Source organism: Myiozetetes cayanensis, unplaced genomic scaffold (genome assembly GCF_022539395.1).
Source record: "Myiozetetes cayanensis isolate MyiCay16 unplaced genomic scaffold, myiCay2020 scf7, whole genome shotgun sequence".
Classification (NCBI taxonomy): Eukaryota; Metazoa; Chordata; class Aves; order Passeriformes; family Tyrannidae; genus Myiozetetes; species Myiozetetes cayanensis.
Window position 1 is genome coordinate 33,551,141 of NW_026087964.1, and position 72,089 is coordinate 33,623,229.

General features: G+C 36.9%; 2 protein-coding genes across 11 annotated transcripts; one reads left to right on the forward strand and one right to left on the reverse strand.

Annotated features, from left to right (window-relative positions):
- Positions 1-5,129: 5,129 nt before the first annotated feature.
- CEP44 (centrosomal protein 44) lies at positions 5,130-19,561 on the reverse strand. Of its 9 annotated transcripts, none has more exons than XM_050337746.1 (11): positions 19,419-19,561; positions 16,328-17,198; positions 15,593-15,740; positions 14,448-14,594; positions 13,466-13,573; positions 12,248-12,379; positions 11,650-11,859; positions 8,833-8,902; positions 6,732-6,859; positions 6,436-6,473; positions 5,130-5,646 (listed from the first exon to the last, which is right to left on the reverse strand). In XM_050337746.1, the coding sequence occupies exons 2-11, from the start codon at positions 16,414-16,416 to the stop codon at positions 5,538-5,540; spliced, it is 1,179 nt and encodes a 392-aa protein (XP_050193703.1). In that variant the 5' UTR covers positions 16,417-17,198; positions 19,419-19,561; the 3' UTR covers positions 5,130-5,537. The 9 variants fall into 9 exon arrangements, 8 of the variants coding, with proteins under 8 accessions (XP_050193703.1, XP_050193704.1, XP_050193705.1 ...); XM_050337747.1 differs by having other exon boundaries at positions 16,328-16,473; positions 19,419-19,533; XM_050337748.1 differs by lacking the exon at positions 19,419-19,561 and adding an exon at positions 19,003-19,180 and having other exon boundaries at positions 16,328-16,473.
- Positions 19,562-19,593: 32 nt separating this feature from the next.
- Positions 19,594-38,097, forward strand: FBXO8 (F-box protein 8). 2 transcript variants are annotated; one of them, XM_050337754.1, is made up of 6 exons: positions 19,594-19,764; positions 21,387-21,726; positions 23,883-24,009; positions 31,195-31,313; positions 32,905-33,101; positions 33,900-38,097. In XM_050337754.1, the coding sequence occupies exons 2-6, from the start codon at positions 21,398-21,400 to the stop codon at positions 34,085-34,087; spliced, it is 960 nt and encodes a 319-aa protein (XP_050193711.1). In that variant the 5' UTR covers positions 19,594-19,764; positions 21,387-21,397; the 3' UTR covers positions 34,088-38,097. The 2 variants fall into 2 exon arrangements, with proteins under 2 accessions (XP_050193711.1, XP_050193710.1); XM_050337753.1 differs by having other exon boundaries at positions 19,626-19,764; positions 21,390-21,726.
- The last annotated feature ends 33,992 nt before the right edge of the window (positions 38,098-72,089 follow it).

Below are 72,089 nucleotides of genomic sequence, written 5' to 3' on the forward strand. Positions count from 1 at the left end.
GTTTTGTGTGCTTTATAGAGCTAGGAACAATATCAATTGTTACAGTTACTATACAATGTTTTATTATTACACAGCTATGTAGCCATGGCTGTCTTTTTAAGACAGGAAAAGTATAGACAGATACAACTGGCCAGCAACACCCTGAAAAAAACCCAAAGTAACCCAAACAAACCTCAAAGAAAATCTCCCCAAACAAACCAACCAACCTCCCACCACTGCCTTGGTTTTCATTGTATTCAAGGTGACTCATATCTGCGATACTAGGCTCAACCTCATGTATATCCTAAAATATTACAGTACTCAAAAATCACCACAGCAGACCTGAAGAAGGCTATAAAGAGCCTTTCTGAGGAGGTGCTATAACAGCAGACAAAGTACCAAAGTATCCACTAACACCATAAATCAAAAAAGAGGTAAATTGACTGTGCAGGCAGTCTAGTAGCAATAAAATCCTTAGTAGTGAAGGGATTTTTAGTCCCCAGAAAACTGAAGGTAATGTGATATAAATACTGTAATGCAGCAATATCACAGGCAGTTACTGCCAACGAGAATATTCACCCCAAGCTCACTTCTGGGTAGCCCTGACTGCATACTCCTGTGCTTGCCTTCTGGTGTTGCCTTGACTTTGCATCAAGCCAATTCAGTTTGATTGAAATCTGCTCCTCTCTTGCATCTGGTCTCTCCCCAGCTGAAGTGACCAATTTCACACTGTTAAGTGTGCACTGTTTCCTCATAGATAAAGCCGTTATCACAGAATCACAGCCTCTCTACTCCACTTTTATGAAACCCCACTGGAGTACTGTATTCTTTTGATGCACTTCTTTTGATGCAGCCCAGAGTACACTTGGCCTTCTGGGCTGCAAGTGCACGTTGCTGGCTCACGTCAAGCTTCTTATCCACCAACACCCCCAATTCCTTCTCATTGCTGCTCTCAATCCATTTTCTGCCTAGCCTGTATTTGTGCCTAGGATTGTCAATAAACATACCAATACAGAATGCACATCACATTTGGAGATTAAGCTCTAAATCAATCATATTATCTGGGTCATGAAAAGAACAATTCAACTGTCTTATACCTTTGATCACCATACTTATAGCAATGAATTGCTGGTATATCTTCAGGAAAAAGGCTATATGTAATATAGAAAATACAGAAATGTTTCAACAGTGATATATGAAAAAAACCTAGAGAAAAATTTGAGTCACTGGTCTGAAATTCTTATATCTCAGTTTAAAATGGAACTTGATAGTCAGGCTAGTTATCTCCTATCATATCAGCAACTATTTTTCCATAGTTCACACAAAACCACAACTACTTTATTTGAAAATATCACAGCTGTCAACTACTTTTACAACTATAAGAAGCTGGAGCTTAGGTTAACACCAATACACAAGCTCAAGTTCACGAATTTACTCTTAGTTCCTTCAAAAGGTTCCAATGGAATGGTTTCAATTAAAAGAACTCTTAAAACCAGACTACATTTTTTTCCATTAGGTTTTTCCCTAAGTAATTCTTAAAGTGGGCATAAACAATGAACCAAACCACATTAATAGTCTCAGGAAAAAAACAAGGGGAATCACTTAATTTTACAGTTGGAGAAAGCAGACAACAAAATTACTACAAATAATTTATGCAATGACATAAAGACTACGCAATCCCAGATCACGTCAGTAGGACAGGAAAGGCATAGTGTGTTGTACTTGATCGCCTATGAAGCAAACCAACACACATTGCTAAAAATAACTGAAGAGTCTTCATGTATATTAAAACTTGTTTAAATTGTTAGCAGTGAAATGCTTCAAACTTCATTAACTATATTATCTAGTTTATTACTCACGGCTAAGCTAAGGTTGAAAGGAAAATTTGTTTCATATTTTTATAATACAGTGTGATAGCCTATGTGAAATTATTTTAAATGCATTACACATTCATACATGTTTATTACACAATACAAAAGGTTTCAAAAAATATTTTCCAAGAATTGCATTTGCCTGTATATTTTATGGTCCTTTTACACAGCAACAGAAGTTTGGTTTTTTGTGGTTTTTTTTGAACATATGAAAAATATGACTAAATCCACAAAAACTGGCCAGAAAAAAGAAATCACAAAGCACATGTTATAAAAAGAGTTATTTTAACACCTGAAAACTGATCCAATTCCAAATTGTAGACTTAGATTTCCTTTAATCCTATTTTCCATGTTTTTCTGAGACACACGTTTGCCCTTTCATTTAGTCAATTCAAAAATAAACAAGTTTTCATGAATATGTACATTGGGAGTTTGCACAGGAATTTCTTCACTTCTAGCTCACTGCAGGCTCAGAGAAAAAAACCGATCAGCAGTAAAACACCAACTTGACCCATTCTTTCTTCTGCTGCCCAGTTACTTGCTGACAGCACAGCATGCTGCTCCAACTGAAAGCTCAGACACAAATGTTTATATGCAACATCATAAGATGGATCATGGAACAGATTTGAATCAGAAAAACAAAACAAAACAAAACAACCAAAATAAAGACCACCCCAACCACCCCAAAAAACCAACCAATACCCCTTCCTACGTATTTTCAGAAGAGTATACTCAAGTCACATCAGTTACAAAACACAGTTCATAACATAGACAGATGGGAATGAGCAGCACCAGGAGGAAATCCCCTAAGCTGCCAAAAACTTCAGCTTTGTGAAACTATTCTCAGCATTCAGCGAAAGTATTCAAGGCTCTCTAACTGCAGTTCTCTTAATCCCAGTTCATATTTCAACATGCACTGCAGTGAAGCAACACTATGTAAGAAGAGAACAGACAGGCAAACGTGAAAGTTTATGAAGACCTTGCAGTCTGTTTTAGAAATAAAATTGCACCTTTGTTAAAATACCCTGAGCCTATCATTAAGTGATTTTGCTTTACAGCAGTTTTCTTTACAATAACTGCAAAAGGAAAGGTGAGGGGAAATCCAATACGCAACGCTGTATTAGAGCATCAGTGCTCCACACTACTGCTAATTGTTCTTAACCTGTAACTAGAGTAGTTTGCTCTCAGACAGTAAAAAGCCTCACTACCTCCAAATCAAGCATCTGCTCTTAATTATCTATAGAGAGTAAGTTTTGCAATGACCAATACAGTACCTTTCTGTCAAATAAGGTCCCATTACCTAAACAGAGCTACTAAGTTTACTACATCTCATTAAATAATCTGTAGGATGCTCAGGTGAAGGATATCATAGTTCTGGTATGACTCCTTTTCCCCATTTGGAACACTCAAGTTAAAAGTGTTTTAATTAGTACCCTTGTATTGATTGCTCATCTGACATTGCTAGCAGAGTGCATCATCCTAAGTACCCTACGAAGACTACAACACAGACTTCTATTGCACAGAAATCTGCCTAGATAACACAGAAGCAACATACCATTATTAAACAACTTTTGCAGATACAAGACCTCTCCTGAAGAAACATAATTTGCATAAGTGAACCACGATTATTTTTACCACAGAGTTAAAGATCCTAGGAAAAAAACTGAACAGGAACTACAGGTGGTATAAAGTGTTTGGGAAGATAACTGTAAATAATTCACAAATAATTTTAAGGTAGAATATATTACAATGTCCCCTGTTCAAAATCATGCTAACTTCCGGTGTTAAAACAAGCAGCTGATAGAAAGAGCTGTTTCAAACCCTGTTCATTAATGATTAGTAATAAATGTAAAGCATCTCTAATAAAAAGTTACTATATAAATTCCACAAACACCAGTAGCTTCTCATATATTTTGATCATCTTTTCTTCCAGAAAAATTAACCTTTACAAGGCAATAATACACTTCTCAAACTTCAGTTGGTCCATATTCTTGATTTTAGCTTTTCATTACTGTTTAAGCATTTAAGCTGCTGGAAGAAGCTCTGGATTTTCAATTCTGTAACACTAAACAGAGATGATATTGAATTGCACACATACAGAAAGATCTAACACTTGCTGCATTGCCCAGAGGCATTCAGTGATAAATCACCGTAACCTGAATCAATTATACTGACTACCACTTCTCATTTTTGCCATGACATCAACAAACAACAGATTCATTCCTCTGGTCCCTGCCAGAAATATAATCAAATTTCATAGAGAATAAATATCTTACTTAACATAAAAGCCCCTTTGACTTCAAGGCAAAGAGGAAAAATAAGAGAGAGATAATAATTCAAAATATTTGATCACTACTGTAGCAACATTTTTACTCCTTTGATAATTACCTTGTATAAAGAGTTCCACAAGATGGTGCTGTAGTCCTATTTTAGAAACATAAACTGCTCTTTTTAGAAACACTTAGAAAACTTCATTTCATTTTAGAATAATGAAGAGTGATTTGCAAGATCTATTTTCAAATAAGGAGCAGAACACACTCATATCATCTAACTTTCCCATCTTTTCTATTTCTTCTTTTTTAAACAACTGGAAAAGATGCAGAAGTCAAAAGAACCCTCAACTACATTTTATATAACGTAATGGATCACTGTAAGTTATTCTTATTGTATGTAAAATGAAGTCAATTTATATTCCTAATGGTTACAGAAAAAATAATTATTGTTAAAATATATAAATCACTTTTTATAGCACATCAAACAGCTGCTTCTGCCTTTATCTGCAAACTCTGAAAAAATAATAATAAAAAAAAAAAAGTGGTTTTGTAACATATAACTCCAAAAATCTTTTCAAGGGAAGTATTAAAGCACAAAGAAACCTTGATATGATAGGCTACCAATTTACAAAGAGTAACAAACAAATAAATATATCTTATCAAACCTCACACATCTTTGGTCTGATTATGTTTATGGAAGTCTTACATCTACTTATGTCTCTAAACAGAAATCTTAGTATGGCTTCAAATAATGAAAATGTTGTGTTTCTTTGTACACTGGCTGGTCTCCATCTGTGCTGCTGGTCTTAAAATATGTTGGGTAAGAGCACTAAAACACTCAGCACATCTACTGCAGTCAAAGTCTGTGGACGTACTTGCACATTTTAGTGTTTAGGATCAAACTGACCCCCACTTTGTCAGTGTTAATGGAAGCCATAAAGTGTTGGTGCTCTCCAGCTCAGCATGAAAACTTACATTTAAAAAAAAATACCCACAAAAAAGGTACCTATTTGAAACTGTGTATACAAGTTTTTATTAAGATTTATTCAACAGTACAGATGGTAAGATGGTATGTAAGAATGCCTCTTGGGTGTAATGTGCAAGTTCCAGCTGGAATGTTTCCAACAGGATGTAAACCACGGTCCTCAAGCTTGCACTTTAAAAAACATATTACTTAGCACACTGCTAACAAATGTCAACACAAGAATACACTGCTGTAATGACTTCAATTTACAGAATTGCAGGGAGGAGGGGAGAAGCTATTTGAACAGTTTTTAAAACAAAAAATTGGGGTCAGGGGAGGGAAATCAATACACAGATACATCAGAAAAATATTTATTCAAAGCAATAAAAGCATTGGTGATCATTACAAATTCAATATTTAAAAAAATTTAATGCTGTATAAACATATATATTACTCCTGGTATCCATAAGTCTGCAGAGACCAGGTCTCACGACCTGCGCTTTCAGGTGTTCTCAGAGGTGGGCTTGATGTTTTCAATAAGTTGAAGGTTTCTTCAATTCTGAAAATAAATTTTGTTTACACATGCTTATTATAATCATGTAAGAAATAACTGTCTTGCCTTTAACTTTTTATTTATCCAAAGTACTAACAAGCAGCATGAAACCAAAAGTTTTCTCTAATTTTCCCTTTTCCTCTGCAAGCGGTTTGTATTTTAAATGCCTACCACATATCGATAAACATTACATACACACAAAGAAAGAGGCAACCCACACACTACAATTAAAATCACAGAAAAGGTTAGCCTTTTTACAGACCAGCCACTTATAGGAATCTCTTGCTAAAGAAACATTATACAACAATGCATTTCTCTTCAAGTGTAATAAAAAGATTTCTTACCGAAAAGTTTTATTACAGATCTCAAGTACATCTTAATAAAGTTATCATAATTCTTAAGTTGAAATTGGTTTTATTTTTCCTTAAATAATAAAAAGCAGAGTTAAGATAATGTACTTATTTTTCAGGAAGAAAAGTTGCAAGTACCAGGGTATTCTTGTCAGAAGATAAATACTATTCCTATTTTTTGTCAACCAAATTCTAAACACTCTTTAATCTTTAGTTAATACTATTAAGAATGCTTTCTATTGCTTTTTAGAAACCAAAACAGCAACTCATCCCACAAATGCAGAACTGTAAGTGGATTTATTATCCAGTGGAGTCATAAGGAAATGCCACACCTGATGTAGAGACCTTTGAGGTTTGGAACACACATGTACATTCTCTATATGTCTTAGTCCAGTACAACTCCCTCCTGGGAAATAAATTCCTGCTGCCCTTTCCTATTACTTACATTTTACTTATCTTTTCCATTCTTTGTCTTATTGTCTCCTACAATTTAAAAGCAACAAAGTTAGTGAACTCTTCAAAGCTGACATGCTTCAGATGGACTTTCAACTTAAAAATTCAGAGAAAATATGACTTTAAGCACTGTTTACATATCAAAAGTATTTTTATGAGACAGACCTAGATGTAGTTTTGCTTAGTTTCCTTGTTTTTCACTAGTAGTATATACAACTAAAACCAATGCTTACTTGTTCTCTTGACCTCAGAAAGGAAATCAACCGAGCATTCCCCAGTTTTACTTACCTTTGAAATGTCTGTCAGATCATGAGAATTAATGGCCATGGCTTTGGGAGATGGGTTTGTGGATAATAGTGAACTGCATCCAGAGGACTGAAGATGACTCTCTGGCATCTCCTCATTCCTCTCTGTATCTATAGAGAAATACTCGGTTTTGTGTCACCTTTGCCTTTTTGCTCCCTTTTGCAAGGTCAGCTATCAAAAAACTTGATTTACAGTATGTAATAACATAAGAGAATGCATTGTTTAGAGAGGGAATAGGAAAAGCCACTATAAGAGTCCAAAATAGGTTTCTAATTTTTTAAAAAACAAGATAAATGCAGTATTACTATAATATATACAAAGCAAATTCCAAAAAGATTACTAGGAACATTATTTTATCCTGATTACAGAAAAATCAAAATTTATGAACATCTGATTACAGTGTCAACTTTTAATAGTAATTCCATATAGTTTACATTATTTTTATAATAAACTGCCTGTTCAAACACATCTTTAATTTGTGCTAAGTAACCTGTCTTATAAGTAGCAAAAACATTATAAAAAATTATCACCTTCTTGTTTAAATTAAGATTTGTATCAAGCTCTTGCCATTTTCTGGCTTTCCTCCCCTTGGGATAGCTGTTGCAACCATTCAGCAGAAACAGAATTTTTTTTTCTGTTATGTTGGGAAGGCTGTGATATTCTTTACAATTTTAGATTACTAAAATTTGTGAGGGAAGAGAAGTTAGTATCTAGGAAAAAAAGTGTTCGCATGTCCTTATCACCAGTGGGTGATACCTTTGGAACATGCTTAGCTACACTACCGTGTCTAAAAATCAAATTAACTAATTTTAAGCAGTTAAAATTAAAAATTGTTCCTTCTGTACAGCTGTGATTTCTGAAAAGCACTACAAACAGAAAAAGCATGAAAGTATTCCTGCACTGTACATCTCAGATAAAAGAGTTAAGATTGGCCCCATAACTTGTATGTCTAAAATTTCTTGAATTTTAGAAAAACAGGAGTAACGAAAACAGAAGAACTCAAGAAGTTTAAAAATATGAAATTTTTTTTTTAAAGACCATCTGCCTGTTTACTGATACAAAGTACTCAAGTGTCCCTAACAGAACACTAAACTTACAAAAGGCAGTATACATGTTGCAAGCTTTCTTTGTCCTGTAAAATGAGGGTCCCATATCTGAGACTAGAAAATAAAAACAAACCTTGACATAACCAAGAAACTGGCTTCCTAATTTTCATGGAAATTACTGAGATTCCCTGTTAATTACAATGCAACAGCCCAACACTACAAAAATGCCCAATATGTGAGAATGGAAAATAGCATCTTCTCCTTAACACTGGTGGCAGGAATAACAGCTGCCACAGGGGAAAAAGGCCAAATAACGAAGTGAATGATGCAAGGTAGGGGATAAAGAGCTACCATTGAGGAAGACAGAAAAATTACTTATGGTCTGGGCTATGTTTTTAATTTCTTTCCCACTTAAGGTTTTTTCATTTACTTCTTGTACATTATCCAAATTAAGTTGAAAATGGAAGAAAAAGATTTTGTCTTCTCTTCAAAATAAGAAAGCTTAGCAAAAATGCCAGTTGGATGGCTGCTAACTGCTTCAAAGGGATGAAATATAGACAACGTTCAGCAGCAATTTGAAAAAGAACACAGATTATAAATGAAAAGGCTCAGATTTATCATGAACCCCCATTATAAAACTAGAAAACAGCATCATAAAACCAGTGGTAGCAAAAATAATTCCTTCTGTGCTTATGAATAGTGTAGTTTCAACTGCTATAGTGTATAGTAACTGCTTCAAAGTCCAGATAACATTGTCTTTCGCTACCTTAGCAACAGCACCTTAACTAAATTTGTATCTTTAATATTTTTAGTAGCTTTTTGTAACTATTAATTACTAAGCTAGGGTAGATAAATCTTCTAAGCAACAAATTACTGACACGAAATGATGAGGAGGTTAACTTCTAATCTGCAGTACGGATTTAAATTCAGAGGTCACTAAATTGCAATTATCTAGCTAAAAGTGGTATTTTAGTCAAGGTCAGTAAGAAGTGTTTAGCATATTTATGTTAATTAAAAGGAAAATCATTAATACTCACCAGGAGAAACTGGCATGCTACTAGAACTACATGCTCGACTTATATTGCTGGATTCTGTAGGTAAGTCTCTCTGAAATACAAGTTTCCTGCATTTTAGCCAAACACCCTGTTTAAGTCATCTTTTGACTGAACAAAAGTATATTTAAGTCCTAATTATGTATGCATTTGCTACACCATCCAGACAAGTTGGCACTGCAAAAATGTCTTTACAGGATTAAAAAATTCCAAAATTTCCATACATAACACTTCATTTTAAAAGTAGTCTATTCCACGGAGGTTTTTTCAATATCAATATTGCTGTTTGTAAACAGGTCAAAACCAGGCCAAAACATAGTGCATATAACTTAGGCATGAGTAGAACAAACAATCAGACTGCTCTTAGCACGCTAACCATTTTATCTTGACGTTGGCTGCCATTAGCTTAACAAAGTAAGTATATCTTCCACTGCTGGTTGACAGTCAGAAACGCAGTCCTCAGTCCTAAAAAAATAGCCTGTATATTAACTGAACCTCATTCCACTTAAATGCTTAGAACTCAGAAGTCTATTCTAAGCTAGTTTCCCAGGCTCCTAAATGAGAGAGTGCTCTTTTAAGAAAGGTTCTCAGTTTAAGTCAACCTAATTTAAAAAGGTTGTTTGTAAGCAAGGAAGCATTAAATGCTTTTGAGTGCACTTTTCTAATTTCAAAGTTAAAAAATGCAACACTCAACATCTAGACTATTTTACCAATGAGTTATCATTATGATTTGAAATCTCAGCCTTTAAAACATACAGTTTTATATACTGAAGTCTACATCAGTTAACAGGGGAATATTATACCCAAATAAGTGAATGAGTGAGAAATACTACATATGGTGTGGGAAGATGCTGGAAAAACCTGTAATAATAGATATCTCTTAAAAAATACAAAAGTAGGTTTCTCCCCTGTCTACGTTTAATTCCTTTCATTGAAATGGATTTGGTATCTTTCAGACTTTCCCAGAGCTAAATGCACAGCTGCTGCTGCTGCTTTGGCAACAGCAAGAGACACAAGAGTGTTCCTGCTATGTTGGCTAAATGCCAAAAATTCCCTGAAAAGTGCAAAAGTAAGAATAAAGAAGTAATTCTGAATTGTTTCTGTGTATGTGAAGCACAACTAGGATGCAATTTCATCAAACAAGGAAGCAGCAATTCTGTGACCCAAAGGATTAGTTCTTGGCAGTTTTCAAATGTCTACTGGGAAACAGGGTTTTGTGTGTGTGTGTGTGTGTGTGTGTGTATATATATATTACATATATATATATAGAAGTAGCTTATTTTGCTTTGAAAGACCAGCAACAATGCCACACAGAAACTACATTTGAACTTGTTTCTGTAGGTGAATTCTTTCAGTAACATATAGTATAGAAACATAACTACGTCGCTTAAAAATTTTTGAATTTTATTTTTGAAAGTATTTTCCAAATACTGTTCCAACCATGGGAACAACTGCAATAAACATGTCACTGAAGTAATAATAAACCGCATTTACAGAAAAAAAAGAACAAGTCTAGTCTGAAATGCAAGCTTTTCTGTGCTGCTACACCAATGTCTTGAAAAGAATATATTTGAAACACAAGCAAGACCATCTATGGCTGTTCACCTGAAGGCCTCCTGAGACTGCCAGCAAAAGAAAACACTATCATTAGTGGTGTTATTTGGGCTTATGTCTACTGATAATTAAATTCCAATATCCATAAGAAACTGATTTCAGATGGTAAATCACTTGAGCCATTACTGACAAGACACTGTTTAAAAATGTGACTGAGAAGGTGGATCCTTTCTATTTGAGCTACAGCCTTAGAAATCATCTAGTGATCAGTCTGAACACTTATCCATTTCAAGACTTTGTATAACTAGCACACTTTCAAGGCACACAGTAAAAATATGTCTTGTATACAAGTATTACCAAGATTTTTAAATTTGTGGGGTCAGCAACATGCACAAAGCTGCTGGTTATGAATAAATTCAGCATTTTTACAACTGTGGAGAAAAATGCAACTATTTTCCACAAGGGTTTTCAACTTCTGGAAAGCATCTGACAGTATGTGAAGGATACACATGAGATGCATATGCAAGTACACTTTGAATTTAAGCATGTGATCAAAAAATTGATGCTATGGCTCACTGCATCTCAAAATAATTACGTGTATTTAAATGAAATTATATAATGTGCATACAAGGACCTTTCAACAGGATGAAAAATAACCCAGAGATTTAATGCAATGAAAGACTTGATTTGCTATGCCAAATGTAGCTACATCACAACTGTAGCACTTTCACACATCTAAAACTGCAATGAACATCAAGGACAAGAAGGACAGGAAGTGGGGGAAGAAGATTCAAACAGAAAAAAAACCATCAATGAGACTAGAAATTTCAAGGAACCACAAATTAAAAATAGGACTAAAATAAGAATTAACTCTTTAGTTAACCCTGTATTTTCCATTGCACATGCCATCTATTTTTGTCAACATCAGTTGTGTAGAATGAAGACTTCAAAAGTCTTCAAAAACTTCCTTCTATAACTTCACTAGTAAATAAAAACACACTGAAGCATTACTAATGAAAACAGGCTTAGCTATTCCTGCAAAAAAACAATTCCCAATGGAGAGCTTTGTTCATAGAGCATGATAGCACAATAGAACTTAACACCAACAACTCCATAAACAGCACTTCCATTCAGATTGTGTCTTTAAAACCAGTAAAAAGCACCTACAGGAGGCAGGAAGAGCAGAAACAGACCAACAACATGGAGTCTGGGCAATTTTCGTTATAGTAAAAACAGAAGTTAACATACCTTTTCAGATTGTAACAACAGTTCTGTTTCAAGAAGCAACACTCGATTCAACAAGTTATTCCAGTCCTTCTCATCTATGATCACCTTTCCTTGCAGTTTCTCCTCTAAAACTTGTAGTTTATCTTCTATCCAATCTAGCTTATGAAGCTTTTCCTGACAATCAGCAAGCTGACTCTTTAAAAACTCAATCTCAGAATTATCTTCTATGACCTGAAAGTATGGATAAAAACATTTAATTTCTAATTTCAAAACATTTATTATTCACCATCTGATCAATCAAACTAAGTGCAATCTTCCTCAAGTCCAGTAACTGCATCCTGCTACACTAGAAAATTTTTTTTCCTTAAGAATTGTCATAATATGCCTACTCATGGAACTCAGCTTTTAAAAGAAACTGTTGACAGAACTGTCTCTTGAAAGGTCAGCACAATTTAACTGACTTCTCTTTTTTCCAATTTTTTCAATATATTTATTGTATAACTATTAGTTATACTTAAGGAGCATCCAGTTATAATGTAAAATGTAAAAATCCCTTTAGAAAAACCTTGTAAAAAATTAGGAATACATAGAGACAGCATCTTAAAATAAAAGTTCTTACCTCTTCACATTTAACTTCCACAATATCATGATCTAGGCCCAATTCCTCCTCGTTACCCCTCAGTGCTGGAAGGGGTAGTGGATGAACATCACCACTAACTTCATTTCCTGAGTGCCGCTCTACTAGAGGCTTCTTTTGAGTATGTTAAAAAGCAAACAAACAAAAAAACCCCAACAAATCGCTGGTGTTATTCGTTACAGAAACATTTCAATTTATTAGCCAACTAATGAACACATAAGACCTATCATTTTAGTATTTATTTAAATTCGACAATCTTATCCCAACTGGTTACAAAATATGGAAACCAAGAGCAGGTAGTTTGATTTAAAAAAAAACCATAGACCTGAAAGAACCGTAAAACAAATATGTACACACTTTACCATATATACTGTGTACCTTGTTTGCCTTCCACAAACAGTAATGAATGAAATGTAATCTCCATTCTTAACGTAAGGGTTGTTACATTCCTAAGTGTGGATTAGGAGGTACATTAATATATACGGTGAGACTCATATATAAGACTCATAAACAACCAGATGAAGAGCCATTTCAAATACTTTCTTTGTGAAGTTTTCCACACTGATAAAAGCAGTATTTTCCTTCTAAGTAGAAATCACCAACTTTGGGCAGTCATAGTCCTAACAGTTGTGTAAAACTTTATTTTGCACCCCTTTAGCAGAAAATATATAGGAAAGTTGACTCCTCCATATGACAAGAGTAGCATAAGTGTAGAATCATTTTTACTCAAAGCATAATCATTTTATTCTTGTAAAACCAAAGCCAGGAGACATTAAGAAATCTTTGTTGAACAGATTCAAACAAAAAGCAAACAATGGTTTGAAAGCTGAGTTGAAAACATGTGCATTAGGCTAAGTACACTTCATTATCCAAACACGATGTAGCTTCTTTTTCTGATTTCATCTTTTTTTTATTGCTGTCTTGCCATTTGATACAATTCAAATGACAATAGCACTAGATTATTACCACCAAGACTTTGAGATCAACTACTCACTAAAAGAGAGGCAACATCTTCTGTATTTTAGCCGTTATTTTAGCCAATCACATTTTGGGTAAAAACAAACAAACAAACACCAGTCCACCTCAAAACTGGTTTGATTAAGTGTTAAAATCTAAATGAAAGCACAAATTCCATCAAGAGTGTGAGTTGCTACAAATGAGATTAACCTTTAGACAAAAACATAAAAATTATTTTCATACCTGTTTGGAATTCAGAGCGCTACCACTGGGATCAGCAAGGCCTTTACCACAATTTGACCATAACTCATATTTAAAAGGTCTGAGTTTTTTCCTTGTTTGGGATTTAACCTCCAAAGTGAACATAAGAAAAATTTCCAGGATTACACACCTCACTTTTTACCATCACTAATAGTCAGAAATATTTCATGGCACACACACACACAAAGACATTTAAACCTCTGTAGTACAATAATGTCTACAAAAAATGACCCAAATTTACAGAGAACAGACATGCACAAGTGCATGCCATATTTATACGCTCATTAATGCCTATGCAAAGTTGCATCAAAGGTGGTTGTAAAATAGAAAAGACAACTTGCACCTGAGTTGAAATGCAAACAAATAGAAAAAAATGTAGTTATGTCTCCAAAAGTAGCAAATTAAGTATACAGAAGCCCTGAGCACTGCTATAAACTCAAAGGAAACAAAATCCTGCAAATAGGAAGATTGAAAATTCTTTTCATTAAAGCACAGACTGATACACAACACACACACTGAAAAAAAACAATGACTTAATGTAAACAAGTAGCATTGATGAAAATAATCAGATTTGAGAAACAAATACAAGGTCATGCTTAAACTGTTACAGAACTTCAACATATCAGATGGTCTTGCTTTGCCTTTAAATCTATGTGCAAAGTTTAATGATTCACATGTTCACAATGTCAAGAAGTGCGAAAGAAAATATATCACTTACTGTAAAGACACCAAGTACTAGATTTATCTTCATTCTAATATTTTTTTCATTTATACTTCAAACAATTGGCAGCTTCATGTCTTGAATGATAGCATTCAAGCATCTTACAATGGAAATTCATAGTAATTATCCATTGTTTTGTCCATCAGTGATGCTGTATCTTAAATAAACCGGTCTTCGGCTTCTACCTACAGCATCAAGCATGTCCAAAGAAACTTATAATAAAAGTAGCCATTTAATCAGTACCTTATTAGAGTTACTCAATTCCTTATGTTTTTTCACCACACAGTTGATAATGTCACAAACAATTTGCATTTTTCTTTCTGCAAAGCCAAACTGAAGAAATTGCTCTTTTGTTAAAATTGGTTTATACTGAAATTGATCTCGAAGAAACTGCAACAAAACAAGAGTTTACTTCACTTTCAAAATCACCACACAATTTGCTGTAGAACTGGTATGCTCATATTCTTATTTTACTACAATCTCTTTTTCAGTCTGCACTTCAACAGTTACACCTTTCCTCATTCAATATTTATATATATATAAATATATAAGTAACTGTTTATTCTAACTAGGCTTTAAACATACCTCCTCTTCCAGAAACATTTCATTTGCATCACTCTTATAAACTTTAACTCACAGTTTTAAGATTCATTAAATAAATGACTGTAGTAATTACTATTAAAAAATTTAAAACCAAGATTTTCCAAAGTGATTGTACAACAAAAAGTAGTACTAATCTCAGCAAATGCATCAGAGGGCTATGTAAGGCTCCCCCAGAACCTTTCTGTAAAGCAGTCTCTGTCCTTCTCAGATGGAAAACTAGTCTGAATTACCCACCATTTGTTAACACATCAAGCCACCTTTTCTAAAAACATCCTTACAGATATTTTAAGGACGGTTTAAAGTTATTTTCAATCAGTTAAGAATTTGGTTCCAACTTATAAACTGTTAAGTACTTCACTTCATAGATTAAAATGGCATAGTTTTAAAATAGCCATATTTCTTAATTGTACTTTCATTACAATTTTTTAAGTTTCATGTGGGGTTTTTTTCTGGTGGTATGATTTCTTCCAAGGTCACTTCTATAAATGTTGTTGGATAATAAATATTTCAGTATTCTTTAAAACTAACAAAAACCAATATTAGTGTTTCTGCAACTATCTCAAAATTGAGAGACAGTTGGCTAACACCACCCATCCTTATTTTCATGAAAATCTAAACACTTGACACACAGTGACTTATTACTCATCTTAAATCCTAAGAGAGCTACAGTTCACGTTTGTTGCTAAAAAATTTTGCTTTCTAATAAAACTCATAGTAGATGCTTAATTTTTGTGAGGTTATACTCAAAACTGCATTTGTCCTGCAAAGAACACAAAGACAGATACCTTGTAAACAGCTTCAATAAAACGCAAGTCACTCTTTGCTGTCAGTTCCACATCACACTTTACCAAAAGCTCTGCTATGCAGGTTGAAAAAGAAGTAAAACAATAGTTGATGATAGGCAAAAATGCAGCTGGATCACCCTTTACTAACCTATTAGAAAACAAAAGCAGAAGATAACAAAAGTCTTTCACTACATGAATTCAAACATTTAACTTGAAAGGTATTAATACAGCCAGCAAGTTATATCCAAGTATCTCTTTCATTTTAAGGTTTTTTTGTCCAGGCATATCTTGTTCAGCAGTGTTTGCTGTTATATGTACAATGCTCAAAAAAAAAAAAAAGAGTTGTTCTGATCTTCATATAATTTAAACACTGATAGGTCTAAAGCCCACCAGCATTTTCAGCTCAACATTCAACACCTTTTTTTAATCTTCACAGGATGAAACTTCCTGAAGGAAATTTAATTACAAAGAAATTACAAAGGTGAGAGATTAACCAAAGAAAAGAGAACGGTAGAAGAGCAAGACAGTGATATACTTCAGGATTATTCTAAGGATTGCTCAGAGGAGGAAAACTGTATCCTTTAGTACTTCAGTTCACATTTACCAAACCCCAGCTTCCCATAGACATATGCTTTGCTTACTCATCACTGAGTGCAATGCTAATACTTATACATATCTTGTTTACACATTTTGCTGTCATTGTGTATTAGCTCAAATTTTCACACTGCCACTTACACTGTATAATCCACATCTCTTGGATAATTTAACAAGCGAAGTCCTTGTTCTATTTTTCTTAAACTTCCATTTAGGTCTCCTGTTGCCATTATTCCAAATGCTATTCTTCTTTCATATTATGAAATAAATGTTAAAAAGTACATCCCCTTAAAAAAAATTATGTACACAAAAATTACAAAATACAATAGAATTATCACTGAAATTTAAAAGGTTTTGCTCCCCTTTCTAAACAACTACTATTTCCAAAGCATTACAATACAGCACAGAACTACATCTCAATACCACTTAATACCAGGCATCATCTTCAGTCATTCGAAAGAGGATCAAGTAGTAATCCTCAATGTGATCAACCACCAGAGAGTTTTAAAGATATCCGAAAGCTTATTAAAAATTTAGTGCTGGCTAAATCCACTAAAAGTGAATGAAAACAAATTTCTTGGCTGTTTCAAAGGAGCAGAAGTTCCACAAGTAGTGAAAACCTTCTGCATTCTTCAGTTTAGAATGCTTCTTTTCTTTACCTGGCCCCAAGCTCACTGGCCAAAAGAGCAATGTTTGGCTGTGTAGGCATCAGAAGACAGAACTAGCAACTCATCACAGATAATACTTCTCTATTTAGACAATCCATTAAATACACTTAAAATTGTTAAGGGGGAGGGGGTAACAGAGTGCTTAGATATTTAGGCAAAATAGTTTATTGGTATGATACCTATAAAGTCCCTCTTTCACTTCTACATTGTAACACACAATTTGAGAATCCACTTTTAATTTATTGTAAGCTTTGCTTTGTAGAAGAAAGAGTCTCATCTAAGGACTTGGTGCAAATTACAAAAAGCTCTCTTCCTGCAGCACTATCCCACAGGGAAACTGAAGACTGGGAAAAAAAAAAAAAGAAAATAAAAGAGAATCAGCAAAGTGTAAAACCACCAACATCCAAATCAGTTTTTAGATCTATCAAAGGCATAAAAATAAGTACAGGACACTCCCACTTTTAGTATGTTGTACTGAACAGAACCAATTAGTAAATTGTCAAGTGGAATAAGACTAGGGAAAAAATAAGGAAAAAAAAAGAAATCAAAAATTGCCATAAAAGATCTAAAAGTACTGGCAATTCTGCCTGGCTGGCAGACAGTAAAATAAAACACCTGAAGTAGTACCTTCAAATATCAGTACTAATAATTTTCCTTGAAAATAAATTTATATTTAGAGACAACCTAAGAGCACTGTACCCTGCAACCATTTGTTTATATGCAATCAATATTAACTCTTCTCCAACACAAAACTTTAAGAGCACAGACTGGATCATAGCCCAGCTCTTAAGTCACAACTGAAAACAAATGGCTTACATCTTAACAACCTGGACACACTGACAGAACTTGAGAGAGCCTATCAGCAAACTATCAAAGTCAGTGTTTTTTGAATCCTTTAGAGGAGATTAAAAAAGCCTAAAATTTAAAGTACAAAAATACAGAAAGCTGACACCTCTCAAAGAATGTTCTTCCTCACATCCTCAAGATCTGCTTGTGACTGGCTTAATCCTCTGCAGTACCTGCCACAAAAGCCTCAGTTAAAGAGTAATGACTTCAGTTATAAAGCCTTAGAACAGAAAATCATCATTCAACTTCCTGCTCGAACCTGGGAGATAATTTCCTGCCACTGTCTCCACTGAATTTCTTTTCTTGCCAGAAAACAAGTACTTTGAAGCCTACCAGTCCAAGCAGTGAAGGGGCATCGACAACCTAGAAATGAAGCAATGGTCTCAAGAGACAGCTGAGTCTTGTATTAATGGTCTGGTTTTGTTGAGGGCGTTTTTCTTCTTGTGCTTCTATGGTGTTTAATCAGCAATCCTCTAGATTAAAGTATTTTCTTCCTATTTAATTATTGGGTTATTTCACTTTAATCATTAGGTTGTCAGTTATTAGTTGTGCTAAATGTAAGTACACAACATTTGCTGTTGAATGTTTGGGACAATTTAACCAACTTGTTTGGAAACTGAGGCAGCTATTCTTCCTGCATTACCTTACAAAGTGATCCATCCTACGGTTTTGCCAGTTTAACTAGATCTTAAGACAAGTCTCAAAGACTCTTACATAAAAATGGAGCTCTAACCTGCAACGCAAATACTCACAGAAGACACTGTCACAGGAATTTGCCTAATCATACAAGCCATTTCCCAAAAGTATTTACAATCGTTTTTACACTGGACCTCTGGATGTAAAAACCAGCAACTACTGTTACTACAAAACAGAAAAACTACTGCTACTACTACAAAACAAAATAGCTTGAGGTCATAAAAATAACAGTGAGGTTGGCAGAAAATCTTTCAACACAGTAAAAAGTGGCACATAGCTTTTGCCTGCAGAAATCCATGACAGAACATCTACAGAACATTTGCTATCCAGAATAAAATCGGTACAACACAGTTTTAACATATGATAACACAGGACTGCGAGTGGATCAAAGAATAATTCTCAAAACTGCAGAGGGTACTCAAAGAATCAATGTAAAACAAACAAACAAACAAACAAAAACCCAAAATAACTACTCCATGAAGGTTAGCAAGTCTTAACACTGTACGCATTGTCTTTGAAATGCCTAACAAAATAGACTTCTGATTTCTTCTCATTGTATCTAGACTCTCCTCTTGCATGGGGTGGGGAACTGAGGGGAAATCGCGCCATTTCACAGAGACGCAAACAGTGGATTTCGCTGTCGTGCCAGGTGCCACCGCCGCACTTGGCGCACCCGGGCCGCTCGCACAGGAGCGAACCGCACAAGGAACCGCGTGTCCCTGGCGGGCTGCCCTGGGCGCCACCGCAACTCCAGCGGGAAAAACGCGTGTCCCAGCCAGGACACGGCACGACGGGCTACGTGCGGGCACAGCGCGCTGGGGCGAACTGGCCAGAGCGGGACCGGGACCGGGGCCGGGGCCGGGGCCGGCTCCACATCCGCCCTCCCTCGCCCTGGGCCGGCCGCAGGCCGGGCCTCTCCCGCCTGGGGCTCGCCGGACCCGGGGAGAGCCTGAGCCCTGCGCCTGGAGCCGGCCCGCACTGCCGGGACAAACCCCTTTCCCGGGAGCGTTCCTGACGCTCACCCGCGCCAGGCGCGCCCCCCGTGGGAACCCCGCGGTTCCCCCCGGGATGGGCGCCGTTCCCGCCGGGAGCCGGGCCGGGCACGCTCGGAATCTGCCGCCGCGAGCCCAACCGCCGCTTCCGCTTCCCGCGGCCCCGCCCCCCCGCGGTGACGTCACTTCCAGCAACAACAGCGGCCGTCAGGGCGGCCCGGCGGGCACAGGGGGCGGCGGGCGCGGACTCTGCCCAGGTTCCCTCCCTCCCCGGGCTCCCTCCCCGGGCCCGCGCAGCCCCTTCCCGCCCGGCGCGGCTCTCGCACGGACGCGGGCCGGTCTCGTCGCGGCGGCGGTGGGACCCGGGCTGGCTCAGGTATGGCCGCGGCCAAGGGGGAGGAGCGGGGTCCTGGGGACGGCCCAAGGGGGTCCGGGCCGGGCCGGGCTCGCCGGGAGCGGAGCAGCCTTTCCCTGCGCGCCCTGCCCGGCCGGGCTCCCTCCGGGGCGCTCCCGCTGGCTGGGGCGGCTTTGGGCCTGCGGGACGGGCTGTGCCTCCGCCCGCCAGCCCGGCTGCCCGGAGTCAGTTCGAGGCGCTGTAGGATTGAAGGGCTCGCAGGTTACGGGCTCGGTTACGGAAGAAGGAACGTTGTCCTGTGGGGATGATAGTGGCTGCAAAGCGGCAGCCGCAGGGCTCGGTTAAGATAGAGCGGAGAGCGTTTAGATCAAGAGTGCTTGTTGCTTTTTATGTAATGAAGTAGAAGCCGGTGCTAATGCAACATTAGTCAAGATAGCTTTTAGCATCCTATCGTGCTTGTCAACACTGCTAAAGACTAACTTAAATCAGTCTTTGATAGGTATCAGACAGCCGGACGAGATCAGCAATTTATAAGCAAGCCTGGCTCTTTTTACTGTGATAGTTTTTACAGCCAAGCTACCAAGATTTCAATTCCTAGATAAAGTTACATTATTGGAAGTTGGAAAGCATATATTTGAGTGGCCTGTTGAATCTGGAGATTGAAAATTTATGTTCAAAATAATTTAAAAATATATTTCTGGACACTTATTACTTAAAAGACTTTATAATAACAAGGGGTTTGCTCATCTTATGTGACGAGTGAGTTCTGAAAGCGTTGTTCCTGAATTACTACAAAGCTGAAAGTAATTACGTGATGAGGAAGATTATATGTGTTCTGACAACTGGCACATAAGCTGCTGAATTGGAGCGTACATGCATATTGGAGCCTTGTGGATTTCCAGCAGCTGGTTCTAGAATGGTTTAAATTGTGTCTTAATTTGTTTCTTCTCTGAAATTTCTTCACTTGGTCCTTAAAGTAGCAAATATATTTTTGTAAGTCTCTTTTTTTTATGTTACGAAAAGGCTTTTCATACCATTTCTGCAGTGATGTTCTCTTTTTAAGTATGTGAGTACAGTATTCTGAAGGGTTTATCTTATCACACTAGGTGAGAAAGCTTGAAAAGATACTTACTCTCTTGTTTCCCAGTACCCAAAATCCTTACTGCGTTATCATTGAAGTCATGAAACTTTGTGTCAGTGTCAGTCACAACCTCGTCTTGTGTGCTACCCAATACTCAGGACATTTTTGTTTCTCCTTAATTTTATAGTGCTTCATTGATGCTAAATGAGATATTTTTATTAAATTTTAAAGGAAGTCTAAGAATTCCAAATGTTCTGAAGCTTAAGGCTTCTTAACTTGCATAGGATATAGATAATATTTGGTACTCTTTGCAGAAGCTTATTGTCAATTTTGTAACTCTTAAAGCATGGAGATTTTTGAAAAAATCTAGGCTTTTTATGGGGTTTTTATTCAGTATCTTTTCAGTTGCCTTATGAAGAAAGGTTACATAGCATAATTTTGACAAAACTCACTTTTTACCTATTCGGATCAGTCCTACAGTTTTATTTTGACGTGTGTGCTGAGTCTGTCTTACAAATGTTTATTAATAGCCGTCAACATTTAATTTGGATTTTATGTCCAGCAGGCTCGCAGATGGGTCAGGGACTCTGGAGAGTTGCTAGGAACCAGCAATTGCAACAGCAAGGATACAGTGGACCAGGCTATCTTACCAGAGAGCATGGTAGGAGGGTAGCTGCTAACAATGTGTCCAATACAAGCCATCGCAAACAAGCCCAAGGAGGCATTGACATCTACCACCTGTTGAAGACAAGAAAATCTAAAGAACAAGAAGGATTCATTAACCTGGAAATGCTGCCACCAGAGCTTAGTTTTACCATTTTGTCATACCTGAATGCAACTGATCTCTGTCTAGCTTCGTGTGTCTGGCAGGATCTTGCTAATGATGAGCTCCTCTGGCAAGGGTAAGCATGAACAAAAAAGTGTCACCTGGACATTATAAAAATAATTAGATTTTAAATTTGTCTCAGTAAGTGCTTTTTGGGACTCTAACCTTAGCAAAAGATTCCTAAGTTAAATGAGATTTTACATAGAGGAAACATAAATAGTTTAAAAATGTATTATTCTGGATTTCTAATTACTATTAGGTGTTATTGGAGATTACTACATGCACAAGTGTGTTTGGCACAAGTGTATTATTACACACCTGTTGTTTGGCATATTATGGGGAAAAAAACGGAGCTTGTTTTCACTTTTGTATTAGCTCAAAGCACACCTCAAATGTTTATATTACTTCCCTGAATTTCAAACCAGTGTCTAGCGTGAGCAAGCAATGCTATTCAGACAGACTTCCAAATGAAAAGACAGAAGAACTCATCTGCTATACTTGTCTTAGAGCAACTTAGGTGTGTGTTTTTTTGGAAGATAGTTATGGAGGTAGGGAAAAAAAAGTCTGTTTTTTCTCAAGTGAAATTTCTGCAGTATAGGTATAAACACATTTCTATAAAACATGTGCAGAGCTTGTATGTCTAGGAAATAAATAAAGGAAGATTCAGATAAAATACTGTAATATCAAAATGCAATTAATAATATTTTCTTTGATATTTTATGTTTAACCAAACCATGAAGGACTCATGAAATCATACTTGTCTTCAGAGTAGATGGTTAGCAAAACTTATAACATTTTTCTGTCCCTTAACCAATGATACTCTATCTGTAATAGTTAAGGGCTTGTTCAGGTTGTTTTTTTTTTTTTGCTTTCATTATTCTCTACATCTCTTCCTTTACTTGTGTATTTCCTTGCCCCTCTGCATTTGAATTAAGCAGCTTCACTTCCTCTCCTGCTTTATGAACTTAGCAGTAGGATAATGCAATATAATTTCTTAGTCACAATTGTTCTGCTGTTGGGGACTGTTGTATTGACAGGAAATAGGAATTCTAGTGAAGGATACCAGTAACCTTCTAAGTTTATCAGTATGCATTGTACTGTGCTCACTTCTTCATACCAAACCCACCCTAAATACAAATAAATTCCCTAGACTAAAGCTTGAAGATACTAGAACTTCTTTGTTGTATGCAGTATATATTCTTAACATACAGGGGCAAAAACAACTCCAATGTATTTTCCTCAAAGTTCATTCTGGGAAATAGTTCGATTATTTCTGGTGAAATCTTTCCAAATAATGGAATTATTCAAAGTATGCACTTTGGTAATGAAAATGTGTTCTGATTTAGCAGATTAATAAAAATCTCAATTTGCATAATCTCTGTAGACATCTACAAATCATCAGCATTCCACATGTATTGGATGCGTTTAAGCTTTGGCAAGTCCTGTGGCTGCAGTTCCAAACTCAGTCCAAATAAGACCCAGGTTCTGAACTGAAAACAGTCTGTGCCATGTCCTCAGTAGGTCCTTGCTGGGTCCTAAACATTGTGCCTAATTAGTTACAAAGCAGGTGTATTGAAGCAGAGCTACCAGTTCAATAAGGAATCTAGAGAGCATAGAAAGTGAAAGAGAATTTCAGATGGTGTCATCAAGGAGACTGAGATGAGGGGCAGAAACCAATGAAACTGAGATACAAAGTGGGATAAAAGGGAAAGAAACTGAGGCATTATAGAAGATATGGAGGGATGGGGCTAGATCTAGTAATTAGGACTGGCCAAGATATGAAAGAGAGAGGTGGAAAAGGTTGGGAAAGTGATGAGTTAATGGCATAATTTTGTGCAGATGTGGTGTCCTGTTCACTGCACAAGAAAATAAACACAATGTTTTATCTGTCATAGTACTGCAGGAGAACACTTGTCACAGTTCTCGTGTTCAGATACTACCAGGGCCAGAGGTCTCCCCTGTGTGGATTTCATTATGATGCCACCTACTGGGATATGTTTCAAGTTTACACTCAAATACACCAAAACCTCTGTGAGAAGAAAATAATGATCATATAATTGAAGATTGTAGCAACACACATGCAAAAGAATTAATAACTAAATGTTACAAGCAACCTATTTCTAATGTTTCCTATAGCTTGACTATTTTTGCAGTGTTGATTACATTTGGCTTCCGTAAAATATATGAAATTCAGAAAAGAATTTTTATAATAGATTAATTCTGTTTTCATAGGTTGTGCAAATCCACTTGGGGTCACTGTTCCATATACAATAAGAATCCACCTCTAGGATTTTCTTTTAGAAAATTGTATATGCAGCTAGATGAGGGAAGTCTCACCTTTAATGCCAACCCTGATGAGGTAAGTGAACTGTTGATGACAGTAGTAAACAGTTAAAATAATTGTGATAATTGTTGCTTTATAACTATAGCTATATAAAACTCAAGTTTTAATAGGTGTTTGTTTTACTGTAGGGATGGTTAATACTAAGCTACAGCCCTATTCTGGTCTTTTTTTGGGGTATTGTACCTGTGCACACAAGTTACATGACTTACCTCTTAAGCACTCTGTACACCGGTCTGACCTATGGATGCCAGAAATCCATAACCACGTATTGACTTAGGAATGGGACACGTGTCCTAACTGAAGAGAAAGCAGTGAATTTTAAAAGGATAATAATACAATTACACAAATTAAAATGCTAAAATGCTTCTGCAGAGTATGAGTTTGGTTCCACTTCAGTTAAAGTAGGATGAGGTGTTAAGTCTGACTACATCTATGACAATTATGTTTCATTGTAAGGGACTTTTACTTAATTTCCTCTATTAAGGGGCAAATACTGAAGTATTATGAGAAAGATGTACTGCTGAACTATGCTGAAGTTCAGTGTGATTTGATTTCTGTGGATGTTTGTTGTGCATAATCTTTATAGTATAGAAAAACATAAATTTATTTAAAAAAAATACATGTCAAATTGAAAGGTTTGCATTTATTAATTCATGTAACTAAATGGAAAAGTCAGTTCCTTCTTTCAGTCTGTCACCTTTCAAAGAAGAAAAAAAATATGAAAGTAGACAGCTTTTTGCCTTAAAGATATGCAATACATGCCCAAGTGACAAAACCAGATTCCTGCTTAATGTTTTGTAGAAAAGGAGGGTAGACGATGCAATACTGAACAAAAGTAGTGTTAACTTCCTGCATGTAATTATGCATACACAAGGAAGTGGTAGTTGAATAAATCCAAAATAGGAAAAGGACTAAGAGATATGAAAAGATATACTTCTAGAAACAAATTGCACTCAGCACATACGATACAGAAAACATGAACTTGCTACCACAGGGTGAAATAAATAAAGCAGTGATATAAATCATTACAGTAATGTGATTTGGCTTAAGTTCTTGCTTTATCTCATATTCTGCTTGATCAAGAGACCACTACTTTTATCAGTCAAAAATTGGAGTATTTTGTAATTTCTCTGGTGCAACTCTGCCTTGAATTCTGATACACAGTGTTGAGATATCAGCACCTTGTCACTTGAGTGATTAGTATTGATTTTCAGCAGAATTTTCATAAATTTAGTAATAAATGTAAAGGTTTTCAAATGAAACGCAGTGTTCAGGTAACTTAAATATATTCAATAATATGTCAAAGTTTTAATTGGTAGCAACTTTGTTCATCCAAATTTTTCTTTGTATTTCAGTTTGTTTTAACATAATTTTTCACTTAACTATGTTAGTTTATAATGTGCTGTTATATTTCAACCCTATTTAAAGTAATCTTGATATGGTTTAAAGCGTTTGGAGCCTTCACAGAAGGCACTTAGTAAAAAATCCATTATTTTTAAAGGAAATTAAGATCTGCAGATTAGAGCTAACTTATAGTGTCCCTAAGTTAGGTATTAACTTTATTATGCTCCTCTTGCTTCTTACGGGTTCATTATGGTTTTATTGTGCAATAGTAGTACAAACAGTCTGCTTCAATGAGAGATGAGAACCTCGGGGTATCTCCTAAGGGCTCTGTTCCTCTCTCCCTGTGGAGCACCATAGCCTGGTAGGAATCATTCAGGGCCTGAGTTTCAGGACAATTCACAATTGCTTTTATTGTTTACAACTGTGATATTGGCAGAATTATTATTATAAGGACACTGTGACTGGACTATATGATATGACGTTCCACTATTACAAATTGTGTCTCCGAATTTCCTGCCAAACTCTGCTTTACATTTGATAACAGACCTGATCAAATTACTATAAAAATAGGAATACTTACAGCCACAGGAGCAAGATTCTCCAAAGGACACCGCCCATGTCATGAAAGTGGGTAACCAGGCTCCACAGCAACAGCTCCAGAGCTAGCGGTGGCTCACGGGGTAGGGAAGAGCATCTACACACTTTGTGGTAGGATTCTCTGGTTAGCCATTGTTGTGTGCATGGTGTTGTGGTATCTGCTGTAATTTAATGTGTTGATTATGTGCATGAGCTTGCATAATTCATAGCAAGTGCTCACATTCAGCTGAAAGGATGTGCCTAATCACATTACACATAAAAAACCCCTCCAGTGCATGTTTGGGTTGTGGGGGGTTTTTTTGGTTTTTTGTTGGTTTTTTTTTTGATTGGTTGGTTGATGGGTTTTGTTGGGTTTTTTCATATGGCGCCACCATTGTAGCCAAGATTTTGGAACCTGGTTTTTGTTGTTTCTTTGGAGAGGGGGTAATTTAGTGTCAGTATTAACACTTGAGTATGAATATTATGTGATTTATCTGCCTACATGGCCTCTACTGTATTTTATTTTAAGGGGAGTGTACGGTGTATGTGAAATGTTTCTCATGCAGTGCTCATTTCATCTCATGTTTTATGACTCAGAATTTGTAAGCAACCAGAAGTTATTTCCCACTGTTTTGTATTCAATTTCTAACTCCCTACAAAATATATTGTCAAGTTTAGTATGTGGAGCTATGCTATGTAGTTAAAATTGAAATTGAGGGTACATAATAAAATCTTTTGGTCAGGAAATATCTATTTTTTGTCTCATCCTGTCAGTCTTTAATGAGGTTGTGATTTTGTTTATGTAGCATAATAAATAAAGTTCAGTAAGACAGTGCTTAAGCTGCACCTGGCTTTCCACTCCTCTGATTGTCTCCTTCACTATCAACTGCCTTTAGTTTTTGTCAGGGAGGTCAGTTTTTTCTGACCTTTTCTGATTTTAAAGGATTTGCCACTTGTATATAACTATCTTACCTGATTTCTAATTATAGATAGTGTGTAGATGGTGGAATGTTTACAGTGCTTTATATTTCTAAGCAATTTTTTTTAAACTTATCCTATTTCATTATCATTTACTAACCAAGGCAGTTTTTAGATGCATTGATTTATCTGTCTGAAGAATACCAGAATTATGTATATGCTGTAGGGGGAAGAAGTTCTTTTGTGTGATTTATCAAAGAAGTTGGAAAGGAACATACAACTGAAACCTTTTGAAAACTCTACATTAAAGTCAGAGAGGTTTAATCTTGTAAATTATTAGTTATGGATTCTGTGTAATGTGGAAAATATTTCTGTGTTCTACTTGCAATTTCTGCCATCATAAGTTTGTATCACTGAGATTGTATTTTGAAAACATACAGTGAAAGTGACACTGTTTGAAATGTATATGATATATTGTGTCCACATTTGTCACCAAATTACTTGATTGATTACTTAGTGAAAGAATCTTAACAATTTCTAGTAGAAAATCTCATCTGTACTGTGCATTTTTTCCAGAAGATGCACCATGAACTATATAAACATACTGCATTTCCCTAGAAAAATGGGAGCAACAATACCATACATGTCTAATTATTATTTACTGATAATGTTAGTGTTACCTAGAATCCCCAATAAGAAATTGGCACCTATATGATAGATACTCTATATACAGAATAAATTGGCAGTCACTGCCCCCATATTTTCTCAGCTTTTCTTTAAAAATTTCATTGGTGATCAAAATCACCTTTTTTTTAAATACAGTACAGACTAGAAAGAAATGAGTGCTTTGTTGATACTTCTGTAATCTTACCAAAATGTGAAAACTTATAACTTGCATAACTATAAATCATCTAAAAATCTTAAAGATTCTACTAGTGTTTTCCTTAGTCACCTTTGACTGAGGTAAACGAATACAGCATGTGTAAAGACATTTATGTGAAATCTGAAATACTAAATGAAATTTGTCTCTGTTGACAAATGTATTTCTCATATGTTTTCCTGCACTACCCTAAGTAGGCATTAGGTAAAAAGCTTCATTTTTTCCTGACTCTGACTTTGCAAACAATTCCATTTGAATATAAAAACAGAGAAATTATTTATATGTGTGGAAAAACACTAATTCCAAAATTTCTGTGCCATTAACTTAGAATATGTCTGGTTTGTTTTGTATGCATATGTAAACAGAGGTGTCAAAAGCAACTGCTAAAGTTTCAGTGTTGACTGCTATACTGAAGTGTTCTAAAAGTACTCTTAGCAGAGAAGAAAATCAATGTAGAAATGAAACCAATACTGAAAAATAAGTTTTTCATTTTAGATATTTAGATATTATTCGTATGGATATAAACGAATGCAAAGGCTTTTGGAAACAGGCAGAAAGCAAGCAAGGAGTGTTAGTGCTGTAGTAGAATAGGTTGGTAAACGTTGTGTGCCTGGAAAACAAGGAGCAAGTGTGAAAAATAACATACTGAAATACAACAAATGGTTTTTGTTGTTACTTTTAGTCTATAGTTATGACTGTTATTTTCATATATAATTTAAATCAACAGTTCCATACGTTAATATTTTATCCAGAGCTGTCTGAAATTCAGTGATAACATTCTTGCCACAGAGGCAAGGTATCCTTGAGGCATCTTTCCTAATTCTCTAATGCTAAGAACATCGTAGTGCTCTGAATCAGAATTAAAGGAACACACTGTATGTGCTCATCCCTCAATGTGTCCCAAGTGTTAAAAAGGCCTCTTCAGACCTGTCAGAGAGTGGCACAGATCTGCCTACCTGATTGCAGTCAAATGTTTCCTAAGGGAATCACCAGCTGACTGATAAATAATCTTAGCGTAGGTTTTAATAGTGTATAGAACTACTTATTTCAGCTTGTATATATCCCACAAGTGACCATCCTAGCTACCAAAAGAGATCTATTTGAAGTGTGGGTTCTGAGAGAGTTTCAAGGCAGTATTTAGAGTGCTACAAAAAGCAGACTTGATGACATGTTGTAAATCTTGTAAATGAACTTCGTTTGCTGGGAGACAAAATTCAAGAACTTAACAGAGAAATCAGGTTTCTACTGTTGCAAAGTGGTTTTGATAGCTTAGAATGAAATAAAAAGCAATTAAAAATGATGGCATGTGGTAAAGTATCATTTATACCCTGTTTACTTGTGATGTAGTTGAGGAAAATGAATGAGACTGCATTCACAGAGAACGATATTATCAAGAATTAAGTATGATGGGGGGAGAGAGAGAGAGAAGGGGAATTAGAGACAGGGAATAAAAATGCTGCGCAAAAAGCTGGTAGCCTATCAGATGAAGACTGTACATTTAGATACAATCTAGTGCATGAGAAAGAAGTTACAACATTTACTGTCACAGAGAAACCAGCCCACAGTCTGTCTTGAAGAAGGTGTTATTTTCATCCTGCCTCATCTATGACATGCCAGGTATTTTCAGGAAATGTTGCAGGAGTGTTTGCTTGTTGCGGCAGGAATGCTACTCGGACTTCCTCGCCAGGCTTTAGTTGGTGCTACTTTAAGCAAATATCTATTACTGAAGCAAATGCATAAATCTCATTAAGTCAGGATATACGTAAAGATGTTCTGCTCCTCATCTTACCTAAATTACCAAAATTCTTGAGGAATTAATACACAGTTTTTCTTTTTAATCTCTCATTATTAGTTTCTTATTTAACTATAATTCAAAAAAGTACTTAACATTATGTTGTCCATCCACGTTATGGACAAAAATATGATCTAATTTGGACTGAAATGTGAACTTACAGTGCAACACATATTTCATTATGGTCCTAAATACAGATTCGTCTTAAAATTGAGGCCTAACAATGCTAGATTTATTTTTATTTATTTTTATAAACCATTTTTTAAATTAAATAAATATATGCTGATTAACTTATATTTTCTATAAATTTATACGCCAAAATTATGGACTGGTAAAAATAGCTAGTTAATATTACAGGTGTTTCTTGGCTTTTCACTTTTGTTCGTAAGCATAATTTCTAATTACTTTTTTTTTTTGCTTGATGTAACTGAGGCTTTGCTTTACTAATCTGCTTCATAAAATGCTCCAAACCTATACTCAGTCCTTTATTTCTTCTTCCACACAAAATTGAAGAGTACTGGGAAGTTTAGTTTACACACTGAATTACAGGTTGCCCCTACGTCTTTATAGATGTCATGTAAACTAAAAGGGCAAAGTATTCAGAAACCTGATATCAAGGGATTTATGAAAAAACATTTCAGAAGTATTTTAAAGGTGATTTAGGTTGTACCCTTGGTACATTGCTCTATGCAGAAGTGCACTGTCCTACATGTTCTAGGTTTCAGTGTTATTCTACAGTCAGGATATATTGTAGTTAAGTCTAGTAACAAATGCTCAGAACTGCTCCCAGCCCTTACCAAACTGAATTGGAACAAGTTGGTTAGTTATTCTTAGGTTTAGATTTTTGTTATTGAAAAATGTGAATGTTTTTTTAAATCCATTGGTTGGGTTTTGATTTCTGAGGTCATAAGGGAAATATTTTTATGCTTTGGGAAATTTCAATGACCAGAAAGAATCTAGAATATCACGGAAATACTTTGAAATTAAATTTGGCATGTTTATTTTGTAAGAAATGTGTGCTTGTAAAATTATGGAAATTATAATATGAATATGAAATATACAATTCTATATTTTTAAACTATTTTTATGTTAGGCATAGTGTTCTTATTTATGTGTATGCACATTTATATATGTTGATATTTACCTATGCTTTGAAATCAGCGTGCTTGTGTTTATTTGCATTATTACACATTTAAACAAATGCATTTAATGCATCTATTTGAATGTGATACATCGTATACATGTGAGAACATTACTGTTTTAGTGAAAGATATTAAAGACTAAACACATTATGGCTAAGATTTTCTTATTTACAAAAGTTATTAAATTAACAGTTATGGTCTCTGCAGCATTTTAAATACTATTACGAAGTATGAAAACCAAAATACTTATCTCTACTGTAAAGAAATTATTAAAGAACCATCATGCTCATTATAGAGTTTACAATTTAAAATTTCCTACTAAGACTGAATGTAAAATCTCAACCATAACAATAAATTGTTTCTTTGCATTTGATTTATAATTTTAGAGTGTATTGTGCATGTTGAAATGTGATTTAGAGAAGGGATCATTCTGAAAAACGACCCAACTAATAAGTAGGATGACACTTCTATGTTGTGAAGTACAGTACTTGTTCCCAGATACATTATGAAGATTAAACAAATTTATATGTACATGTGTTTTATCTCAGGGAGTCAACTACTTTATGTCCAAAGGCATATTAGACGATTCACCAAAAGAAATAGCTAAGTTTATCTTTTGCACGAGAACACTAAATTGGAAGAAGCTGAGAATCTACCTTGATGAAAGGTAATCTGAATTTCTTTTAAAATATTTTCTATGAATTTTCAATGTACAGCACCATTCAACAATATTTTGTTTGTAGTGATGCAATTTTAAAGGTGTGAAAAGGCAAGAAAATGCATCTAAATAATGCTGCTAAATCTGAACAGTTATTCAGTTCAAGTGTTTATGTGACTTGTAACACTTTATAAGAACCCTCAAAAATACCACCTATAATAATTAATCTCACATCCTGGGATTTTCCAGCATTTTTGCAGTTCTAGGCATAAATTGTTTTGAAGTTATAGTGAATATTCGAACTGCACAGGATAGTCTTCGCACTGTTTAACATTCGTTTTTATAGATATTTTGCTGCTTTTTTTGACTTGAGGGTTTTTTTTCCCCTATCTAGTATGGGTATTAATCAGAAAAAATAGTTATCACTTTGCGAAGGGTTGATAGATTTTTCACTAATTTTGAATCATCTAACCATTATGTGGTTGTGTGATATTTCTCAACTGCAAGTCACAAACACTTCCCAGGATGCGATGGAGCATCCTCTTGGAGGCATCATGAGCTGCAGTAGGGAACAGTCTCCCTGCTGTAGTGTGCTCTTCTGTCTCTACAGTGCTTTCTTATGCCATCAGGTTGGAGTGGGGGGCAGTATGAGGAAAGAGGAGCACCAGCACTTTCAAGAGAAGTTGAAAGAGAAGGAGAACAGTAAAGGCACCTAAATAGAAATGCTGTTGTCCTTCTCTTCTTCCTAGCAGGAATCCTCTCCTGCTTGTAATCGTCTTCGACCTGTACTACTAAAGGAATAAAAGGAGTCATTCTAAAGTGGTATCACCACTGACAGTCCTGTGCTGTAAAACTTAAGATTATCAATCTTTTAGTCAATAGAAAATATACAAAACCATTTAGTGGATGAGATTGCAAGTTAATATTAGCAACCTCTACTGCCATTTGTCTTCCCTTCATAAACAGTGTATTTAGACACTAAAAATAAAAACCAGTTTTCTAATGTTGGAACTCCCATCTTAGTACTGAAAGGTAAAAATTAGGTTAAACATGGTAGAATATTCTTTGATTCACTTCAGATTTGCTTCCAAATTTTCTTCAGATGTCCTTTGCACACCTGTAGGCTGATAGGAATCCTTTAGATGTTCCTGTGATCAGTGGAAAACACTGGAGAGCATCATACCCTGATGAACTTAAGTGAGCAAATTTTGTCTAGCTGAAGCCTGGTTTTAACAAGACACTCCTATAGCCGTTTCTTTTAAACATCCAAATGTGTGACGCGTGAATTTATTCCCTTTACTGTGTTTTTTAATGGCTTTGTCACAGTTTAAAGGAAGCAAAGCGTCTATGTAGATTGATTGAATATACATATAAAGAAACTTTGAATTCTGATTAATGTATTTATAGTATTTGGCTACTATGTAAGTGAAAAACGTATTTATATTATCTTTGTGCTGTTAGTGATCATTTTGCCTTTCATCAGAAAACAAAGATCAGTCATACTGTTCTGAAGCTTTCTGTTTTATTTTTAAAACCTACATTTTCATATTACAACAGTTAAAAGAAACTTCTCTAATAATGTGGGTTTTCATTCTACCAGGCGAGATGTTTTGGATGACCTCGTGACGCTGCACAACTTCAGAAATCAATTCTTGCCAAATGCACTGAGAGAGTTCTTCAGACACATTCATGCTCCTGAGGAGCGTGGGGAGTACCTTGAAACTCTCATAACAAAGTTCTCTCACAGGTTCTGTGCTTGTAATCCTGATTTGATGAGAGAACTTGGCCTTAGTCCTGGTAAGCAAAAATGAGCTTTGATTCTGTGGATCAGTCTTTTTATTTCTGGATGATACTACTGTTTCTGATAGCTTTAAATTTGGCACCTAAACAAGTATTTCTGAAAGTACAGACATAGTTCAGTATACAGTCATAATTCCAGTTGGATTAAAAAAAAAAAAAAAAAAAGGCAAAACCCAAATGTACAGATTCTTTTTTTAGCTCATTAGTAAAGTTTATTTCCATGTTATCTTTCCTTCACTTTTGTCTGTGCTTGAGCTTTTTGCTTGAGTCTTTTACTGTCTCTGAATTTCCTCTTGCAAAGTCTTACACACTTAACATTTTACTTTGTGGATAGTCTCACAGAAATGAAAGGGAATTTTGGGCCTCATCAAAGTTAACAAGCATTTCTAATTGGTTAGGGGGAGACAGTTCTCAGCAGTGGAACTGCTTACATATTTAAAGATAAGCTTTTGCAGGATATTGGCTTTAGTTTACAAAATCTTCAAGAATCTGCTTAAATGAACATCCATAAAGCCCTGAGTGACTTTTGGATTGTGTAGAAATATTAAGAGATTTATGAATTCTCATTTGTCAGCGTGCTGACATTATTACTTTGAAAGTTTCTGTATTCAATTTCATTTCACTGGGATACCCTTTTGAGTTGTTATATATGTATATATATGCATATATATGTATATATAAACAAAATTATGAGCCCAGATGAAGAAGACCGTAAGGTTCTTGGAGAGGGAACAGTATCTTTAATGATCACAACTTCTTCTTTAAACTTTTTTTTATTTATTCTCTCTTGTCTAGATGCAGTTTATGTACTGTGTTACTCTTTGATTCTACTTTCAATTGATCTAACAAGCCCTCACGTGAAGAACAAAATGTCAAAGAGGGAATTCATCCGAAATACGCGACGAGCTGCACAGAATATTAGTGAAGATTTTGTAGGGCACCTTTATGACAACATCTACCTTATTGGCCATGTGGCTGCCTAAAAGCACAATTTGCTAGCACTTAAAATTTGTAATGTTCAAATATTATGTCAATTCAAGACATTAATTATTTTGTAGAGATGGGGGTTATTTTAGTGCTGGTCATTCTAACCTCTGTATGCAATCAAAGTTTGTGTGTGTAAGTGTGTGTATGTGTAAACTACCTTTTCTATCTATTTACCTTGGGAATGGAAGGATTTGGTTTTCATAATTTTTTTCAGTTTTGCACAAAACAATGCCATTAGTCTGACACAGCCATTTACGAATGTTAAACTGACATTACAGTCTAAGCTGACAAAGTGATGAATTTGTGCATTAGATCTGCTTGAAACTTTAATACGTTCATTCTTTTTAGAATACTGTGTAATGTGTATATATTTAACTGAAGAGATTTATAATCATAATTATTTTATTGTAAAATATTTTAACTAAAATTTCTCCTCTTATCTCTTAAAATAGTGTTGTACTTTTGTTTGCATTTTTTTTACAATGCTGACTACCTCAGATACATAACTTAGAGAAACATTAGTCTGAGTGCTACAATAAAGTTTATTCTAGGAGATGACAGAACACTTGTAAAACATCTAACCTGGTATTTTATACTATATTTACTAACTTGACTTAGCATATTGCCGATCTGCTATTCACTGTTTTAAAGACTACAGGCTCTATTTTAGATAAACCCTGATGTCATACAGGGATAGCCAAGGGAAATCGTACAGTGTACAGAGAGTTTTACAGAATTTACATATATAAATTTACATCTATTTTTCAGACACTAGTTCTTGGGAAACAAGGCAACTACAATCACTTATTCAGCACATTAAGCAAGGAAAAATCTAAACAGGGAAAGTAGTGGGGGCAACTAATATGTTGCTTTCAACTGGTTCCCTCAGTCTAGAAGTGTCAGTGATGGAAATGCCTGGACAAATACATACCAGATGACTGGTATGTAAAGCTGTTAAAAACTGACTGTGCAAGATTAGAGCAGTGACTGTGCAGGATTCGAGAGCCATTTCAGAATCCAAATACTGAGGTACTTTCTAAATCAGTCATGTAGCTAGATTTTTAGCAGTTCTAGATTTATGGAAATACTTCAAAAATTACTTAGGTAGTGTCTGAAGTATGTAGAATATTAGCAGTGCAACTGCTGTGCATGTGCAGGAATTGAGTGAGATTTGCTTGGTGTTTGTTCAGACGACTCGCAGAGCAGTGCTTTTCTTAAATTGACGTAACATAGTTAAAATAAAAGCTGTTCTTCATTATGTTTGTTTACATAATATTCAACTATAAGTAGGATCTGGATTCATCATGGCACCAGTACATTTATTCTTTTTCCCTACCACACCGTGAGGTGAGAAGGTATTCTTAGTTGTGTTTTACAGATTAATCTGATCTATGTAGAAAGCCCGTGGCAGAGCCAGGAATTGAATGCAGGTCATACCCCTCATAGGCACACATTTTGCCTACGCTGCTGCTTTCCATTTGGTACCTAGGGAGTGTTATATTTTATTGAGAAGTGAGAATAATCATGACAATGACAGTCCACGTAAGGGCTGCATAAATGACAGGAAGAAAAAATGTAGCTATTGCTGCTATTTCAAGTGTTTAGCGCATTTTATTTATAGCTCTGGCCCACATACAAAAATGCACATGGAAAAAGTTGTACTTTTTTGTTACGTTACCTTTAATCAAGTGTAAATGCCATTTGTATTTATGTAGCATACACAGACAAAGCCAGGAGCCAGCAGTATAGCAGCTGTCTTCCAGACACGTTTACAGTATCACTCACCTCTCTCAGGACAACTACTCGTCACCCTCTGTTGTTTCATGTATTTTGAAAAGGCCAAGGATGTGTTCTGCAGTGGTCAGTCAATTAATCTCAAGCACAAATAAAGAGCATATGATATGGTGGAGAGCTTTGTTTAAGGCACTGATTTCTTCTCCTGTATTAGAAAAATAAAAAATAAAAACAAGTGGAAAACTTTTAACATAACCTGTAAAACCAAAAATAAAGGGCAAGTGTCTCCTGGGCTCCTTAAAGTGATCTTAAGTGCAGATTGCAGAATACAGTTTTCTAGAAAACACTCTTCAGAAGTTACACACGTAAAAAGAAGAATGCAGTGAATTTTTAAGTTAGAACTATTCTTATTAGGAAAGGTTTTCTTCTCAAATCATAAATGCAGAGCGAGGCCTAATTCTCTTCTGACTTGTATTTAAGTTGGCATTAGTGATACTGGTTTTGATTTTGCACTGATAAGAGAGCATGAATTGTTAGTCTTCATTGCTCTTAATTTCCAGTTACCCTGATACAAAACAAAGCCTCCAGGCAGACAGAACATGTTTTTTTTCTGGAGTAGATGAGTACATCTATTAGCAAGGTTTAGAAAGCTTCAAGGCCAGTGTAGCAGCCAAGAAGATAAATTAGAAACAGGGTGATATGATTAAAATCTCCATAGGACAAGTCCAGGGGAAAAGAAAACAAAGCACTAATGGCATACAGATAACAGCATCTGATCTCTCCAGTAGGATTTTGAACAGTGTTAGATGATTAGTGCCCAACTCATGTTGTACATTATGTTACCAGAACAGAGCTGAACAGAAAGCAGCAAACACAACATACCAAATGTGAATTCCCTCCGAGGCAACCAAGAGACAAAAAATGAATATAGATATTTCTTATGTCCTTTTTTTGTTCTTTCCAGTTTGAGTTTTTCTGCACAAATGGCTGAGAAGTAATTTTTTGCATTTTAATAATCTGGACCTTATGCAAAATTAGGCAATTTTTTTGTTTTAAAAGGAAAAAATAGCCATAAACAGGTGTAATAGTACTCTTACAAGGTGAGAAGAAGTCTATTAGTCATACTCCAAAAACCCTTTACAAAACTGAGTTTTGGGCAGTGTCTTCTTCAATGCACATTTCAAAAGAAAATAATGATAGATACCTAATTGATCCAGGTGTCACTAAATGATGTGATGTGGAAACAGCTACTTGATCAAACACTTCAGAAGACTTAGCTAGAGGATCCCAAGCCTGATTACGTGAGCACGATCACCCCATAACTGCAATGTGATTCTCAAGCTATTGTGATTCCACCACTGCATGTCCTTTGAACTTTGGCCATGTGGTGTTGCCTTATTGCTAAGCGTACAGACTGTACACAGCACTGAAGGAAGAAATGAGCCTGCAGCCCATCGCCCTGCAAACACTGGCTATCCTGGTCCTAGTCCATGTAAAGTGTCACACAAATACAGCTCATTGTTTCATGTATTAAAATCTCAGACTCTCACTGCATTTATTGAAGGACTATGGCGTATATTGCATATTCACATGGCTTAGTTATAGGCAGTATCTGATATTATACGTTTTCTCAGACTCTATTTGGGTCTAGAATACTTTCCATTCAAACTCTAAACAACACATTTAAACAGCTTTGGCTTTTTAAAATTCAACTTAAAGTTAATTTAAATTAAATTTTAACTTCAACATGCAAAAACCCAAACAAATGTAAGTTAGAGACATGTTTGTCAGTTTTGAAGTGAGCAAGAATATCGCATTGAGGAAAAAAATTTCATTTTGTTCTGTTCAACCTTTCCCTTTCACCCCCCACACTGGAAAAAGAAACACTATAAACAGTTTAAAAATACAGCTTTAGGAAAATAAACTGACTAGCTGGGCAAATAAATGTTACTGTTTCCTCTTCAATATTCTGCAGGTTATTAATGTTCTTCAGATAAAAATTGCTAACAGGGATTGCTCTTTTTTGAAGTGGCAATAATTTTGTTCTCTGTATAAGGATGTCATTGTTCACTATTTGTTTATAGTTCTGTTTTTAGAAAACAAGTATTAAATTAAGTACTTAAAATTGAGGTATACCTACCTGATCATGTTAAAATGTCAAAATAACAATAATAAGTATTTAGAAAAGCCAAATCTACTTGCCTTCTACTGGATTGGGATTTTTTTTCAAGTATTTCATGCTTGTATCAGATCTAATAAACATTAAGGCTGATGACTTGTTCTCTGCCATTGTAAGATCTGCCCTTTTGAATAACAAAGCTCAAAAGCACTATTAAAATGGAAAAAGAACAGACTTAAAGTGTTTCCTGTGTCTCCCATAGGCACATTATGGTTTCATTTTGCCTTAAAGAGAAATAATATACAAACTTCTATAATCTTCGTGTAATATTGTGTTTAATAGGATAAAGTTTTATATGATATTCTGATATTACTTATCAGATGTTAAAAGTTCAGACTTGCCATACAATATGCGCAATTAAATCATAATCAAATAGCTAGGATTAGTTTCAGAAATGTGTATGTAAAAAACTTTAAAGAGATCACATTGCTCCTTCATCACCACTGGTTTTGCTGGCATGATGTTAGTAGATTTGCAGTTTTCTTTTCTTATTCATGTAAGTAGGCTTAGAGAAAAGATGGATTAGAAAATCTTTACACAGACTATTTCCATTCCATATGTGAAATTTGCTTACATTAAAAAGGAAATTTCTGTATTTACAGTTTTAAAAAAGCAAAAAGCTGCAATTCATTGAAAGAAGGAAGAGACTCTAATTTTCAGCTTTTTGGTTCACTCATAGCATCTAATACAGAAAATGAGCAAAAAGTATTTTTCAGTCCTAATAATGCAACAAATGCCTTATTTTTTAAGCTTTAAAATGCTGTTTATTAATAGAGTATGTGTACCTAACAAAAATCAAGTATATTTATGTGAAAGCAACACGGTCAGGATACTAGTTCTTTTCAGAGAGAGTATTCATTTGTAAAAGTTAGCTTTCTTCTTGGCAGTGTTGGAGAGGAATGTTGGATTTAATTTAAAATGATTAATGAGATTTTGTCAGACTCCCTGCCTTTACCACCACTGCAGTTTGTCAGCACAACAACCTGGGAAACCCGGACGCCACTCTGTCGCCCTAAACCGCTTTCCAGGAAAAAATAAACCTGAGTAACTAATGCCAGGTACATGTCAATGGTATTGTCTTTCAGCTGTTGAAAGTTTAACTGGAAGTTGGGACATTTACACATTCTGAGGAAGTGAACCTCATTCATTATTTCAATAGTCTGTTTTTGACAGTGGATACCAGTGTAAACTGAAGTTTTCAGAGCAAGCACAGCCTTTATTATTAACCTTATGGAAAATCCTATCTTCCATGCAGACGAGAAATTCTTTAAAAGGGAAAAATATATATCAAAACTTGTTTAGCTAAGCTTTTCTGGAGGAAGACCATCTACGCAACCTGCCTCATATTTTACTGTATTTCGTTAGGGGGAATCTCATTCTTTGAGCACTACACATGCCAATAGGTTGCTAGGAATGCTCTGTTGGACTCAAGGCAGTTGTGTCTGTGTTCACACGTGTGCCAGAATCTGAGAAGTTCACAATATTTTTCATACTGGACCATAACATAAGAAAATTAATAATTCTTTTGAAATGTAAGGTAGATACTGAAAATTGTTTACCATTTGCCTTTTTTGCTTTCCTTGTGGAAATTTATTCTGTTGGTCTACAGCTTGAGCATTATGTTCTCCTTACACATAAAATACACAAAAACTGAAAAGACTTTGAATTTCGAAAGCAGCCTTCACCTTCCAAGGAAACACATTCCTGCCTGTGCTGCAAAAGTCTTTCTGCAGTCATATAACGCTGTATCAACAAACTGACCTTGCACTCACTGCTGTGGACCCCTTTTTACACCAGTTCTATCAATTAACTCAGCAGGCAAAAAATCCTGTGAGGCCTCACAGTGATGTAGATGGAGAAAAAGACTTGCTCTACTACACTTGGCAGAACATACTGCTTATGAGGCACGATGGCACACTTATTCTTTGCATGACTTTTATCTTAGCTATTTCTTATGTGGTAAAAAAACCTATTTTCACAACTGCAGTTTCCCCATCTTCATATCCAGAATTCAGACCAATTGTCATCATTACGTGCAACAAAACTGAACTGAAATATATTTTTGTAACTGGAGAACTTCTGAAATTTACTTACCTTCAGGCAGCATAAATCACCTGCGTAACAAAACAAGCAAGAAAACCACAGAACTGCTTTAGCAGTGCTGGAGAAGTGCATCTCTCAGTATGCTTCTTGGTAACAATCAAGATGCTGCATTTTTTTATATTAAATGTAACTTCTTGTTTCTATATTCCACTTAGGAATTTATATCAATAAATGTATTTGCTACTGCTCCATGCTGTCAAGTCTGACAGTGCCATTTCTGATTTTGGATTAGCAAAAGCTGGACTTTTTTTGGTTTGGTTTGTTTTTCCCCTGGCACAGAAGAGAAATTTAAAATAAATACTCAACATTCATTTATCACTGCAAAAATTATCAATAATGCTTGATTCTTTTGTCCCTCTATATAGCATTTAGATATGTAATAAAATACAGAAGTCACATGATTAGTAATCTGCTTTTGTTAAATTCTTTTTTAACTTTTTGAAAGTAAATATATTAGTATATGATTTCCCTTTTTTGATGTTAAGTGTTCACAGTGTACCTAGTGCTGCATGACATATACTGAAAATCACAGCACTTACAAGCCTAATTTGGATTTTTAAATGGTGCATAGACAGACATTCTGATTTCGTATATAAGATGGATTTAATTTAAAATCATAAAGACCCTAAAATGTATTGAAAATTCTTTTGAATGGATGGTATTTAGTAGTATTTAGTTCAATTGTTGGACATAAATCAAGATTTATGATCTGAGTCTAAAGATTCAGGTTAGTAAAACGGAAAGAACCAAAGGAAGAAATGTTCTTTGATAAGATTTTTTATTAAAACTAAAATTTTGTTGGTTTTAATGCAGATGAAGACAGAAGTTTTGAAGAGGTGAGATTAGTGGTTTCTGTAAGAGGTTACCTGGTCCCAGACTTATTCAGACCTCATCCTCCCTCTTTCCTGCAGTAACATAACAGCCTTCCTGGCCTGCCCAACACCTCTGCACCTCTCCACAGCTCTCCACAGGGAGGCTGAGCAGTCTACTCCTCTTCCACCAAATTAGTAAATAGATTGATGTAGTCTTGTTATTTTTAAAATATAAAATGTTCTCTGTAATTTCTTAACAGTGGTTAAATCACAGATAAAAGAGAAATTAGAAGTTAAAATGTACTCTCGGTATCAATATTTTGTAAGTACAGACAGTTGTTCTATTATACAAAAGGAACAGAAAAGGAAGCCTGTGTTACCAATCATACAGTTTTATGTCAAGCCATTCCAAAATCATCCCCAAATTAATTTAATGAATGCTGATTGATGATCTTTAGTCTATTTTAGAAGTTGTTCACTACATACTTGAACTAAGAAGAATTTCACACAGAATATGAGAAAATACTTGGAGAAGCTTATCTGCATTATCCTTACAAGACAGCTAACAAGTTACACCCTAGTAAAATTGTTGCACCAGTGCTGTCAAAAGCAAATCAGTACCTCAAGGGAGTAGAGTCAGAATGTTACTGGGATTTGGAAGAAGCAAAAGCTTAGAAGTATCTTTAATGCTTCACCTCACAGATCCATTGTCTCAACACACTGTTTAAGCTGATAAATGTCACTGTGTTATCAATTGAATCATAGCAGTATTCTCAAATCTTTTTGGATAATCTATTCTCAATAAAGAAGAGAAGCAAAAGCGGATTGACTCTTCAGAGCCTTTATGCTTACTACAAGTAGTGTAAGTAATACTTAATACAAGTAGTGCCAAAAATCATTTTACCTGAGAGAAAGGAGAAATTGTAAAATTCAATGCCCACGATGCACAGATCTGTAAAACAAATGGCAGAGTCCCACCTGTACAGGTACAACAGAATATTGATCTAAAAGAAAAGGTTTCTCAGTTTTAATAAAATCTAATCTCAAGCAGTTATTGAAATGCCAATTTGGTTTCAGCTCCTTCGTAGCCAGCTGTCAGTGTACAGGTGTACCACATAATGTGGCAAAGGAGACTTTGTGTGTTAAGAGGCTGATGAATAGTAAGCTGTCTGCTCTGGCCAGCACTTCTCACAAACAGTCTTTGGTGAGTCCATAGCATTGTAAGATCTTCCGAAAAGACATTTGTCACTTACCCTATCAAAATTTTAGAAGGAATGCTCAAAAGTCTGAAGAAAGCCAGGTTGGAGGGTGAGGGGTGCAATTGTTTACACTGTTAGGTATGTGTATTGTATAATTCTCTCCCCCTTTCCTCCTTTTTAATTTTCTTCGTTTCCAGAAAAACTTGCTTATATCAGTCTTAACAATCATTTCTCTTGGTGGGAGAGGGGAAAAGACTGAATCTTCAAGGGTAAAAAAGTGTGTGAGCTTTCACAGGATTTCCATAACATTAAAATCACTTACATCAAAATTACTATGTATCTGCAGAGTCTTCAGATACTATGTTAATGACTATGTATTTTATGTACTATTTTAACTGGAAATTGTCATTTAATACATCTCATTGTATTACATATCGTGACAATTGATAATTGTCATTATCACTCATTGTGTCAGTCTTTTACATCACAAATCAAGGCAAGTTTCAGTCAAAGGACTCCATAATACATTGCTGTGGAAAATGATACCTCAGGCCCGCGAGAGTAAAGCTTTGATTGATAAAGCTTTCACTTAAATGGTGATAAGTATAAATTGTTATATGAAAATGAAACTGCCTTTAAGCAACGAAGTGATCCAATCTGTTTTAGACACAGGTCCTTAAAAGGGAGGTCTTAGATGTAAAACCAATCGCTATTCTGCTGACCATACACATCTTTAAACACGTTAAGTTTCCGAGAAGCCAATGAAACAACTTTCCTACTATTTATGTCTCTAAGACCCAGTCAGCTTGGAAGGACAGCACCAAAATCCACTCTCCTGACATGAGTAGTATTTGGTTTAGGCTCCTTATAGGATTTGTTTTAACAGATGACAACCATGGAGTGAAATTACCAAATACCAAGTTTATTCTTGGTAGGAAAACTTGCACAACAAATGCAATAATTTCAAAAAGAGAAAATTATTCTTGACAATGGCTCCATAGAAGCAATGCAGTCTCAAGGTCTTTCCTGAGCAAATCCAATACTGGTCCTCAATTTTACAAGCTTCTTTGAAAGGTTTCACCAGTGGGGAAAAGCTTCTCTTGATGCTCTCTGCCAGAGCACAGCTTCTCCTCTCTGAGCGTCATTCCCCAGGCTTTCCTCAATCTCACTATCCAGAAGGGACCACAGATTCAGACTGTGGTAGGACAGATTAAGAACACACCGTTTCTGCAGCATCAACCAGTCCTCTGTATTTGTGAATCTCCTAATTTACACCAGCACAGAATATGCTTCTCTCCTCTAAGTCCTGACACTAGAACGTGTTTTCCTACCCTAACTATTTTTTCTGCATTACTGGGATGTTCAGATCTGATCCATTCTTTGTGCTATGAATTCCTTGCTCACACTGTCCTTTCGCAAGCAAAAGACTAAGTGTCAGAAAGAAAGGGCACAAACTCCATGCTGTGCAGGGCTCTTCTTATCAAAAGATCATTTAAAAAAAACAAAACAAAACAACACAGTGCATTCCCAAGGACCTACCCCTGGATACAAATATGTTTCAAATTAAAAAGTAAGGCTAGAAATGAGTGCAACATAAAGAATACTTTGCTGACTAGCAAGTCTGGTAAACTCATGTCTTTTCCATATGTATCTATTGCATTGTATTTTAAAATGACCAGCTTTCATGTTCTTCAGCCACATACTCTTGAAATTGTCTCTCTGACTGTAAGCAGAATATTTTTTTTTAAGTTTTAAGTTGATTAGATGCTTTTTCTTTCTCTTTCCCAATATTTATTTCCCTTTCTGGTATTAAAGCATATAATGTAACATAACTGCCTAACAATACCTCGTACTTTTTCACTGTGATTTCCTGACTTTGTCAGAATCTTTCTAGATAAGGTTTCTCTTAGAAAGGCTTACAGAAAAAAATTCTAAAAAAAAAAAAAAAAAAAAGTTTTAAAAAAAATCTAAAAAATACTAAAAAAAGTACTCCGAAGAAGACAAGGTTTATATGTGTATATTTATGCCTTGTATATATCCTAGGCTCCTGGTCTGTTTGCTTGCCAGTATGATTGATTGACTGCGTCCCGAAAGTTGTTTATAAAAACCGGCAGGCTCCGTGTTTGTACAGATCTGAAAACACCCAAAGAAAACCAAGCGCCCGGTGATCTCGCTGTTGGCTCTACTCCTGCAGCCTCAAACGGGAGTAGTGTTGCGGCGGTGGTTCCAAACAGTGCCACTGGTGACCTACCCTTCCTCCTCCTCCTCCTCCTCCTCCTCCTCCTCCTCCTCCTCCTCCTCCTCCTCCTCCCTGTGCCACAGCGGAGCCCCCGCAGCCGCGGGATTTGCGCGGTCGCGGACCGCGGATGGCGGCTGAGCGGGGCGGCCCTCGGGGATTGGCGAGGGCGACCCGGGAAGATTAATCAGCTTGTCGTTGCTCAGGCTCCGAAGAGGCGGGGGGATCGCGGGAGGGAAGGGGGCGGGGAGGAGCCATATCGTGTTTTTTTTTTCTTCCCCTGTGTCCGGACTTTCCCCTGTCGCCCCAGGGTGACAACCGGGTCACTTTACAGCGGCGTCACCTGGAGCAAAAATGAAATAATAAAAAGCAAGCTGCCCAGAGACTGAGGAAGCTTACTCCAATGCTTTAGGTATGTTAACACCCCCAGCTCCACCGGGGAGTCGAGCCGAGCCTAGCCGAGCCTTGGCAAGACGAGCCGAGCCCCGCCCCGCCGGTCTCCACCTGCCGGGGTGCAGGGCCGGGAGAATATTCTGCCCTAACCCCCCCTCTCCCGGGGGTCTTTTTCCATGTGGATCCGATTATCATCATTTGCTCCTAGTATAAGGGGGATTAAGGCGATTAGAATGAAAATAATTAAATGATTTTTCGATTCATCCCTTCATGCAACTGGAAAGAGAGAGAAGGGACTCTACTCGGAGAAACCGAGATGGGGTCTGGGATTTGAAGGGGTTTATTTTTAAAGGAAAGGAAGGAAAGGGGGAAACCTTCGCAACTGTCAACTGCTTTCCAAACACTAGATTAATGCTGGCCAGACCTTTGTTGTAACGTGGCCCTACTGTTTTCAAATGGGTTTTCTAACCAGTAATTGTTAAGTCTCTGCGTTGAATACACAAGCAAAATAAAACCAAAAACTTCTGGTTTCATTTTCATCCCGGATACTCTGGGGATTTGTTGTTGTTTTGGAGGTGGGAAGGTGGAGAAAATCTTTTGGGGATGGAGTAGTTTGTTTCTTTCTGGTTTTGGGTTTATTTTTTTCCTGTTACAAGCACAAATCCTCTATTTCATCATTTCGAATAAAACCATAGTCCTGATGAAAGGATTTAAAGATTAAAAATAACAGACGGATTTTAATCTGATGAAAGGATAATCATTTAGTCAGCCTCTCTTCTTTTTCAATGAAAGTGCTCTGAGCAAGTGACAAAACTGCTTATATACATATGCACACACATTAAAGCTGTGTGTTCATTTAAGTATCTTTATGAACCTGTACCTCGATGTTTACTGTTTTCATTTGCACGGATAAAAGTTAGAGCTTAAATTCGTGTTTGAGAAAAGGTAAAAGGATTAGTTAATTATAAGCGCCTTCTCTTTATTCTCTCTCTTCCTCCGTCTCTCTCTCTCTCCTTTTTTTTTTTTTCCTAAGGTAGGGTTAACATTACAGAGCGTATTAAAATACAGGGGTCCACTGGGGAAATTCGCGTGGCAGATTTTCGAAGACAAAAGGAGAGAGCCTTCCCAAAGGCAGTGGAGGCTGCGCTGTTCGTCTTCCCATCTGATTTACCTACCTGTGTCGCGGTGAGTGCCAGCCCTGCCGCATGGTGGGCCGGGAGGCAGCGGAGGGGGCAGAGCAGGCGCTGCCGGCAGCGCAGCTTCGCCACAAAGTCTCCCCCGCCTTTGCCCGGAGAGGCAAAGTCACTGAAATCAGTCTATTAACTTCAAATGGGCAGAGACGGTGACATCACCCACGCCTTCATAATCACAACCAACTGAATTAAAATTTTAACCCCCATGAAAGGACCGGTGCTGATGGAGGAGGAAGTCAGGCCAGAGACATTCAGAAAATGCGAAGTTTACAGTCCTAATGCCTTTGCCACCTGAAGGCACAGCACCAGAGCGGGTAATTCCTTTTACTAATTACTTGACAACAAGCAGATCAAAAAGAAAATCTTGTAGGAAGAACTTCAGGATTTGCAGGAGAGAATAACATTTCTGTGCTCCCTGCATATCCGAAAATCCTAACAAAAATTTTGTGGATGCTCTGTTCTCACCGGCTCTAAGCATGCATGTCTGCCCACAGGCAGCACTTGGTTTGGTTTTAAAGGTTCTTCTGCAGCTGGAAAATTGCCTTGCGGGGTGCTGTTATTTTTAAAAGAGCAGATCTTTTAGGGTGAAATTTAAGGATAGAGTTTCTCAGATTTAACAAGGAGGGGAATCCAGCTTGTTGTCAGAAGTTAATTTTCAGCTACTAGAGAAGTTTCTGACTTCAAATATTTTTCTTTCCTCTATAAATGTTATTGGTCTGCTTTCATAGTTACTAAAAAGTTTATTCGGCAAATCGAAGCCTGAATCCCGGCATTCATTTGGCAGTAACTCCTTTAGTAAATACTTGTTATTACGGCGTAGTGCCCTTTGCCCGCTGGGTCTCGCCGCCAGCCCGGCAGTGTAATTCCTACCCACCGAAGCGGTCATTAATGGCAAACCTGCGGCTGCGAGGCGCTTCTCAGTTACCAATAAAAGCTTTACTGCTGCTGGGCCCGAAGTGTCTTTTGAGAGCGCGCTTTTAGGCGCTTTTAGTGCCTGAGCGCTGTTCTGCCTAATGCCTCCCTTCCTGATCGCATTACTGGCCGTTCCCCCGGTACCCTTTACGAGCAATAAAAGCTCCCGCAGGCCTCGCTCGGGGCCGCGCCACCGCGCCCCAGGGACGGGCCGGGCTCGGCTCTCCCGCGCTCCGGGAGCGGAGCAGGTGACCGAGCCGCGCGGCTTTTCTTTTTCCCGTTTTAACGCCGAACAGACAAACCCTCGGCTCTCCTCCCTTCCATTTCTTCCTGGAAGTCGCGCACAGAGCTTCGGAGGGGAAGTGTCTTCTCCCGTGGCACTGCCCGCGGTGGCCGGCAGCGAAGGGGCTGCGGCAGAGCTGCGCGAAGGACGAGCAGGGGCGGCGGGCGGGACGGGCACGCCGCGTCTCCGCGTTGTCTCCGTCCCCCCTCGTGTGACAGACAGCTGGCTTGAGGACAGGGCAGCGGCGCTCCCCGGGCTGCCAATAGCCGCCTCCCCTCTGTCAGGTCCGTGCCATTCAGAAAACGCCGAGAGGAGGCATAAAGAGAGAGAACGAAAAAAAAAAAATTATATTAAAACCTCCCACAAAGACACACACAAAAAAACCCCACCCCAAAACAAACCATAAATCCAAACAAAAAAACTCAAACCAACAGCACAACTCCAACCTATAGTGGCCAAATACGATTTACCGATTTACCTGTTGAGGCCGGGAAGGATGCTATCGTTCTTCTTTCTGACGGGACTGGCTATCCTAGGAGACCATCCGTCTCCTCCGGCGGCCTCTGCCTCTGTTTCCTAGAATGACACAAGCGTCTGTAACACAGAGCGATCTCCCCACGCACACACGCTCCCCCGGGTTTGGGATCGGCGCTCGCAGCCGTGCCCGGGGCGCCCCCCCCCGCCATATAAGGCGCTTCGGGAAAGCTCCGCAGGACTCTGCCGGTGCTAAGCGCTGTCCCGGCCACTTTAGTCCTTAAACACGGTGAAACCCTCCTTCTCCAGCAACGCCCCAGTGTTTTTGTTGTGTTCTGTAGTGTTGGGGTTTTTTTGGTCTTTGGTTTTTCCCCTGAGGGTATGCATCGAGGATGGTATCAGCGAGCCTCTCAGAGGTGCTGGGAAGAAGCCTCCCGGCCAGCTGGGGCTCCTCGGGAACCTCCAGAGCCGCAGGAGCCCCAGGCCCTCCGAGGCGAGATGAGGCGCTCGGCAGGAGCGCTCAGCTGCGCGCCGCCCGCACACTGCGACCGGACTCAGACGTCTGTCTCCCGGTTGTAGGGTTCAGGCTGGATGGAGTCCTCCCTCACACGGACATTTGATTTAAATCTGCCTCCGGGGAAATGCAAATAAATAACTTAATCGGGAGGAGGGGAAAAAAAATTTAAAAGAACACCCAATCCTGAAGCTGACAGGAGTTACAGACACTAAATAAGTGTAGGGATGGGAGAAAGAGTAAAAGTAAATAAATCTCGGTTACTTAATTGAAAGGCAGAAGAGAGCCCTTTGTGTACACAGGGCTTCACGGAGAGGAAAGCCAGAGCACGGAGAACATGGGGGGAGCCCAGGGGCTCCTCTTGCCCCTGCCGGCGGCGGGAGATTTACCTTCGCCCGGCCATCGCAAAATAGAAAGAAGAAGGGAAAAAAAAAAAAAAAAGAAGAAGAGTATTAGGAGAAGCCCAGTAAGAGGGGCAACAGGCTGAGCGGCACGGAGAGCTGCCCCTGCTACGGGGAGTGAAGACGGGGATTATCCGCGGCGGTAGGGAGGCTTGGGAGCTCCTGCAGCACCAGTGGCAAAGGGGTAACAAGGATGCAAAGGTGCAAATAAAACACAATGAAAAGAAATAACACTTTTCGACACCTTCCCCTCCGCCTCCCCCCATCTGAAAATAGCCTGTGGTGCTCGAGGAATGCAGCGGGACTAACGAAAGAACACAGCTTTGTATCGGGGTAAAAAAATGGTTTGACGGGATTTGGTGTTTGTTTTTTTTCTTTTTAAACTAAGTGCCTTGGCAAGGGTATTCGTACGCGTTTCTCTGCCTAGAAACCAAAGGATAGAACGGGGTCTCTAAAATCAGTTATATTTAATTATTTGGGGACAAAACTGAGACTTTGTGATTCTGACCTAATATGAGAATGAAGTGAAAACATATCTCAAGAGAAGGCTTTTTGGTGTCTCATATACACCCACAAGCTTTTCTCCCTGCGTTTATGATCATGCCCAGTAATTCTCCAGATGTAGAGAATAATGCATCTTGGAACTGTGAACTTATTCAAACCGCAGTTCTTTTAAGAATTTAGCTCTTTTTAACTTGATAGGGTGCATAGCACCGAAGTATGCTCTGGACACACGCTTTCAGACTGCAAATCAATCTTATTCCTTGTTCACCCACAGTAGTTAATAACAACTGTGATTAACAACTTCAATTTTATGTCTTATAGTGCTCTCCACATGAAAACGTACTGATGATCTGCAGTTTGCTGGTTTCAGTGTTACTACCATATGCAGAACAACTCTCAAACATTTCTTTTCTCAAATGTGACCTTTAAGGTACCCTTCTCCAGGGTATCAAGAGGATACTTTCCCCACTGGCCCCAAACTCGTTTGCAACAATTCAGCCTCTACACAAGTCAGCCTCTCCCTGGACACTTATTCCAGCATCATTTCTACAAAAACCATCTGTCTGATAACTCCAAAGACAGTACAACCATTTCTATTGAGCTGTTTCAGTTAAGAAGAAAAAAAAAAAAAAGCAGTATTAGGAGAAGCCCAGTAAGAGGGGCAACAGGCTGAGCGGCACGGAGAGCTGCCCCTGCTACGGGGAGTGAAGACGGGGATTATCCGCGGCGGTAGGGAGGCTTGGGAGCTCCTGCAGCACCAGTGGCAAAAGGGTAACAAGGATGCAAAGGTGCAAATAAAACACAATGAAAAGAAATAACACTTTTCGACACCTTCCCCTCCGCCTCCCCCATCTGAAAATAGCCTGTGGTGCTCGAGGAATGCAGCGGGACTAACGAAAGAACACAGCTTTGTATCGGGGTAAAAAAATGGTTTGACGGGATTTGGTGTTTGTTTTTTTTTCTTTTTAAACTAAGTGCCTTGGCAAGGGTGTTCGTACGCGTTTCTCTGCCTAGAAACCAAAGGATAGAACGGGGTCTCTAAAATCAGTTATATTTAATTATTTGGGGACAAAACTGAGACTTTGTGATTCTGACCTAATATGAGAATGAAGTGAAAACGTATCTCAAGAGAAGGCTTTTTGGTGTCTCATATACACCCACAAGCTTTTCTTCCTGCGTTTATGATCATGCCCAGTAATTCTCCAGATGTAGAGGATAATGCATCTTGGAACTGTGAACTTATTCAAACCGCAGTTCTTTTAAGAATTTAGCTCTTTTTAACTTGATAGGGTGCATAGCACCGAAGTATGCTCTGGACACACGCTTTCAGACTGCAAATCAATCTTATTCCTTGTTCACCCACAGTAGTTAATAACAACTGTGATTAACAACTTCAATTTTATGTCTTATAGTGCTCTCCACATGAAAACGTACTGATGATCTGCAGTTTGCTGGTTTCAGTGTTACTACCATATGCAGAACAACTCTCAAACATTTCTTTTCTCAAATGTGACCTTTAAGGTACCCTTCTCCAGGGTATCAAGAGGATACTTTCCCCACTGGCCCCAAACTCGTTTGCAACAATTCAGCCTCTACACAAGTCAGCCTCTCCCTGGACACTTATTCCAGCATCATTTCTACAAAAACCATCTGTCTGATAACTCCAAAGACAGTACAACCATTTCTATTGAGCTGTTTCAGTTAAGAAAAAAAAAAAAAAAAAAGCAGTCTGTTGTAACAGATCTGTCCTAAAACTCAATTAATGTGCACATATGCACATATTTAGCAAATATCAGTACTTTTTCTCATACCTGTCCTGGACATTGTGAATGCAATCAGAAGTGTGTAATATTCTTGATATGCAGGTGCATATCTGGTTTTATCAGGAATGGAGAGGTTGAAAAGGCCCTGTTTAGTGTCATCAACACTATCTAGTGCCATGCACACACTGCTAATCAGACGGGGCAACTGCAGAAAAGCAATGGCCTCTCAGATTACTCCAGGCCATTGCATCTGTGACTGCAGAGTCTTAAGAAAAATAACTACCACATTCATCTACTGTCATAATTTCCTACTATCTCTATTTTTCAGCTACTAGATATAGTGTTTTGAAAATGCAGTTTCCATACAGAAATACAGAGCTGATAAAATAATAATAAAAAAGGTAATTTTAAGAAAAATGTAACCATTCATGAGGTGTGGAGCAGAAAATATTTAAGGTGACTGTTAAAAAAAAAATTGAAAAAATATTATTCTTACTCAATATCTCAAATTCCCACTTTTAAAGTGAAAGTGTAAATTTAATTTACAGTTAACTTATAAAGTTTAGTTATGGAAATGTTATCAGATTATTTGCTGCACAGGCAAAGGTATACTCTGAGAGATCCCATCAGCGACTTTCAGTCCTCCGAAGGGAGCACAGCAGCAGTTGTTCAGTAATTAGCAACATTAATCAGGAGTCTACATCCTGCAGTTTAAAGCAGTGAATGGGGAAGGTAAACACATATAAATCCTTATGTCTTAGAGAGAAATCTTGCATTATGATTCTGTTGTCAATATGGAAAATGTTCCACACTAGCCGTAGTACTAGGGGAAACAGTGGCTGAAACACTGATTGGTGTGGGTGAGAATTAGCTCTTTAGGCAACTGAAAAGGGCAAGGTCAGCAGAATGCTCACAGGAGAAATTTTATGCCTCAGGAAAAAGTCAAGAGAGAAGTGACTACTTGTAGGCAATTGTAGTGTCAGTCTGGCTGTTCAGAATACTTAGATTTCTCTCCCATTTTTCTGAGAGCCCGTCAGATTGGCCTCAAGTGGTCCCAGGTGGTCCCTTACTGCTTTGCATGGAACAATGGTGAATCTGGACACAGGGCACTACAGGAGGTTTCCCAAAGTCTCATGCAATGTCAGTAGTGGTTTTTACTACCTATTTCTTCAAGAAACCTACTTCAGTAATCTGATCTGCTTCCTCACCTTCTGGGGTGCTACTGTTGTGATTTCTCCTCTTGCATTTTTTCTACTGAAATACATAGAGAAGGAGGGATGAAACTTTGAGAATAGGCATGAAAACCATTTTAATGGCTGGATGCTCATTTTTCTCATCTTGCTGAAGTCAGAAAACCTCTTGATGTGATACAGCACTTATTACCTAGATATTAGAAGGCTGATTCCTAAGATGGCTACATAAGAATTTACAAACTAAAAAGGCACAGCCCTGCCTTCCATGTTTCCACTGGCCAGTGGGTGTTTTTTGATCATCTAACTGCAACCCCACTCTGGACTCTCTCTTTCTGCTCTAAGGGGCAGGCACTGAAATATCTTAGCCAGGGAAACTGAGATCCAAGCTCATTACCTGACATAATCTTGCTGAGAAACCCAAAGGTAGCTTATTTCATGTTGCAGTATGAAAACTGAAAAAAACAGAGCATTATGAAGTGGGTCTGTGTACATCAGAGCAGGACTGAGGTGCTCTGTGAGGGGTGTGGAGCTGTCTGAAGGCTCAGGCAGCATCAACAGCCAGGTGGCAGCCAACCAAAGGAGCCGAGGTCTAAACAAAAACCTTATAATAAACCAAACCAAAACAATGACAACAACAAAAAGGGGGGGGGGAAACCCCAAACCCTAAACAGGGAAGCAGTCTTTTGGGGTAACACATTTTTCATTGAGAGGTATTAAAAAAATAAGTTGCCTCTGGTGTCTGCTGCTTTTCCAAAGGGTGTGTTTTCTCAGATACCTGCACCAAAAATATCACAAAACATTACCTATCTTATTTGTAATACAGAAAACCACTAAGGGGAAAAAAAACACAAGCTTTCTTCAAGGGGAGTTTGATGTGCTATTTAGCCTGCTCTGTCATTTTTCTTGTCTCTCTTCATAATCCCTATGTAATCCAGAAACGGCCAGTAAAAAAGAGAGACCCTCTGCTTGTTTAATTACTTCCTGAAAATTTGAAAACTACTACTTCAGTCTCATTGGATAATCTACTTTTAAATTACCAATCTTTCAAAGACAACATAATTATTTGAGTACATTTACTTCCCTAGCTATACATCATGCCTATCAAAATTAAATGCTTCCAACATACCATTGCACCATTTTAACATTTCGTTTCTGTAATACATTTAACAGTAAATTGATCCTATACTTCCTTTTTAAAAAATTTTCATACCTTTAGGAGCAAAGCACAGTTAGAAGTGGATCTTGATTTTTTTGATGAGTAAAATTATGTAAAGAAAGATAGAGACTTATAAAATGCAAAGCTTGGTGACAATATTTGTGGTATTTAAGAGTTCTTTTTTTTAAAGAACCTTTTTAAGAGTTGTTATTTTTTCCTGCTAAAGAAAAAGACTATTTCATTAGTACAACTAATTTCTGAAAAAAATATTTACTCAGGCATAACTTAATGATTTTTCATTTTTTTCTACATATAACCTACATAAGATAAATGTTATCTCAAAAAAATTCATAGGATTTTCCTCTGAATTTTTTAAGACTTTTTTTTCAATACAATAAAAGGATTGACAGAAATTAAGAATAATTAGTCCAATGTACTCATTTAGCAGACCATTTCACTGCCATTTTAACTGGTGAATATATAAATTTTTAGAAATATTGTTTTTCTCTGATCTATATGATTATTTCTCCTTCTATATCAGAAAACCAAAAAAGATCTCAACAACACGTATTGATTCATCATCAAAATATGCAGTAAGCACGTATTCAGAGTGCAGTCACACTGTGTTTTTCAAAGCTGAAAGACTATCCCACACAGTACTAGGATTTCTCCTGTAGAGAAACAGGAAGTGAAAAGCAGTCACAAAACCAGACCTCTCTCCCAGATATTAGTATCGCTTTTGAGCACTCCTCTCTCAGGATATGCTGAATTTGAGGTTGGTGGTTTTTTTCTTTGTTTGTAGTGACACGTGTCAATAAGCCCCCTTTTCAGAAGAGAGTAGTTATAATTGCAGGAATACATGCAGACTCTCATGGTGGATGCTGTTGGTATATGCACCACATGTGCGTGCATGCATGCAAGCCAGAAGACTGTCTACAGCACATGTGCAGGTCAATCCAACATGAGCAAAACCAAAAGCAAGGGAGGTAAAGAAACAGCACATTAAAAAAAAAAAAAAAAAAAAAAAAGGAAAAAGAAAGAACCCCCCTTGCTTCTAAATCATCACAAAGACTGCAATATCCTGTTATCTGTTGTAGTAAATTCATATACAAAAATAAAGAAACAAATGTTACCCTTCTGCGAAGGAAGATAACAAAAGATTGATTCTTTAAAAAGGAAAAAAAAAAACAGAGGAGAGAAAAAATATGTTGTTTTAAGCTACTCAAAAAAAGCACAGGCTGACATAACATTTAAGCTGCCCAAATTTCTTCATTTTGTCTGTTACTGTTGTCTTATGGAGCAAACAGTATACATATGAGATGAAAACCAAGTAAAAGCCATTGGATATCTGGTTACTACAAACCTGTTTCTAAACCATGCCACTGACCTAGTGGAGGCAAGCTTCCTACACTGATTTGCATTTGTTTTTTTCGTACTACAGGGCTAAAAAGGACTAAAAAGCACCAATTGAACATGCTTTTTGAAGAGCCAATAGCAAATGCATTTTACCCCAAGGAAAGAATACCATTCACCAAGGATTACTGTTGATTTAAAACATCTATGTAGAATACCTCCTTAATTCTACTACTATGGTTACTTAATGGTAATTAGGTATATGTAAGGAAGGCAAAAGTGTCAAGTTATAACATTAAATTATGAGAAAACAACACCATCACTTCAGAAACCTGGAGTTTTTAGTTTAAGGCCAAGGAATTAAAATCAGCTACCTGTTTTTAAAATTCTCTTTTCTGATTTCATTGATTTAACAAGTCAAGTTTCATCCTCTCTCATACACTAAACACACTTACATGCTCAGGAAATATAAAAAAACTTACAAATCTTAATAAAACGTACAAAACTTTTGCAGAAATACCGTATAAATAAGTCACAAAATGCATAAATAAATTTTCCTCCTTTCCCTCCTACAGGATCACAGCAAAACACATGCAAAGTGAAAACTGATACAGGAGAAAATATTTAGGTGCTATCTACAGAACTCACATGAATAAGCTTGGCTCCAAGGATATTTGCAAGTTCTGGAAAGAATGACAGTAATCAATTATGCAGAGATGAAGAAATTTTAAAGGTTAAAACTTCAGAAAAAAATCATTAGAGGTATATGCTCATGGTTGGACCCTCAGGAACTTATTCAGCCCCCTAATAAAGTCTGGTCAACAATTCCCACTAATATTTTTGAAAACAATTCCCACTAACTTCTGAAAACTACAATACTTATTAAACTGCCTAAATAACGTGCTTGGTTAGGCAGAAGGAACAATAAAGGGAGAAAGTAACCCCCCCATCCTGATATTTGCACACACTTGCAGTGTACCTGGTCTACTACTGTGAATAGTTGATGCCATTTCTTCTGTGAGTAGCCCTGTAACATTTTTCACTCTTCCGTGGTATTCAGTGGCACACACAGATTCTCTCTGTTTCCAAGACTTTTATTATTTTTGTTTCATTTTAATGTGTAGATCAACCTAAGTTGATACATTAGAAACCTAAACCAAATGTGATAGTTTATTTGAATTTAGTTGACTTTGTGGTTAGTTGATTTTGAGTAATCATCAGCAGCTTTAGAAAATAAAGACACTTCAGATTTTGTTAAAACATTAAATTATTTTATTTGTTTGTTTAAAAGAGTATTCCATAATAGCTTTTACTGACTATCCCATATTTGCTTAATATTTAAGGTCAGAGCAGTCACAATAGAATTAAATCACTATTCTGAATGAAGTCATGCTCATACAGTGATTTATAAAAATGGATTAGATCTTAAAAATCAATCATTGTAAATGAAAGAATTCCAGGCAATATCCCACCTGGAATTAATATCTAATTAAGTTCAACAATCTCAAAAGGAAAAAAAAAACTTTAGTTACTTATGCACATGTATCTGTCCTTTCCAACTTTTCTTATATACAAACTCTTATATAGCAGCTGTCAGTCAAGATCTATACTTTTACTTCAGTCCCAGCTTTCAGATTCATATTGCACTGGGTGTTCATTTAAAATAATAATTAACCACTCCTAAACTTCTGATCCATCTTAAAAAGCTTGTACTAGAATCAATTTTCATATAGAATTTTGACCCAGAGGTTCTCAAAAATACCTGAAAAAAGTTTTTCTGATAATGGTTTACAGTATAAATAAATAAATAAATAGATAGATAGATAGATAAATAAATAAATAAATAAAATATTTTAAAATCGATATTTCCTTTCTCTGTTTTGTTTTTTATATGATCTTGATTTTTTTCTCAAAACATTAGAATGCTATTTTCTATCCTCAAACCACATTTCTCTAATCGGACATTGCAGAGCCGTTACACAATAGCCGCGTTCCTGACATACAGATAGTTTTCTCAGTTTGAAATTTGTCCTTGTTACATGAATACTCCTTGGGGCACTGCCCGAGGGTGAATCCTCACTTCAGTGAAATATCTTTCCCAGCTGATCATGATGGAATCGGCATTTTGCAAAGAAAGTATATTTGCAAGACATATAAAGCTCCTCTAGAGACAGATTGATATGAAAGTAGAAACAACTCAGTAACTGTAGTCAGATAAGTATTTCTCTATCCTTAGAAAAATAAAATAAAATAACTTTATAAGTAAGTGTAATAAGCTCTGCCCAATAATGGGTGATTTTTTTGACAATCTGCAATAAAAAGACCATTGGGCCAGAGTTTGCTCTTCCCCTTTAGGGATTTCTTTTTACTTATTTATTTTTGACTTTGAAAAAGGGTAAGAATTATTTCTTTGAACAACTGACTGCAGATTAAAATTAACACTGTACATTTCAATTATTATCAATTCATCAGGGAGCCAAAAGAATTGGTATCTTTTTAATTAAAATATTTTTATCCGATAACCTAAGCCTCCAAAGCCATATATTTGATTTTAATTAAAAAAAAATTCTGGTTGTGATCATTGTTCAGAATTAATATACCAAATAAAATATGGGAAGAAAGGAGGTAAAGGGAGGTTATATAGTGTTACCTGATAAAAGGAGACAGTAATATTTAAAATGAGGTAAGTGTTGCACCGATTTATGATGTATTTTATCTTCTAGAGGAACCCTAGTTTATCGTAGTGTCGTTCAGTTTGAAACGTCAGCTGTATATCTTTCTGCTTTTGAATGTAACTCTAGGTTGAAAGGAAAAGGTTTGCAGTGACGTGATGTATAAGCAGATCAAAAGCTTGGCATTTTTTCTGGGATAATTCACTTTGATATTGAAACATTTTTGTTGTCATAAATACATAAATATTATAAATATCTTATAAATATATTGAAATAATATTAATTAATAACACTTAACATGCCTCTCATCTTCATGGTGCTGTACAAACATCTATTAATCAAAAAGGATGAAAACATTCCTTTTGTTTTAGTCCCCACTCAAATTATCCTGTAAACATCCTCATCCCAAAACCACTAGCACCAGGATTTGTATTTTTTCTTTGTTTTGAAAACAAAACAAAATATCTTCATTCTCAATCTGCTTTCCTTTGTATCCATAACATACCTGTATCAGGAGTTTTGCCAGTACACCAAAAAAAGTGTTTTAGTTTGTAAGATAGCAGGGCAAAGCAAATCAGCCTCTAAATCACACACTTAATCTAAACCCTCAAAAGCAAGGTAGCAGCCCAGTGCCAGATTAACGAGTGTTACAGCTAGAGCACACAGTAGGGCGAGCAGAGGTGGCACTTGGCTTCAGCTGCATGCTGTGCACAGGATGAAAATGCTTTGGCTTTTAAGGGTGATATTGAATGTTGTATTTATTACATTTTTTAAACTAAAATCATAAACCAACCAGGATTCAAGAGCTGCCGTGATTGAAGGAGTAAAGATGTCACCATCTTGCAGATGAGCAGGATTTAATTTCTTTCAAGGCAGCAGTTCCTCCCTCCCAATAACTTCAAAATACCAAAGGAGCAGTGAAATGTCACTTCTTGACAAATGCTCTCTAAATATGCTGTTGGTTCTCAGGTCCTAGAATTATACCAGCGGACCATTTGCCATTCAAAATCACAACAATCATGGATTTCTGGTCCTAATGCTTACATGCATTTATCTATCCCATTTCTGTATGTGCACCAATATATTCAATGGAGAATACATTTCAATTTTTTTTTTCACACACTTAGTAGTATACACACACTTTAAATAAATAGACTGAAGGAAAAAATTATGATCTTCTCTTGCAGTGTCAGTGGGTTATTTTGCTCTGCATAGCCTGAGCCAGTCCCCCTGAGCACCATTGTTTATTTCCATTTACAGCAATTTGTACGATAATGTATAGTATAGTCTAAGGATTATAGCAAACTGACACAATTGTCAGCACGAATTATTAAAAGAGTGCCAGCCTAAAGTCCCATGACCTTCCACTTTTCATCTTTAGAAAACAAATTTTGGTCTAGGTTACAGTATATTTATTCATTATGCTGTTCATTTTTTAGACCTCATAGCTTGTTCCCAGAGTAAATGGGATAATAACTATTGTAATCTATAAACCATTACCATATTTGCCTCATGAGACTTCAGTGTCTGGGCTGTACACTTTAGAGTTAACATCTTATGTTAACTTGGATATAACTACAAGAAAATAAAATCATTACTAAATCAGAAAGATTTGTTTTATTTTTATGCTTTAAAAAACCACAACAAACCAAGTTCTTCCAATTAAGGAAAAGAAGAAACTTGCATAAATCTTCCAGGGATCTCAACTCACAATTTAAGTTCATTATGGTGGATAAGGAATTAATAACTGTTGAGAACTCATATGTGTTCTGGGGATTTAAATTAGCATAATTTAGACATGTACAGCAGTAGGATTTTATTTACTGCATATGCAATCACTTAGTGTCTCATTACATCAACCTGTTGGATCCATTGGGCCCATTCTAAATCAGACAAATACAAAGGGAGAGTCTCCTATCGGCATAGGGCTCTTTGGGTTTGGTCTGTTGAAGAAAACAGGTCTCGAAGACATTTTCAGACTTTATCTTGGGCAGACCCGGACACGCTGGAAATTTTGAACAAAGTTTAAGTGCTACTTAAGGCTTTAATTTTTTTCTGTTGGCCTTCCACTGAATGGCTTTCAGATTATCATCTGAATCATTTATGCACCATGACAACTGACAATGAAATGGAAGTATGTAGGTATCTCTTGAGTCTTCCTTCAGTGGTTCCACGTTAAAGAAACATCTGTTTATCTGCTCTTTGTTAAGTTTCTATCAAGCTAGAAAATCCATAGAAATCTGCAATGTTTGATGTTGCACTAGCAACAAATTATGGCTTATTAAAAATATTAAGAAAACAAAGCAACTATAGAACATGTCTTTGTACAGGAGCTCAGTTACTGTACCTTTCCCTTTTTTTTATATATTCTTTCAGAGAGAAACATCATGGTTTTCTGAAACACTGTGCTACTCTGATGAGGAAAGAGAACAAATACATTTTCAGCATCTCACTTTCCCCTTGTTCACTGGCTTAGCAAGCTGACTCTGGAGTGTTGGCAGCTGAGGTATACAGGAAGGAAGTTTGCAGACAAGCCCCTCTTTTGCCAACAGGAATTGGGAGTAAGACAAACAGGCAGGCCGAGTTGATCCTTTGTAATTGGTCAGGGTATACAAATTATAAGGCACTCCAGCATGCACACACCATGAAAAGACACCATGAATCACCACGGACAGGGTTAATTTACCCCTGCACAAATCTGTAGGGAGAGTTTTGATCTCTCTTTTACATTTTGTCATAACACACTCTGTCATGTTTTTTTACTATTCATTTATTCATAGGACCCCCAAACCAAACAAAGCACAAGCCTCACACATTTAGTACTATGGTAGCTGTCATTTATCACCTGTGCTTTACAAAAGGTGAACCTGAAAGCACAGAGAGTCTGCCATTTACCACAGTCAAATGAGCAAGTAGGAGACCTAAAAATTAAACTACTTCTCAAGGCTCCTGTAACCAGCTTCCAGGGCTCTTGGTATAGAACTGTATTTTCCCAGTGGCATGCCATGCCCTTAGAATCTGAGGGCAGAAAAGAGCCTTCTTCATTTAAATCCATTGCGATTCCAAGAAAGAGAATCTTTGACTTGTTTGCTGTGCTTCCCTTGACATACTGCCTTCAGGGCAGTGTTCAAAATGACCTTACATAACAGTTTACATTCATAATCCATCACTGCAGGGGGAAATCAAAACAACAGACTCCTTCCCGCTTCATTATGAAGAGCTGCTCTTGTTCTATGTTGTGTCCTTGGGAAAGAACCAGTAATGAAGTCGGTTTAGAACTACGAAAAACACAGGACACCCCCGCCTCCCCAGAAAACCCCCTGACAATGTGCATTTGCAAATTAATTGCACCTTGGGAATGTGCATTTACAAAATCCAAAAATCAAGTGACTTACAAATTAATAAAACAAGTTTTCTCCAATACTTAAAGGCATTTTAATACTTGGTTATCAGGTGACAAATCTCACTGAAATATCTCAAATATCACATATAGAACATATTAAATATTGATATATGCACACATTATGCCTTTTTTATTTGTCAAAGTTACTTTTTTTTTTCAGCAAAGACTGCATTTAATACAGATTTATTTTTCTTCCAACTTCTTTCTTCATCTATCAATATAATACTACAGGAGGTTGCAAAATAATGTTATTACTTACCAGAACAGGAGAAATCTCACAATTTCTTAACATGAGGCTGACAATGAAAGCCTCCCTCATCCTACTTGTCAGTCTAATTAAAAAAAAAAAAAACATTCTTACCTCACAAAGTGAGTGATTTAACAAACATGACATGGCAGGTTTAGATATAATAAGACAACTAATTGATAAAACCCTTGCATTTTGAAGTATTCTTAGTATCACTAAATCTAAAACAGTTTTGCTAAATGGTTCCCCTTCTTTGGTATGAGAAACGAGGATAGGAGCTTTAAAATAACCTTCAGTGCTTCTTGATAAATAGCAAAAAAGCTCAGTGGAAATGTTCAACTTCTCTATGATTAAAAAACAAACCTTTAATGTAGTTTTTGTTTACTGTGTCATAAGTGCAGCATTGAAAGTTGTTGCCAAAGAATCACTGGAACAGGCATCACTAAAGCAGTGTCAGCCAGCCAACTCTTTGAAAATTATTCAGTTCCTCTAGTCTTATGACTAAAATAATATCCAGTGGCTCCAGCTCGAAGCCTGGTTAATACATCTGTCCAGAACACATAATTACTCGGTCATAACATTCCCCCGGCCACCAGCCAACAAACCAATCAGCATTTCTTCCTAACTCACTAGAATTTTTGCTTTGTCAAACTGTTTGATCTCTAGGTAGTAAAAATGCGAAAAATGGAAGGACACTGCAGTGGAAGGTTTTAATTTAACATAGTTTCTCATGGAAATTAAATCTGAAGAGAAACATGTTTTTGTTGACATTGGTAAAGTTCAGATTTTCATTCTGCTTCAGGAATTATATTGACATATTTATCTTGCAGCTTTTTTCTTATCTCTTCACCAGCTAAGATTCTGCAACGTAATCTCACTTTCATTAATTACTTTTATGAAAAAACCTCATGTTTATGAGAAAGTAAAAAGATACCAGCAAATTTAACAGGCCACTATGTGTGTGACTACCAAGGAGTATACTGTGTATGGTGTGCATGGAAATGAAACTGAAATAGGTGAAACACAGTCTGGATTTACAGAGATATTGCTATCCACAGGCCTCTACATTTTCTTTGTAAGCCCATACATTTAATTTTCTTAAGATAAATTTTGAAAACTTTGATACAAATCCTGAGGCACTGCGTAACGATAAAAGCTTTCTATTGATTTCACCAGGAGACAGAATCAAGACAACAGTGGTAGTATACTTACTTACCATATCATGTGCCAAAACCACATGCAGGAAAACACTCCATGCACATTTCAGAGTAATTCAACATTTTCTCTGTGCAAATATGTATTTCTAAAGTGACAAAATAAGTTGCTACATTTTCTGTAGTGAAGAACTCAAGCATCACCCTCAAAAGTGCAACCTCAAAGAAACCACATGATTTTCAAGTTCATAATATATCAATTGGCTCAAGCGCTGTGGTTTTACACAGTATCCTCTTTTGCAGTGTCTCTAGACCAAGAAGCACCTTTTACTTATGGTCAACATTTAGAATTAAAGGCATTACAGGAATACAAATAAAGAAAAATGCACCTTCCCTGTCCACATGCACTACTAGTCATTTATTCTGGTAAATAGGAAACAAACAATTTCCCTAATTTCCTTTACAAGATTTCACAAGAGCCACATCAGATATAGTTACATTTGTTATGTTAAGAGTAGTACATGGGAGAGGACAGTGAGGTCCCCCTGTTCATCTGAAAGGGAAGACTAGAAGGAAGATGTAGCTCTCATCTGAATTCTGTGTATAGGTTTTCCTTCCTAGGTCACAGTAGTAAGAGGGAATGGGAGAATCCCTCTTTCAAAAGAAGCTAGAATGTGGTTGGAGTCAGCTTTCAGAGACACTCAGAGGCTTTCCTGATTCAGGCTTTGCCGTTTATTTCCTCTTACTATCAAATCTCTCAGATTCAGTACCTAGTCTGTGCAAAAGTGGAATTTAAAGGATCCAAACGGTATATTATGAATTTTTGGCCTAGTACAATACAAGGGTGGGTAAATATTTCAAAGGTCTATACATTTGTTCAATTAGTGTTAATAGTAGTATCATACATTTCAACATTAACAAATATTTTGTGGATTTAGATGCAGATAATCTCTGATAGAACTGAAAAATCATTAATTATAACTGAAGGGTGCCAAGGAATGATGAGTTCTTATGACGTGCATCAGCTTCTACTTGAAATCACCCTTACTTTCCTGAATCTAAATATTAAAATTATTACAGGTAAAAGCAAAGGCAACTCTTCACAACACTTTGTACAAAATGGATAAACACTGTATAATTTGTATGTTCCAGAGGATACTTAACAAATACAAAGGCTGGTGGCTTGTTTGGAAATGCCAGAATAATACCACCTGAAGTCATGTGATCTACCCACATCAGTTGCTTCTTCACGCAAGGGCACTTTTATCCAGCTTTAGTTCTATGATCCTGCATTAGATTTTCAACAGAACTCCTTATTATTTGATGAAATCATAATACTGCATTGCTTAAGCATTACACAGAGGCAGGTTATCCAGCCCAGCTCTGAATGCAAAGCTACGAATTTCATGGTTTTATACCCAGTTCCACCTGCCTCGCTCACAACCAGATTAAAGGAGTACTTTGCAGTTTTGTTTAGACCTTACTGTTAATAATTATAAAGTCTTTTTGGTGAGTTACAGGCAGTTACCTGCATGCCCAGTAACAGTTTAAATAAAATGACGGGAGACATTTTTCTAGTGCCCCTACCCATCGGCAAAATTCATTTTTGGCAGCTACAGACATATGTTCCAGAAACCCAAACATGGGTGGGTGCTTGGGGCATGACAAATTAATCCTTGCTATTTTGCTATCCTGCAGACAGGATACTTTCCACCTGAAGCTCATTAGCTCAAATAATCTATAATTCTTCAGTTTCAAAAAAACACATAAACCCTCTCACTCAAACTCCTTGTTACAACAAAAAATGTTGCTTGTGTATTGCATTATATCAGTTTAACTTATCCAGAAGGGAATTATCTGATCAAATTGTCTGATCAGATTTAAATACTTGTTATGTGTTCACAGTTACATCTACATCAAAAGCTGTTGTCTAGGTTATCTTTTGTACTGAATAAAAGAAATGGATATTGTAGGGTATGATTCAAGCATCTATGTCTCTATTGTCTGAAAAAGTTAGCTGCAGATTTTGTGTTCAGAAGAATCTCAAATAACTGCTTTACAGTGTCTGCAATTGTTCAGTTACTTTCACCAAATGATCAGAAATGGATATACATATATTGAATCTGATGGCCACATCAGCTTCTGGGTTTATAACAGAAAAAAAGGTAGGTTAATAAATACTCTACACCGAAACAGATCAACTGAATTATTTTGCAGTTCAAACCTGATGCCCGGATGTTTTAACTATGCCACTGGCCATGTTAATTTCCAATTATTTTGCCTTAAAAATTGTTTATACAGTTATAGCTAGCCAGAACTTCATAGCATGATGTGGATATGTTCACTGGTTGGTTAAAGGAGATGTCTTAGTAGGGCACTATCAGTAGAAAAGCAAATACCACAACTCATTTGAGCCACAAGGCAAGGACTGTTTCAAAAGTACATCTCGCCTGCAGCAACAGCTGCATAGAATTAAGACTGATTTTTCAGCAGGACCATGTCAACAGGTAGTTGCTGCGTAAGCAACAACAGTATTTTCCAGTCAATTCATGCACAAACTGAAACTATCCACTCATTAGTGTTCTTAAGTGAACATAAAAGCCATGAAGCCTACCCATAGAAAGACCACAGTGAAATCTGAATGGGAACATTTAAACATTGGGTATTTGAGCAGAGTCACCTGGTAATTTGGTTTATTTTTGAAATCAAATTGTAGCCCAAAACTGACCAAAGAGGATTCAAATGAAGTTTTTTTTCCAGTCTGGTTCTGCACAGGAGCACATCTGGAGAGAAGCTGCCGTGCACTCTTGATTCAGAATACCTAGCAGGGCTTTTTGTTCTGGCTGGTTTCTCTGCTCCTTATTTTAAATCAAACATTGTTGAAGTTAAACACTTTCCTTACAAATCCAGAAGGATTTTTTTTTTTCTCATTCTTTTTTTAAATAAACCCTAAGTGACTCAATTTGAATTCTTGGGGTCTGTACAAAGCAGATATTACAGATCTCATGTTAAAATCTGATATTAATTAAATTAAAAAGCTAATATCCCCTGTTTCCTACTTTCTAGGGAGCTGGTACACTTGGCAGTATTTTCCCTTCCCTGCTCTTCCTCTCCCAAAGACCCATATTTCAAATCCAAAGAACATATTCCATCAATCATTTGTTCATGTGTCCTCTGGACTTTTCCAGTCCTTGATCTTCTTATTTGCTTTTCTGGTACTAGTAAAACACATAAGCGGCAAAAAAAATGTTATTAAAATATATATGAGTTGAAAAGAACTCAACCAAACAACATTCTGAAAAAGGGCATCAAGTACCACTTCAGCATGTCACTTAAAGAAGTGGAAAGGCTAACAAGTTGCCCTAATTTATTCCAAAAGTAAGGTTAGTACAGAAGTGAAAGAAAGCATTAAGCCTTATAAGTCAGAAGGTCTATATACTTAAGATTTTATGTACCACAGTAACAGTCCCTCCTCTAATTCTTATATGTGTCCCCTAAATATGCCTTGGCCACATTTGTATGGATGATAGCTAGATACTATTTTTTCCCTGAAATTGCTATTGCTCCTCTCAGTAGCACAAAATTCTGATACATCCCACCTTGCCAAAACATCAGCTAACCATAGGCCCTGAGGTATCTGTTACCGTCTCCACCGGCAGTGGGGACAGGCATCTGGAACACAAATTTGCCTTTGGTGCTGTATTTCTACCAGTTGTGAGACTCAAAGTTAAGGTAACATTGTCTCAACTAAGGTTACTTCAAATGAAAGACCTAATTTCCATCTTTACGGGGTAGTGGGGTGCGTCCAGACTGACATCTCACAGGACTCTTTGCTGAAGCATGACAACCACAACAATCTCTGATGTGTGGTGCTCTCTTTCCTCTGCTGCCACTCTTTCCAAAGACAATATTTATCCTTCTACTCAGAAATGAAAATGAAAGCTAGTGTGTGACCAAATGTACAGTATGATGCAAAGCACTTCATGTCATGACAAAAACAGCCAACAGACAGCATGCCAGTGATGATATCATTCATAGACAACAGTTAATTTGAAAACTGGAAGGGAGAAGCCAATATTTCTAGTGTGATGTGATTTTGTACTGAAAGGTCCTCACGTAAATGAACACATGCACAGGAATGGAATTAAAAACACTTAGTTTTGGGACTGAACAACTTTGCATTGCTCAGCAGATGAGATAACTGGCTTTATTTTTTAACTTGCTATTGAACATCTATTAACATTTCCTTATATTTGCAGGCTTAAGCAGTGAGCTGGGTGCTTAACAGAGTGTTTTTGTTCTCCCAGAATATGCATATTTTCCAAACCATTTATCATGGTTTGCACTGGTAAAAAAGAAAAATCTTAAATTATTATTAAATACACCTTTGACTGAATCCAGGCTACAATGTAACGAGTAACCATGCATTTTGGATGAACTCTAAAGAGCTTCTTACGATTACTTATTCCTTAACCAAGACAATCCACTGGATTTCAGGGAGTATACTTATATTGCAGTCTGTGTATATAGATGCTGTATATATTACCACTTCCTTAAAATAACAAGTAGAGTCATGAAAAAATATAAAGAATAAAGATGAAAGACATAACTGCTTAGTTTGGAAATTAAACATAAATTAAGGTGGAACAAATTCTCATTATTTACTTAGGGCCTGATCCAAAGCTCTTTAAAGTCAGTGGAAAGAACATCAGCCTCTCGAGGATTTAAAATGTGACACTAGAGTTGGATGCTTTGAAAAAATATTGGGAAAGCAGCACACAAAGAAAGGGCCTACTTAGAAGTGGGGAGAGAAAGGGCTTCCTGGATTATCTTATACTGTTTTTACCTGTGGGACAGTCTTGATCTCAATTTTACAAGGATGTGCATTGCTTTATTTCAGCTGTGCAAGAATGAAGCTTACTAAAACTTTGTGGCACTGGATCAAGTATAAGAAAAGGTTAGAACAGGAAATAAAATACCTTGTGTCATATCCATGAGTGTGGTAATTACAGGAGGACACCTGAAAGCAGCTATATATTCTTCCCCTGTACTCAGTGCTGGTGAGGCCACACCTAGAGTGCTGTGTCCAGTTCTGGGCCCCTCAGTTCAGGAAGGACATTGAAGTGCTGGAGCAGGTCCAGAGAAGAGCAACGAGTCTGGCAAAGGGACTAGAGCAAAGGAGAGGCTGAGGGAGCTGGGGGTGTTTAGCCTGGAGAGTAAGAGGCTCAGGGGTGACCTCATCGCTCTCTACAACTACTTGAGAGGAGGTTGTAGCCAGGTGGGGGTCGGTCTCTTCTCCCAGGCAATCAGTGGTAGGACAAGAGGGCACCAGCTTAAGCTCTACCAGGGGAGGTTTAGGTTGGATATTAAGAACAAGTTTTTTACAGAGAGAGTAATCAGACCTTGGAATGGGCTGCCCAGGAAGGTGGTGGATTCTCTGTTCCTGGAGATATTTAAGATGAGACTGGATGTGGCACTGAGTGCCATGGTCTAGTAACCACGGCGGTAGTGGATCAAGGGTTGCATTTGATGATCTCGTAGGTCTTTTCCAACCTGGTTGAAGCTATGATTCTATGATTCTATGTCTGTGACCTCTGCTGTGGTAGAGGCACTGTCTCAGCCCATTCTGGAGCTCAGGACAACAACCTATGTGCCACAGATATGGGAACACCACTGGTACACCATGTGTGTCTTGAGGCCCATGCTGCTGAAATCTGTGAAGATCAAAGAAATTAACAACCAATAAAAAATTTACTACTTCTCAGGATTTACAGATTTCTGTCCAGTACTAACATTTCCACTGATAATAATCAGTGTATCCAAAGTATAGGATGAGACCTTTGAGATGGTAAGATTTCTCCTCCTGATGAAATTTGGATTTTGTCTCTTTTGCTTTTATGTTTGTCTGTCTTTTTGCTCTTATGTTTGTCCTTTGGGAGTTTTGAATTACAAGTTTCTCTCTACAAGTGAGCCTATCCACTATTCTGATGGGATATTAAGTTATCATTAAATTTAGCACACTACAAGATTGAAGTTCAGATATTACTTCTTGAGCATAGGCACTGTATGGTACCTACACAGAACACTCCTACAGTCACTTTATTACATTGGAAAGCAAAGAGCTTTCTATTTGAGATACAGGAGAGAGAAAATCTGAGTTAAAAGTGTGTAACACACTTGAACGTAAGTCTCCAAGAATGCACAAAATTATAGGTTGGGGTCAGCTTTTCATATACGTTTTCCTGTCCCACAGGAGGAAAGTCAGTGCTAGATAGCTGTTACAAAAATTCCCTCAAAGCTTTCTTCTCATTTACTATAATATTATTTTCTCCATGACAATTGCAGTCTGTAACAATCAAACTAATAGAACTTGGAGTTCATTGAGACTTGGTATAGTAAATAGCCTTGGTCCTGTATTTCCATCAACAGAAAGTATGATAAAAATAGTAGAGAGACCATTATTTGAAAAAGCCTGGTTTAGTGCAATTGACAGAGAATCACAGAATTAAATCATTAATAAAACTTACTTTATTTTATAAAATTATGATACTGAACTTTTCTTGCTCTGTTTTGATTGTAAGTCATCCAAGGAAAGAATAAAGAAGGAATTTAGAGTTTGCTTGTAAAATCACTGGAAACAGAAACCTGAGCCAACTGAAGTCTTACAGTAAAAAAATTTACTCACCACCACATTGCTACTGTTTAATTGTTTATTACTTTGAAAATGTAATCCCAATAGTAACATTAAAATCTGGTTCTAGGCCAACCCAGGCACATAAGGTAGAGCTGGAAAAGGTCCAGTTATTTTACAACATTACATTTTGCAGTGTCAAAGCAGCAAAAGTTTACTTTAGGTTCAAAGACATCATAATATCTTGTTTCAATTAAATGCTGAAAACATAAACAGACTGAGATAATTCTTTCTCTTTTATATGTTTAGACTCATCATAGTGGAAATAGCTTGCAACACATGGATAAAACTGGACAGATATAGTGATATTATTCTGGGAAATCAAACTCCTCAAGAGTCTGTGTCTACCCTGGTGAGCCAGTTAAGAAATTCATCTGCTTAAACTTTAGTGACCAAATTTGAAAAAAAGCTTCCAAAAAGATAAGTCATCAATGCAAAACAGGTGTGGGGAAACTTCTACTTTCACATCAAGAGCAATTTTCACAGGAAATGTAGGCTGTTTGGCTGCCAATTCTATTTATGGCATCTTCAGGTTTCTCCCCTCTCCATTCGTACTAAAAGTATCCAGATTAGTATTTGGATGCCCAAATCAGCTCCATGCCTTTTTGGAATGTAGTAAAGCAGTCTCCTAGGAGACAGCTGTGACATTTCATTCAGATCTTGATCTAGTTACTATAATTCTAGTTACACACACAGATGATATTTCTTGCCTTTTACAACAATTTCTTCCCCAAGAAGGTGATTTTAACACCTCCACCCTTTTCAGTACTGTGCATCAGAGCAGGGTGGTTTGCATTCTGTATGCAGAAAGAGTTCTTTGAGTAATATCATGTTCTTCACTGTATTTCATTCAACACATATTCTGCAACACATTCCACAGCAGTTTTCATTGAGCTATGCCTTCAGTTTTTCTCAAGAGGCTGCTCTAGTCAGCTCCTCACTCTTCCCCTCCACCCTAGAAAAAAATCCCAACACAATACCAAAATAAATGCACAGTCACTTGACAACATTATTGCTCTTTTTCCTGACACATTATCACACGGCTGAGATGTTGACTGATGCACTCCTGGGAGAGGACAGTGCCATCTCCCAAAGGTGACCGTGAGTCCTCATGAAAAGTTGGACCATAGCATCTCACCCAAATTCACAGAGCAATGCAAACGAAGCAGCATGATCAATACTGCAAATAGCCATGATCTACTCTGCAGCAACGATCACCACTTGCATCTCTTCCAGCTCTATGTGTTCCTGTAGGAAGCAGTGCCTCCTACCTAGTCTCTGTGTCTGTAACAAGTTATTATGTAACCTTATCAAAAGCAGTGATTCTATTTCTGTTTTTTATCTTAAATTTGTTAGTGTACTTCTTTTCTCTGGTTTTTTAGCCTGTCTCCTAACCTGAAGTCTGTGAAGAGAAACAGTATATTCTTTTGTAGAAAGCTAACACATATTTATAATAATTACTAAATTACAAGACAATATTAAATGTATTGTTAGACTATATTATATTTTGTGAAAGAACTTTAGCTTTTTCTTCGTGGCATTAGTAGAAAAATGGTAGTATATGAAATGGAATGTAAATACCTGCAATTATTTTATGCATATTGTTTTTAACCATACCGTTCTGAAAGATCACACTGCTTTCCAAACCTGGTGTATGAATAGCATGGCTTAGCTGCTAAAGCCACAGAAGAAACTGCTATACCACAGAATGGATTAGCAGAGCTTTTTTTTTTTTTTCTTCCCTGGCAGAGTGCTTGTTCTGTACTCTGAATAAAATATTGTATTTCACAAAAAAGAACATTTTAGCAAAGACTTAGTCTCTGTCTTGCAGCCAAAAAGCCCTCAAAACCATTTAGAAGATGGTAGTTTTCCTTGGTTGCCCTGAATACAATATTTAAGAAGGGTGGTTATTAGGAGGTATCAAGTAGGAACAAAGGTTTCTGTCTTCAAGTCCCAGAAGATTATGATGACATTAAAAGAAACTGAGCATTTCAAACTGCTCTGTCAAAATCAATTCCTATAAACATATATTTAACATTATAAGAAGTAGATATTGGAGACTGTATAAAGAAACCACTCAGAACAGAACAGAGAAAAGGACTGACAGAAAGATTCTTCACAGCAACTGCTGGCTTTACAGAAAACCAAGTTGAAGATTCAAGGAATAGAGAAGGAGAGCAAAAGAATCTCAGTATACGGCGTATCCAACATTGCAACACCTGCTGAGTGCAGGGTATTGTCTCTTTAAAGTAAAAATAATTTAATTTTTATTTGGCTGGATAAAGTATCTACCTTTGCAGAGATACACCCTCACTTTTACCTGTGCTTCAAACACACAGGTTAAGGATCACAGTCATACTGTTGCTGCACAGGCTTTGGTAAATCTGCTCCAGAAGGTTACACAGACTGATTGAATAAACATCTCCCATGGCTGCCTTTGGCTGTCCCAAGTGTCTTCTGTCCTACTGCAGATGAAGATGTTTAAATCTGTGCTAGAGGGGACCATGGAGCCTCCCACCACCAGTGTGAAGTCCTGATATTCTTGTTTTCTTTCCTACATTGCATATGCATAGAGGTGGAAGGCTGATCTGACTTACAATTATAGGGCTTTATAGCTTTCTTTCAACACACCATCAAATAATTCACATTTTTTTTAAAAAATCATCTGCTCTTACAATAATCTCATTTCCTCATTGACAGGTTTTGGGAAAAAAAAATAAAAATCAGATTTCACACTACTTCTGTATCATGCAGACTGCTCCATATTAGAATACAACCCTGTAAAGAGCAAAGACGAAATGTAGCAACTTTCTTTGAGTTTAATATGGAAAACCACCATACTTTATACAACCCAACAAAGCAAAATGTTGAAACAGAGTGCATACCTACAAGAATGTAACATTGCAGGTGAGGTGACACGCTCAAAGGCCAGGGCATACTCCCACACTTAGTTGTGTCAAGCTTTTGAGTTTGTTATTCTTATGGTAACTGCCAAAAAAAGACTTCAGAATTGTGCTGAATGTTATTTTATTTGCACACAGATCCCCCTGTTTTCCTACTGTTCCTATTTAGAAGACACACCTGTGTTGCTTCTCTGTGTGTAGCATGAATCAAAGATGCTGAATGGAGGCTGAAATGACACAACTGAGTGCTGAGACATGAAAAATAGATTCTAATATTTATTCCTGTAAGATTTTATTCAATCCAGTTTCATCCACAAACAACCAATGCCATGAATTTAGGAAGGAAGTGAACTTACACATGAGCTCAGAGCAATTGCAGTCTAAGGGGAAATGGAATTTTCTAACTCCACATCTCTTGTGTAGAAGTTACATTTATCATTCACATTTCCCTTGGGATGCACTGTGTCTCTGAAAACAGAAGAAAGTACTTTTATTAATGTCACTGTAAATAACCTCACTCATTTCC

Coding starts and splice junctions, on each gene's coding strand:
- CEP44 (XM_050337746.1), bottom strand. CDS start 16,416: ATGGCAACAGGAGACCTAAATGGAAGTTTAAGAAAAATAGAACAAGGA. Junction 11,860..12,247: donor TGGAAGTTAAATGTGAAGAG/GTAAGAACTTTT, acceptor CCATACTTTCAG/GTCATAGAAGATAATTCTGA. Junction 6,474..6,731: donor ATCTGACAGACATTTCAAAG/GTAAGTAAAACT, acceptor TTTAAATTGTAG/GAGACAATAAGACAAAGAAT.
- FBXO8 (XM_050337754.1), top strand. CDS start 21,398: ATGGGTCAGGGACTCTGGAGAGTTGCTAGGAACCAGCAATTGCAACAG. Junction 21,727..23,882: donor GATGAGCTCCTCTGGCAAGG/GTAAGCATGAAC, acceptor CTGTTTTCATAG/GTTGTGCAAATCCACTTGGG. Junction 24,010..31,194: donor TTAATGCCAACCCTGATGAG/GTAAGTGAACTG, acceptor GTTTTATCTCAG/GGAGTCAACTACTTTATGTC.